Source organism: Pinus tabuliformis, chromosome 2_2 (genome assembly GCF_031772625.1).
Source record: "Pinus tabuliformis cultivar Carrire ecotype Pingquan chromosome 2_2, CPIR1, whole genome shotgun sequence".
Classification (NCBI taxonomy): domain Eukaryota; kingdom Viridiplantae; phylum Streptophyta; class Pinopsida; order Pinales; family Pinaceae; genus Pinus; species Pinus tabuliformis.
In genome coordinates, this window is record NC_142300.1 from 617,682,966 (window position 1) to 617,755,054 (window position 72,089).

The window sequence follows — 72,089 nt, forward strand, 5'->3', positions numbered from 1 at the left end:
AGAAGATAAGGCAAGAAGAATTCTCAGATAAGTAAACATGATAGTACCCGATAGTAAACAAATTTATTGAATGAAGAAGGAAGTGAGCAATTGAAGATGTAGAGCCTAAAGCAAGGAGTATTCAAGAGGAGATTAGAACAACCTCCAACTAAGGTTGGGTAGAAGTTGTTGAGGCAGCTCCACAATTGTGATTGTAGATAGGAGATAACAATTCCAGCAAGAAGAGTACTAGGTAGAATTGTTAGTTAGTGAAAGGTTCGAGGAAAGAACCAATAGGTGCCAAAAGGCTAAACTCAAAAAAGTTTGGTGAGGCATGAGGGAGACTTGTTACAGGTGAAATGGAAAAAGTTAGTTGCAACTCACTAGTGAACAGGGAAGGTTCACTAGAGGTAGGAAAGGAATTGATTATTGATAGTTATGACAGGGGTACAGAGGAAGGTCACAGACATAGGGAAAAGAGTGCTAAAGCAGTTGGACTCAAAGGAATGAGTAAAGAAGAAAGGTACATAGAGTTGGATGGGATGAAGGAAAAACTCAGTCATTTGGAGAAGTTGGTATTCAAAGGAATTAAAGCAAAATGGAAACAAGGATTTTATGTGGGAAGAAGAGTTAAATGGCCTGTTAGAGGATTGTTTGCTGAGAAATTATTACTTTGAACAGTTGAGAATGAAGAAATAGAATACATCTATGAACCAGAGAAAGGATCTCTCCTTGGGGAAGGAGACAGTGATGACAATAGAGAAGAACTGATCTACATAGATTAGAATGAGAGGAATGTGTTGACAGCATCCTCACAGACAAGAGGATCTCATATTTTTGGGATTAATTATTTCTATGAAAGTAAAATTGCAGGTATGCAACCTAAGGAATTTGAACTTGTGTATGAAAAAGTGAAAGGATCAAAGGCAAGACAAGCAAGAAAGGAGATGCATAAGGACTTTCAAGACTTCAATTGGTGGAGGAAATTAAAAGGTATGGCTGAATGGTTGTATCTTCTTTTAGTGAAAACTTATTGGATCATATTTGAAGGAATTTTAGTATGGATAGAAGACCAATGGGAAATGGAAACATGAAAGGAAGCAAATGCATTGCAAATTTGTGAAGTGAAGATAAGGAAAGCTGACACAAAGAACTTAGCTGAAGAAGGTAAGCCAAGGAAATCTTTGAAAGATCAAAATCTTATCAGAGAAGAGGAGGAGGCATTGTTGTCTTATTTGGACAAACTGAGTGTTGGAAGAAATTGTGTAGAACAGGAAGGTATTTTACAAACTTATGATGAAGTTGCCAAGCATAGTCAAGAAGTTGCAGTCCCAGAAGTTTTCTTTGATGAGGAAGAAATCAGAGATGTTGAGAAGGAATTTCTCAATAATTTAGTGAACTATCAGAATAGTTCAAGGAAGCATGAGGAGTTGATCATTGAGGCTTCGAATGAAGAGCCTTGTATTTTTGAAACTGACATGTTGTGTATGTTTTCAGGTTTGACAGGTGATGAACATCAATTGGACAATGTGCTTATGCATGTTGATGAAGAAGTGAGATTACTGGAAGAGATGGTTGAAACAGAAATATATTTTGAGCATGTATTTAATAATCTCGAGAATGATGGTATTGACAGGGAATTTGTCATGACTAAAGGAGCTGAAGATAAACAAATGAAAGTTTGTGATGATAACCATAATGAAGTATTTTCAGTAGAAAACCAAAATGAAAATATTATGGAAATTGTGGAGGAATGCATGATGATGTTGATAGATGCAGAAGTTCAGGAATTCTGTGATTTTAAAGTGAATTATTTTATTGAATCTGTAACCCATGAAGAAGCTATTGAAAACCATAATTTTGTTTCTGTTGTAGGAGAAGATACCATAACATCATTTTGTTACAATAGTATAAGTATAGAGGATGAAAATATACTTCATAATGATATGCTCCAATAAATCCTAGCTATTGAACCGTTGAATGATAGGCTTGTGTTGGAACAAGAAATAATGTATAGTGCAGAGGAAAGTTTTGGAAAGAGAATTGATGATAGTTTCATAGCTTTTGCAGAAGGACAATATAAAGAGTTGATGGCAGAATCACCTGTGAAGATGGAAAACCATAGTTATTTTGAATTTGACAATTGTAATGGAAAATCTGTCATATATAGGAAAGAGGAGTCATATACAAACGACATGCTCATTGAATATGAAGGAATTGACATTTTGTTGGAAAAGTTATTAGATAAATCTGATAACATAGGGGAAAAGATTATCTTTGATGATAATGGAAGGGGAGCTGTAGAATACAAACAATAGTTTGTAAATGGCAGAGGCAAGGAAGATTTGGACAGAAATTTTATAATTTATATGGTAAAGGAGAATGTACAACATACAGATGTCAGTGGAATTCAGTTAAAAACAAATTGTAAAGAGAAAGTTGAGAAATCGTGGAAGGTGAAATCAAGGGACAGTAAGAAGGAGAAATTAACCACAGGAATTTGTATCAGCGAGAATAGAGGATAGCAGCAAATTAAGATTTGGAAATCTGGGAGAACAGAAGTGACAGTGGTAGAAGAATTGAATCAGCAGCATAATGAAAGTGATGACCAGTTACAAAGTAAAGTTTGGGATACTGGATGGACAGAAGAAGAAACACATGACCAGGAGGTCATGGAAACTTTCAACTTTGGGAGTCTGATGCAGGGGCATTTAGGCCCTAGTCAGCAATGTGATAGCATGGTCACATGTTGTGACTAACAAGGGGTTGGAAGACAATAGTTTAATTAATTTTATTTATTTAAATATATGAGAGTGTCTATTTATTGGAAAATATGAGAAAAGGGTATATGTGGCTGATTGATCCTCCCTGTGTGGAGATCAGGCTAAATAGTTAGATTTATTTGGCTAGAATAGAATATGAGGAATTTTGAAAGCTTGATTTAGCATTGGTTTAGAAAAGGGTGGGTTTGAAGAGAATTTTTAGGAGAGGTTGAAATATTTTTGGTTCTGAACTAGAAATGGTTCATGAATCCATTTTTGTATAAAGTGTGAACTCTTTGTATAATTCTGGGGGTTAGAGAGTGAGATAGAGAGAGGATTCAGGAGCATCTGGAAGCCTACGGCAGCGTAGGAGAAGAAGGCCACAAACTAGAATAATCAGGCCGAGAGGGGCAGAGAGCCTCAAAATTGTATTTATGTGTTTCTGTGTGTACATACAAAGAAAGGAATGACTCTGTATTGTTTATTGGAAATAAAAACAGTGTTGCGTGCATAGTGTATAAACAGCCCATGGAGGCCTTCAATGCTTGCTTTTCTATGTATCGGATGTTAGTGATGTTATCACTGTGTTTTTCATTCTTTTTCAATGGAATAATTTTCTTAAAGGATCAGTTAGTGGCCGCATTCCTTCATTCTTGTTTCGCAGGCAAGAAACCCGAAATACACTAAGTGTTGGCGAAAAACACATTAGACTGAAGAATTCGGACTTCAAATTGTTATAGGATGGAGTTTTATTACCATCGGGTCCGTAGAATCCAGTCGCATCAGCCTCTGTGTGTATGTCCTTGTCGCATCGCCGAAAGTCATTTCCAAAGGAATCGTGCTAAAACACTTAGCAGATTCATTGAAATGGACATGAAATTTTATGTAATGGAGTGTTGAGTGCTATCGGGTCCGGCATGTGTTATCGCATCGCTTAAGTGGAGTGGCACGATAAAGATTCGACCCAACCCTTGCGACTTGTGATCGCCGACTTATATCGCATCGGCATATCGGAGCGGGGTTTATATATATATATATATATATATATATATATATATATATATATATATATATATATATATATATATATATATATATATATATAATATATATATATATATTAAATCGGCCATTGCAAATCGCTGATAGCGATAGCGATATCGCATCAGACCACCATAGCGCCGATAGTTGGGAGCCGATAGAAACCTGATCACCGATATTGCGATTGGATCCTGACCATCCGATCGGTCAAATATAGATCTGCAACACTAATGCATATGATTGGTTGAAGAGGTGTTAAAAGCATTGTTTTGACATTTTGAAAGATGTTTCGGATTATAAAGGGAAACCATTGTTTTTAAGTGATATATATATATATATATATATATATATATATATATATATATATATATATAGATATGTATATATGTGGGCATGGAGTGTTAAAGGTCCGTTAAAGGGGAAAATTAAGTCCCAATAAGGTTTTAGCATGTGGCAGCCTTAGGGATGCATCAGTTAATTTTCAAATGTTATAATTATTTCCTTAACAATCTCTACTTATACAAGCAACAAATCAAACTATTTCAAGAGATTTTTTATTGTAAGGCCAAAAGTAAATACTATTTAAATTTTTATTTTCCTAGGAAAAGTAAAGGCAAGAGGTTATCTCCTATGAAAAATATTTTTTCAAAATCTTCCCATTCACAATTAGAGAATCTCTCTTGCTTGATAAATCTTGCAATAGGAATGTTGATGGGCCGATTTGTTTTGTAATCTAAAATGGTCCAAGCCACATTCTTTGGAATTTGGTATGCTTACCCTTTTCCTCGTGTTCTTTATCCCACTTCAATACAAGGTATCCAAGTTGAAATGATTTTGGACTTATAAAATTTGCATCAAAGGAAGATTCAACTAACTGTTCATGATGGGCATGTACGATTTTGGCTTTCTCTCTTTCTTCTTTAAGCTTGAAGATTTGTGATTTCCTTAATTGCAAAGAAGAAGAAGTTTCTTCAATAAATTGAACTAGGGCTAGAGAGGGAATAGCTACATTTGTAGGAAGGAAAACTTCTTTCCCATAAAACAGATTAAATGGAGAAGTGCCCATTGAGGCCTTCTCTATTATTCGATCTACCCATACAGCAAATCTTAAATATTTATGCCAGTTTCTTCGACTCTAATCAATAGTAATTCGTTTAATGATACTAATGAGGTTTTTGTTGGTTGATTTGGCTAAACCATTTCCCTGAGGATAATAGTTAGAAAAATACTTTAGTTTGAAACCTCTTTTATGAGAAAATTTTGTCATAGTGTTGCTTGTGAAATAAGATGCATTGTCAAACATCAGGGCAGTTGGTAGGCCAAATTTGGTAATGATAAATTAATCAATGAATTATATGATGTTCTCAGAATTGGATACCTTTAGTGGAATTGCTTCCACCCATTTAGTAAAGTAATCAGTTTCTATAAGGATGTATCTATGTTGCTTTGAAGAGTGAGGAATAATCTCACCTATTGTGTCCAGTCCCCATTGCTTAAATGGTTGTTCAATGTTGACCAACTGCAATGGAAATGCAGGTTTCCTTTGTCTCTTAACAGTAGTTTGACAGGTTTTTCACTTCCTTACGTATTCGTGTGCAACTTTGAACAAGATTGACTAGTAATAGCCAACATGCAGGATTTTATGTGCTGTTGTGTCTCCTCCAAAATGTCAACCAGCTAGTCCATCATGGATTTCTTGCAAAACCTTTTATGCCTCAAAATTTTCAAGGCACCTTAGTAAAACAGAATTATAATTCTTTCTAAAAAAACATCATTGACGATTTCTTATTGCTTTTATTTTAACCTCAAATCCCTTTTTATTTTGTAATTGGGCTACATAGGGGCATATCCATGTTTTAAATAAAAGATGAGATCAACATATTGAGATTCATTATCGTTGAGGATTACCTCATATATGTGTATATCATCACCTAAACCTTCTTCTACTAATAAGTTGGATGATCTAGCTAACATTCTGCAAAAAATCTTAACCCCTAACAATTTTAGTTGGTCTAATTTCGACATCATATTCTTGTAGTGCATTTACCCAGTTGGCCCTTTTTTCTCCTACTTTCCTTTGCACCAGTAATTTCCTTACTATTGGGAATGGAACTATGATTTCGATGTGGCCTTTAAGGAGAAATGGTCTGAAATGCTTTATTGGATTAAAAACAGCAAAGGCCTATTTTTCCACAGCAAAGTAATTTAATTCGGCACCTTGTAGATTTGAACTAAAAAACAAGACCGGTGCTTCTATCTGTTGATCATTCAGTTGTGTCAAAACAAAAGCATCTGATGTATCTGATGCAAATGTGTATAAAACAAAATGATTAGAAAAATTGGGAGTTGTCACGGAGGGAGCGTTGATAATAGCTTGTTTGATTAGATCAAATGCTTCTCTTTTATTGTGACCCCACTTGAAAAATGAATTTTTCTTAATCATGGACTGTAAAGGTAAAACTATCTGTGAAAAGTCAGGGACAAATCTTTTTACAAAATTTATTTGACCAAAGAAATACTGCATTGATTTCTTATTATGGGGTAAGGGGATTTTCTCAATTTCCTTAATCCTTTCTGTATCAATATAAATACCCTCTTGATACGACAAACCCTAAAAGCTTACCCTCACTTAAGGAAAAATATAACTTCTTTGGATTGAGAAAGATCCCATATTTTTTACATCGTTCAAAGATCTGCTTAAGGTTGTTTAAATGGCTGCTTCTTTTCCTGGAATAGACAGCAATATCGTCCAGGTAAATAACAACTGATTTGTTAATGAGTCCTTTAAAAACAATATCCGTAGCTCTTTGAAATGTGGCACCTGCATTAATCAAACCAAAAGGCATTTTTTGATAAGCATATGTTACCCATTTAGTTCTGAACGTGTTTTTTAATATATCATCTGGATGAACCACGATTTGGTTATATCCTAAAAACCCATCAAGGAAAAACATCATGAGTTCAGAACCAGTTACTGACTGCAGCACTTGTTCCATGTTTGGTAGTGGAAAGTTGTCTTTCTGACATGCTTTATTCAATCTTTTGTCGATGCATTTCGAACCAACCAGTGTGGTTCATCGTCAGGACAAGTTGAAGAACTAATCTGGCTTAGCTTGATTAAATAGAGTGTGCAGAGACTCCAACGGCTATATTGCAACGGCTAATTTTGACCTGATGATCATAGTCAAACCACTAATTTTATTATTAATCGAAGCATATAATTCATTATTATTAGTTAATTGAATAATATAATAAATTTATTGTATAAATATAATGGTCATTAATAAATTATATCTTCATATTTATTAATTAACCTATATTTATTATTATCCCCAAATTATTTAAATACAAATAAATAGTATTAAATTACTATTATTCTTAGAATTTAGTTACAATAGGTAACTGTGTATTTATTTAATAATAATTGTTTAAATCTAAGGGTCCAATGGTAAACTAGATATAATGGTCATTAATAAATTATGGTAAACTAAATATAATGGTCATTAATAACTTATATCTTCATATAACCTATATTTATTATTATTCCCAAATTATTTAAATAGTATTAAATTATTATTCTTAGAATATAGTTACAATAGGTAACTGTGTATTTATTTAAAATAATTGTTTAAATTTAAGGGTCCAATGGTAAACTAGATCTTCTCTAAAATAAATCATTTTTATTAATTATTTAAATGTAATGGCCCATTCGAAATTAAATTAATAAGTTCTATACAATAATTTATGTTTATTAAATAATCTATATTTACTTAATAATTTATAATTCTAATATTATTAAAAAACAAATAAATAGTATTCTAGTTAAATCATTATTATGTAAATACCATAATTAAAGTACATGTTTATTAATAATAGTATATCCATTAACTCAATGTTATATCATATATTTCTAATAATTTAGTAATTTATATTCATTAAACAGTCAATATTTATTTACTAAAATTTTTATTAATTATGTTATTACTTATAAGGTTTAAAAAGGGGGTCTTTATTAATTCAATATATAGGAAATCAGTTAAAGGAAATTTCAAGGTGTAGAAGAATTAAAAATCAATGCAAAGAATCTAATCTAATTTTAAATTACCCCCTGGGATAAGGTTAATACAATAATTAGCCCGAAATTACTTAATAACATATTACTAACTCATGCACTCCATAATAATATGACAGACCCGCCAAAAACAGAACTTGAGGAGAGGGAAGACAGAAACCCTAAGACTTAACAAAAGGGGAATGAGGAGGCTAGGAAGACAAGGCTAGGACCCAGCAACTGCTAATCTTCCAGCCATCATCCCTATTAAGATTGTTCTGCCTTTTCTCAATCTCCAGGGCCTCTCTAAATTTGCGATGGTGAAACTGCGCAACTTTGGCAATGACTTGAGCATATTCTATACATACATGATGCATAGTCTTCCCCGCATGCTCAGCCAGTCCTTTAGACCTCTCCACACTATCCGTAGCTCCCTCAGGTCTGTCTCGAACTCGAATAACACGGGATTGATTTCAACTACTATCTCTATAATCTCTAGGTGCCTACATATTTTCCTTCCACAAACATAGGTGAATTGGGGGGGTGTGAACCTCAAACCTTTGCAGACATAAACTTAATTTTCATGGCTATCGTCAATTTATATCTAATAATATTATATTAGAAATCTGAAAATTCTACACTATTACAGTTATATTAAACCTCTAGATCTGTAAATTTAACTGTAATTAGTTCATGCATGTGAATGGAATTTATGTAGAAAAGTAATCCAGGTGGACATTGGTGGCCACCCACCAATTCCACTTGGACCCCCACCATTGTTTCTTTCAGTTTTTTTGTTTCCTTAATTGTAGCATAGTTTACTATTTTTAGCAGTTTTTCGGATCCTAAACTTCTGGAGTCGTTTTGAGGCCTTAAACGACATTTTTTGGCAATATACGCCAGTTTTTTTTATAAAATCATATTTTCCATCACAGTCCTTAGAGAGATCTTTCCAATGGGGTATCATGCGCGTCTAACGGAGATAATATGACCAACTCATGACCCCGGGAAGTTGGTTGTCCAACTAACACCAATGGGGCCCATAAACTCTCGGTGTTACATCTCCTCGGGTTAGGATTTTGGTTGTTTATGGTTTTCTCTTATTGTTCAATAATAAAAAGGCCCTTGAGACTCATTATAACGCAGTTAAGAGGCATGTAGTTGCCACATCTCTTCTTAGAGATAAGCTACCATCGCCCGAGCTAGTTTATTTCCATTTTTGTTTGTAAGCATATTTCAATATCACACATTAAAAATGAAGTATTATTTTTGTTGCATCTCTGTATTTATGGTAATATCTGTAATTTGTTGCATTCCTGTTTAAATCTAGATCAATGGTATCAGAGCAGACTGCTCTTTCTCTGTTTTTCTTTGCATGTCCCCAACGAAGTCGGGATACACTAAGTTAGGGCTTGAACTGGTTGAACATTTGCAAGACCAACCTCGCAAATCTCAATGACCTCCCATGACAGATGAAAAGAAAGACGAGGGGGAAGGAGATCCTATCAAAATATTTCTCGAGGAAGCCCTCAAGTGACAAAGGAATGCGATGATGGACAACTTTTCCCAGATCCTTTAGCAGCTACCCAGGGGTGACGCATCTGCTTCCAACAGTTACTCTGGAAATGACACACCCTTTAAGGTACAAGTTAACTTTGAAATCCCGATATTCGATGGTCAAATAGATGCAGACGCCATAGATAAATGGTTGAATCTGCTAGAAGGATTTTTTTTGTTCATGATTTTTTGAGTTGAGAAAATATTACTTTTGCTCTTCTCAGAGCCACCCCCCACGTCAAGGACTGGTGGGAAACCTATTGTGAGCAGAAGGATGAAAGTAAGAACTCATTTTTTTTAGGCGCTCCCACTTGGAATTCATTATGGTATGCCATCAAGGAGCAGTACTACCCTATCGATATCTATGAGGACAAATACATAAAGTGGACCACGCTACAGTAAGGAAGGGACAAAGATGTGCCATATTTTACCAATGTTTTTCATACCCTGCGCACGAAGTTGGGCATCAAGGATTCTGAGAAACATTTGGTACTCAAGTACCGTGGTTGCCTACATAGATACATCTAGGATGAGATGGAGTTCCTAGACATCTCCTCACTCGGCACGGCATACCGTTACGCTGTCAAGATCAAGTAGAAGTTTAAATAGAAGAAGTGACACTTTGGATCTGTGAATCAGAAGCAAGGGAAAGGTGCCCCCAAACTGTAGAACAAAGGACAAAGTCAAGGCAGAATGGCCCAGGACAACTCACCAAGGCCACAAGCAAAGGACAACACTGCAAAGCCGAAGAAGGACATGGGAAAGTGGTGTGAGTTCCATAAGAGCTCCACCCACAACACAAGTGAGTGTTGGGCCAAGCAGTCGTTGATGGCCGAGTTGAAGGATTCATAATCAGATGCATGTTTCGACCCCAAGTTAGAATCCGATAAAAGGAATGGAAAAGGGAAGCAGATCATTGATGTGGACCCGAGTGCCACTATTTCCAATGCCAAGATGCATAAGAATGAGACCGAAGATCCACAGGAGGGATAACGTCTTTTCCACTCACAAATGTGGGTGAAGGGTTCGCCGCTGCAATTCATTGTTGATAGTGGGAGCCAAAAGAACCTCATTTCAGTAGAGGTAGTGAAGCGGCTGAGACTACGGACCATACCACACTCGAAACCGTAAAAAATCAGGTGGCTTCACCAAGGATGAGATATTCGAGTCCGCCAGCAGTGTCACCTTCCCTACAACATCAAACCCTTCACAGATGCAGTATTGTGTGATGTTGCACCTCTTGATGTTTGTGATGTATTATTAGGCCAACCATACTTGTGGAAGCAACATGTTGTGTATGATTCAATGCCTCATGTTGTTATTATTTCTTTGTGTAATACATTATACAGGATACCGGAGGTAGCCCCACCTATCGCCACCTCTTTGATCTCTGCTAAGAAATGCAGTAAGATCATCTCCCAGACTAGGAAATTTATTTTCTTTCTAGTTCACTCTCAAAGTAAGGGGAAGATCGTAGCCACATCCATGGCCCCTGGGAAGGGTTCCTCCACGCAGCAGAAGCAGGTGGATACGATCATGAAATGATACAGGGACATCTTCTCCTCACCGACAGGGGTACCATTACACTATCAAGTCAAGAATTCATTTGATATAACTCCCAACGCACCTCTACCCAATGGACCCATATATCATTGCTCCATTCTCAAAAATTCCAAGTACAAGTAGCGACATGATCAACATCAGGTGTCACACATGTTTCAGGTGGGCGATAAAGTTTGGCTACATTTGCAGAAGGAGCGCATTGCTGGGCCCCACCGCAAGATTCGCCCACTTTGATATGGGCCATACACCATCACCAAGGTTGTGTGAGATAATTCTTTTTAGCTCAACATTCCCTCATTCCTTGGCTTGCACCCAATGTTTAATGTGGATTTCCTTCTGCCATACTTTCCACCATTAAGACACATCAGACATTGCAGAACAGCTCACACCAACAGAATTAAATCTAGATTGCATGGAACAAGTTGAAATTGATCAGATCATCGACACACAGATCAAGCACACTCTCCAACAGAAGATCCAACTGTATCAAGTTGTCAAAGCAGGCCAACTCCTTCACTAGGGCAAGTGGCTTACCAGGGACCAAGTTCAACAGAAGTTTCTTCATCTCATGGATGAACTCAAAAAAATGGGGACCATTGCTTCCTAAGGGGGGAGGAATGATCTAATTGGATATTGGTGGCCACCCACCAATTCCACTTGGACCCCCACCATTGTTTCTTTCAGTTTTTCAGTTTCCTTAATTGTATCACAGTGTACTATTTTTAGCATTTTTTCGAGTCCGAAACTTTTGGAGCCATTTTGAGGCCCTAAACGACGCTTTTTTGGCAATCCACTACCAGCAATGTTTTCATAAAATCATCTTTTTTGTCGTAGTCATCGAAGAGATATTTCCAACGGGGTATCTTGTGTGTCTAACAGAGATAATATGACCAAGTCATGACCCCGGGAAGTTGGTTGTCCAACTAACCCCAACAAGGCCCATAAACTCTTGGTGTTACATCTCCTCGGGTTAGGGTTTTGGTTTTTAGGGTTTGCTCTTATTGTTCAATAATAAAAAGGCCCTTGAGCCTCCTTGTAATGCAGTTTAGAGGCATGTAGCCACCACATCTCTTCTCAGAGATAAGATACCATAGCCCGAGCTAGTTTATTTCCATTTATGTTTGTAAGCATATTTCAGTATTTTACTTTAATGAAATGAAGTATTATTTCTGCTGCATCTCTGTATTTATGGTTATCTCTGTAATTTTGTGTGCTCCTGTTTAAATCTGGATAAAAAGTAGGGAACAAAAAAATAATCACACATACACACACAAGATACAAAATATGCTTTGGGAAATATTTTTGGGAGAAAACATGAATAGAAGGTGAGGTTTCTTCGCTCTCTTTCTCTGTCTGGAAAATATGGTTACAGGTACAAAGAAATAATGCATGTGGCCCATGGGATGCTATAATGCACATATACTCTCTATGTGCTCTACCCCCTATCTCTCTTGGCTATCTTTGCTCAGCTATGGAACAAAATTCTCTTGAAATAATGGAATGCCTCTTCTTCCTAGTCGCATAGTTCTAACACAGCCCAATAGCCTACTAGTGGTTAATTTTGACTACATCAACTCTTAACTGGAGTTTCAATATAGAATCTTCTAGAGAATTTTACATCAAAAACATGTGGCTAGCCCATTTTCCATGAATAATGGGAGCTGACACGGTATCCTCCTGAATTATAGGCGAGAAAATAGGAAGGGCAACCCTCAGTGGCATAACTTTTGTATACGGAATCCGATTGACAAGATTTTTGTGATGTTGGAAATATCTCTATGTGTTTAAACACATGAAGTGGTGCAAGATAAAGAAGCAAAGTTTTACACCCCAAAAATGGCTTTGGATGCCTCAAAATTCTCTCGAAAGGTTTCAAACCCCATTTTTCCAAAGAGGGTCCTTTCAGTAAAAATGATCCCATGAGCTCATTCCTCCACTTTTTCCACTCTTGATGCATTAATATGGATCACAAATAATATAATGATCCAATATAGATCACACCTCCAAATTTTCTGAGGCTTTGGTCCCCAAAATCGTTTACTAAATGAGGTGAGGAAATTTTTCCTCCACCTTCTCTCTAGTGTACCATTTAGCTTTTCCTAGAAGTTGTCCCTTCAATCCAATCTACCAAAGGTCATGTTTCCCCTATCTTCTAGTTTTGGACCTCTTCTACAAAATTGTATCTTTTGTCAACTATGTGTGACCATCTGGTGACAAATAGTCTACAAAAGGTAGGACATGTTCCTCTTCTTGATCTATCATGGAAGGCTCATAGGTTTCAAATTCTCTACATTCACAACTGAGTAAATGTGCATATATGGTGGTAAATTGATTTTATAGGCATTATCACCCACCTTTTCTAGTATCTCAAAGGGACCGTACCTTAGAGCCTTGATTTTCTTACCAGGCCCATTTAGCCTCTCCTTCTTCAACTATAGCCATACCTTATCTCCCATCTTGAATGATTTCTCTGTTCTATGTTGATCATGCCTAGCCTTATACTTTTGTTGTGACTTATGCAATGTTTCTTGTACCTATAAATGGATCTACCTAATCTTCTCTATAAAATTTTCAACCCTCAAAGAATCTCCTGTAAGATCTTTCCTCATTCCTCCTTGCTTCCCATATGAAATAGCCAAAGGTGAAGGTGGAAAATATCCAAAACAAGTTTTAAATGGGGACTTTCCTATAGAAGTGTGGACTGCTATGTTTTAAGAATGTTGTATATATACTAGATCTTCATCCCGGGTCTTTGGATGCTTCTAGTTGTATCCCCTAAGAAGCTGCACCAAATTCATGTTGACTACTTCTATTTTCCCATCTTTCTATGGGTGGAATGCTATATATCTCTTGAACTTTGTTTCAATCTTCTCCCACAATGTAGTCCAAAATACACTAAGAAATCTTGTATCCCTCTCTAAAATAATGCTCCTTGGTATCCCAAAGTGCACCCAGACCTTTCCAAAGAACAATTTTGATGCTTCTTGCCCATTGATGGTCTTTTTATAGGGCATCAGAACAAACATCTTGCCGAACCTATCAACTACTACAAATAGGTAGGCATGTCCCTTATTTGTCTTTGGTAAACCTCCCACAAAGTCAATGGAAATGATTTCCCAAGGATGAGTAAGTACAGGTAAGGGATGATATATAACATGTTTCATGTTACTAGGCTTGATGGTACAAAAAACCGTGCATCCTTTTATGAACCTAGCTACCTGCATTTTCATCTTGGGCTAATACACATAACTCTGCATGTTAGCCATAGTCTTACCTACACCAAAGTGCTCTGCAACCTTGGAGGTGTGAGTGTCTCTAATCAGTTGCAATCGATCACCTTTAGGAACACATAGATTATCCATCCTATAGAGTAACCCATATCAGAGATGGTAGTCAACAATGTTGTCACCGTCGTGCACATGAGTCTGACTCTACAACTATTGATACACCTCTTTGAATTCCTCATCCTCTTAATATGCCTTTCTATATTAATCATGAGTGAATGGCTCCATGTGCATAATATTCCCCGAATATGTAATATTTGATGTGGGTGGCCTTGAAAGCATGCCGACCAACTCATTTGTGTTTCCCTTCTTATATTTGATTACCAAATGAAACTATTGTAAATAGCCAATCCACTTGTAATGCCTAGTCTATTGTAGCTTACTTTGGGCTTGCAATTACTCTAACGACTGGTGATCTGTATGGATTAATGTCTCATTTCCCATCAAATAGTGCTTCCACTTCTTCGCAAATTGCACCATGGCATAGATATCCTTGTCATGAGTAGGGTAGTTAATAACTTCCCCATGAAATACTTCATAATGGTATCATACAACCTTCCTACTTGCATCAAGACAACTCCCATAGCATACCTACTCACATCAATTTTCACTTCAAAGGGTCGCTGCAAGTTTGGTAATTCCAGAACTGGTGCTTGGATGATCTTCTTATTTAGCTCTTCAAAATCCATTTGCGTACCTTTTCCACACTAGAACCTCTTGCCAGTTTATGTTATGACATGTAGTGGTGCCGCTACTGCTGAAAACAAGGCTATGAATTTCCTTAGGTATTGTGCTACCCTAATGAAACTCCTAACCTTAGAAAAATTAAAAGGCACTCGCCATTTCATGATGACATCCATATTGCAAGGATCTATCTTCAACTCTCCTCCACCTATCACATAACCCATATACACCAAATACTTCTGTGAAGACTGTCACTTCTTGAGTTGTTCTAACATCTGCAGGTACTCCTTCAATGTTTCTAGCACCCGTGATAAATGCGATATATGCTCTTCCCAGGTAGAACTATATACTAGTATGTCATCCAAATAGAAAATAACCAATGAATCTATAAAATGATGCATTACATCATTCATTAATCTCATAAATGTAGATGATGCATTACATAGGCCAAATGGTATGACTAACCATTTATACAAAACTTTCCTGGTTTTTAAGGCATTTTTCTAGGTATCTTCTTCTCTAACTCGAACTTCATGATATCCAGACTTCAAGTCCAACTTGGTGAAGTATTTTTCATGCTGGAACTGATCCAAAAAAATATCTATCTTAGGTAGGAAGTATTTATTATTAAGAATGATTTTGTTCAACGCCCTGTAATCTATACACATCTTCCAAGTCACATACTTCCTCAGCACAATGATGATGGGTGACCCACATGGTGATGTACTTGGTCAAATGACACCCTATTTCAACAACTCATACACATGTTTCTTCACCTCACTTTCTTTTATAGTAGACTTCCCATAAAACCAAATATTTTGAAATGGGGAGTCTGGAAATAGTTGGATCTCGTGCTCCACTTCTCTCTTAGGTGGTAACCCTTTAGGATCTTGGAACACATCCCTATATACCTATAAAACATCCTTCAATTTTTGTTTTTGTTTCGTAGTTCACCCCTCCAGGGATGCCTTGCCACTTATTGACTCCTCTACAAACTGAATTTCTCTGAAAACAATAAAATGTACTTCTTCCTGGAACTAATCAATTTCTTGGCTTGGTTAGCACTTACTAGGAAAAAAATTTACTTTCCTTTGTGCGCATTGATGATGAATGATTTTTCATCCTTGACAAAGTGGTACTAGTTAGCTCTCCTCATGAATATTTCATCACGAATGTACATGTATGGAATCTCAAACATGATTCCACATACATAACGGGGACCCACATTTAGATGTACTTCATCAATAAAATCATCACTGTTAGAAAATCTAATTTTACATTGTTTTGTTACCTTCAACTCTACATCCTTATTTAACCATCCTAATAGATGGGTTTGGATGATCATGAACTTCCATACCCAAATTCTTGACTATCTCTTCTCCAATGAGATTCGTCTATGATCCTGAGTCACATAGAGCATCAATCTTTGTCTACTTGACTTGTATCTTTATATGGAAGAGTGTGGTCATTAACCTCCTTCTACACTGATGTACAGATTATATTCTCATCCACATCCAAGCTACTTTCAACTTGGTTTCTCGAATCCGTGGCCATGATATTCTTCTTCTTGTTCTTTGGGTTTAGCTCTGGATGGCCATCAATGTTGTAGTGGTTGCTAGGATATTTACACTGGTGTATTGTGGTTGTCGTCTTTTTATCTTTTCCCCCTTTTTTCTTCTTCTTCCCCTCCTTGGAAGCATCTCGCTTCTCCTTCTTCTTTGATCCACTTGATTGTGCTCTCTTTAAGCCTATATTTTCTAGGTATTGTGCCCGTACACAAGCCTCATCCACCAATTTGGAATTGAATAACATCACTTTCTCGTGTAGATGACAATGCAGACCCTCCAAATAATTAAGGAGTACTTCTAGGTTATTTGGATATATACTTAACATTGTATTCATCTTTCTAAATTATGTGATGTAATCCTACACGCTTTAGCTCGACCCATTCCTAAAGTAATGCCACCGGATCCACTGGTCCTCCACATATCCAATGGGATAAAACTATGACTTAATAATGGTTTTGAAATCCTCACACTTAGTTACTAGAGGTTCTCCCTCTAACCTTAGGGTTTTATTTTGTCTCTCCCACTAATTCAGTGCATGGCCTTCTAATTTCAACTTCGCGAATGAGATATTTTTCCCTCCCTCGATCTGATGGACACTAGAATAAAATTCTAGTTGTTGCAACCAGTCGTTCAGCTTGATAGCTTTGATATCACCATGGTATGACTTTATCTCGACTTTTGCTTCCATTTTAAATGGGGACTATGATTGGTTCACAACACTCAAACTCGATTGATCTTTTTTTGGTCCTTTCTTTGACTGGTTCTCCATTTCTCCCTGATATTTTGATCCTCGTTTTGATTTTCCCTCTGCATTCAATCCCCCATCTTCTCCAAATATCCCCAAATTTCTATTCAAGGCCACTATAAGGACGCTTACATTGTGGTTGATATCTGTGACTTGTTGTTCCAACCGTGTAAGCCTCACCTCTGCAGGATCATGAGGTTTGTTTACAAATTCGTCGTCCATGATTATGGTTTTACAATTTTCAGTCCCACCAATATAGATCTTTGTAATCTCCACAAAATACCAAAAGAAACCTTCTCTGACACTATAACATCCCCAGGTGAAAAGATCATGTAAGAAAAGTTAATAAACGTAAAATAAGACCACGGGAAAGGGACACTTATTCCATGATGAATGTTAGGAAAAATATCCTAGTGGTTATCACTTGCGGTGTTTATGGCTAAGGGAAATTGGAAAAGGAAATGGCTAAAGATTTGGAAAGGAAAAAAAGTTATTTTTAGCACATTTTTATGAAAATAATGGAAATTAGGAGAAAAGGAAGGTGAAAGGTCATAGGTTGCAAGTGACGAGGAAAATGAATGAAAATAATGGAAAATTGAAGAAATTAGAGGCCTCATTAATAAAAACACCTCCAAACATCAATTTCCAGGCTTTTGTCAACCTTTTTTTTAATTTAGAGTTAGAATTAGTCTCAGAGAGGAGAAAGCACCAAGAGGAGAAAGAAAGAAAACAAGCAAGAAAAGTAAAGGAAAATCAATGAAAGGAAAGGAAAAGAAAAGAAGGACAAGGATCAAGTAGTTTCAGTAGGAAACCTTGCAAGTAACAGATTCCTGTGTGATTTCCTTGCTAGTTTTTACATGCATGGTATTTGAATGTTGGTATATGGTTCTGTTGTTTTCATTGGAATGGATTTTTCCGAGATTTGACAGTGGATTTTAGCATAGCCTTTCCATTTCTAGATAACCATGGTGTGATGGGATTGTTCTCGGTTTTAAGTTTTGGATTGCTGGATGGTTTTGGAATCCAGGGTGAGGTAATCTCAGGAAAATTCCCAAAGGCCTAGGAATCCCTTGACTGGTATTTGAGGGATATAAGATAAATATTGATGATGGAGACAGGAAAATTCCTCAAGGATGGTAAATAAATTCTAAAGCATCCAAACTCAATTCGCTTTTATGATATCTGCACTAGTTTAGGTGTGATCACGATATGGAGAGGGTGGAGGTTATTTAACCTCTTGATTCCATTGGTTGTCCTTGGAATAGTTTATCCCATGAGATCCCAAATTCATGCTTACAATATGGCATGGGGGTGATATGCTGAACAGAGATTTGGCTCAGCAAATCTATGGTCAAGTGGAACGTGGAAGTCCCGAACCCGATTGGTATTTTCCTATGTTTAATAAATATAAGTTTTGCTTTCTTTTGGTAAGAAAATGTACTAGTTATTATGTGGATTTAATGTTTATTCTCTCATTGTTATTTATATGGTTATATGCTGGTTATAAGCATGGTTTTATGACAATTCTTAGACATGGCTCTATTTATGTTTTCACTCATAACTGAATAAGTAATAAATGCAAGACCTAATTTATGTTAAGAAAAATAACGAGAGAAGGTAAGGACGCTTCTTGTTAAACCTCGGATGGTTTTCTAGTCCCTCATGTTTAGACTTGCATTCATGACCTTTAGGTTTCATATATACCAAGTGTTTGACAGAATGCCAGTCCTAGTTGGGGAGGATCAGGTCAAGTCCTGGTTCCAGTTTTTGGTTTACAAACATTGTCTTCATGCATTTTATGAGTTCTAGAAGTTTCATAGCTTTCTGGGTAGAGGCCTAGTCCCAACCTTGTAAAATATCCTTAATTCTCGTAGTCGCTGGCACAACACCAGCATATAAAGTCCACAATCGCATTGATGTAGGCCTATGGGAGCGATTGGGAACCCATAATCGCTTGGAGGCATTGGCAAGGGAGCGATTGGGGCTCTAAGTCATGAAAAAGGTGAGTTTTCACAAGGGTTGGATACCTAGAGGGGTTGGGTTACTCTTGGAGGTCCTGTGGCACTTAAAGAAATTTAGTAAGGCCTTGTTGTGTCAACTCCATTTCCTTAAAATCATCTAGGAGTTTGAGTCATATCATAGTGACCCTTACCTCATGTTTACCCCGGGCAAGCCGATGAAAGTGGGTAAATGTGCGAGGAGGCATTTTAGACAATAGATGATCCATAAAATACCCTAGATATTCCACTAGAAAGTTCATCACAACAGATATGATAATATTATATTAGAAATATGAAAATTATACACTATTACAGTTATATTAAGCCTCTAGATTTGTAAATTTAACTGTAATTAGTGCATGGATGTGAATCAAAATTATGCAGAAAAGTAGAGAACAGAAAAATTAGATCACACACACATTAGACACAAAATATGCTCTGGGAAACCCTTTCTGGAGGAAACACAATTGGAAGGTGAGGTCACTTCACCTCTTTCTTTGTCTGAAAAATATGGTTGTGCGTACAAAGAAGTTATGTCTGTGGCTCGCGGGGTGATAAAGTGCGTAGATCCTCTGTGTGTGCTCTACCTCATATCTTCCCTAGCTATATTTTCTCAGCTATGGAATAAAATTGTCTCAAAAGAATGGAATGCCTCTACCTCCTCATGGCCTAGTCATAACAAACCCAAATAGCCTACCAGTGGTTAATTTTGACTACATTAACTCTTAACTAGAGTTACAATATAGAATATTCTAAAGTATTTTATATAAAAAACATGTGGCTAGCCCCTTTTCCATGAATAATGGGGGCTGACACAACATCCTCTCAAATTATAGGTGTGAAAACATGAATGTCAACTTATCAGTGGCATAAAATTTGCATACGAACTCTAATTAATGTGCTTCTTGCATTGTTGGAAAAAAATTGTGTGTAGAATAACATGAACTGTTGCGGCGCTAAAGCGGTAAAGTTTTACCCCCAAAAAATGTCGTTTGATGCCTCAAATTATCTTGGAAGGTTTCAAACCCCATTTATCCAAACTGGGTCCTACCATTAAAAACGGTCCCATGAGTTGATTCCTCCACTTTTTCCACTCTGAATGCATCAAGATGGATGACAAACAGTATAATGATCCAATCCATATCACAATTAGGGTTATCTTGGTTGTTTGATCAAAATGGTTGTTATCTTCCCCACCTAGGTTCAAATCCTTGCTAGTGACATGATGAACTATAATGCCTTGATGCACTCTTAAGTAAGTATACTTGTGGGATGGTCTAGTACCAACAACCTCACCCTAGCCCTCAAATGTAGGGAGAGGATGATTTATTTATTTGAAAAAAAATGAAATTAAAAAATAAAAATTTTAAATTTTAAAAATAATAAAATTATTATCAATATAAAACTAGATTTTATTATAAAAATATGTTATTATAATGACATCATTTTATAAATCAACACAAATGGGTCTATATTGAATTATAGACCCTTTTTCCAGGAAAGAAAAATTGAACATTTTTCATTAAGAATGTTATTTTTACATAACATTTGATAAGCATATGTATATATTACATGTAATACTAAAACCCTAGGGGTTGAAAACCTCAGCCTATAGAACTGTAAAAACAAATATATGGGCATGCAAACCCACCAATGATTTCAAACTGAAACTATAGGGGATTAAAACCATAGGACAAAGAACTATAAACACAAAGATATGGGCACGTAGGCCCACCAGTGAAGACCCTGAAGGGAAACATATAAAAAGCCCAAAAATTTGTCGTGATGACCCAAAAACAGACGGCGCCAATGGGACAAAACACCGAAATGGTGCCAGTCCTAGAAGAAAAAACTCCAAGGGGCATAGACATACCCAAAGAAAAAGTCCAAGGCTACAAAACTTCTAAGAAAGCCAGGAAGGCCACAACAACCCTTGACAATATTCAATAAAAAATGGTAACCACAGATGCAGCTCAGAAACTAGAGACCACGAAAAGCAAGGAACTGGTGGTGGAAAATATGCTGAGCAAATGAAACCTCACACAGAAGAACACACGACAACATTGAGGAATGAACGACAAAATCCCACACGCAACAGAACCCCCACGTGGTAGCAATTCCAACGCACCAACATCCATATTCGCACCTATAAGGAGAAGCATCAGTGGAAAGGAGAACCAGGGGAGGTATGAAAAGAGAGGAGGAAACTAGGTTTTAGCCATCCCACCCCACATTAGATTAGAGACCTTTCCTAGTTAATATCTTCAAAATTGTGATTAGTATCCTTGTAAGATAGTCATTCCTAAATTGTCGAGATTTGAGTTATCATACTTATTGTGAAATGATAATATTATTATGTACCATTCCTTTTTGATAAGTGGTGGATATCACTATTAAAATTTGATGAGAAAAGAAAAGTAATTAGTATGAAGAATTTTGTCTATTAAAAATGATTCATTTTTTGTTATACATTTTCATGAAGAGAAAAATATTCATTTAAATGTTTATTATTATTATTATATTATGAATACAACATTTTCTAAAATATATTTATACTATAAGTAAATATACACCTCATATAACATTACACTATGCGTCTATATTATATTTTTTATATAATAATATGAAGTTATTATGTAGTTATCAACAACTATTCCATTAAAAAAAATCAAAATAATGAAGTTTTCATGGGTGCCATTTATTTTTAAATAAGAAAATAATTTGAATTAATGATTTTTCCATACTTATAGGTAAATTATTCTTTAATATTCATCATAACCTTATTTCAATGGAAAGTGTGCATTGTTTAATATTCATTTTAACCTTTTGCATCAAGGATATATGAATTTCAATTGAAAGTGTGTTCTTTAGCTTGTTGCGAGAGGTAAATCATTAGGAAAATCATAAAATGGAGGTGTGAAAGAGAGTAAAATACATATTATGTTTAACTTTATTCATAATTCTCAGTTGCTCAAGCAAGGATGATATCAAGATGCGAAGTATGGTTTAAGGTATTGCAGAATAGAGGAAAATGTTATTTTGTTGGATATTTATAATATTAAAAGTATTATTACATCTAAATTTAAATAGATTTAGTGGTGCAAGAAAGACTTAGAAAATGAAATGAGTCTAAGATACTACAAATAGGTGGTCATACTTAATTTAGAAAATAAAAAGTATTTCTTAATTCTACATAGCACAAATAAGAAAGTCAGCATTGCTAAGACATGAACCAACTGGGGAACACAAAATATATCTAAAACATGAAACACATTCACACATAGAACACAAACTATATTTGGGGTACCCAACTTGGAAAACCCCCTATCTTGCATTAAATCAACTGAGAAATCTGATCTATTACATAGAATCTATTTCAAGCCTAGAGCTCTGTGCAATATGAACGATTCTCTCTCAAGGCTTACCCAACACCTAGGGAAATAAGTCTTGCTAGGAGCTCCTATTTCCTACCACAAATCTGCCTCTAAAAATGGGAATTTCTCCTATTTCCTTGCACAATTCCCAAGATAAATGCTCTGCCTTTATCCTTAAGCCTCTACACAAAAACCTGTGTACAATAAATTAATACAATTTTTCCTTCATACAATCTCAATAGGAAATTGCATGACCTACTAGGGATAAATTTAGTAGTTGTTATTGTTAATTGAGAGTTAGTTGAGTTAGCACAAAGTCAAACTACTCAACTAAACTCATGTCTATCTCTATTCTAGAACTAGAGATCAATTAACTAACATACACTAGAGTAAACTCCACTATATAGCTAATTTTAGCCATCAACTAGTCCACAATTCACTGAAAGCCATCTAACTTGAATTAACTGAAAATAAATCAGTGATAGGCCACATCACACATGTTAACTGAAAAATAACTCAAGTAACTATGATACTAAATTCGAATTTGCATCTTTGAATGAGGCACATGTCAAAGAATTCATTCCTTGCTACATTTTCAAAACTCCCTCTTAGCAAGGAAGGGATTCTTGGAAGAACCTTGTCCACCTAGATCTGTCTCCAACTCTACCAAATTCTCTGCTATTGTAGTTGCTCCCTCTGAACTATAATATTTATTTTCTTCCTTCTTGGTAACCTGCTTTGAAGACCCATTCTTTCCAACCATGCTCCATGAGTTTACGACTTTAGTCATAAGTGCCATGTACCTTGTGTACTTTGGTGTCTTCTTCTTAATGTTGGGAGACTCAACTCTCTTCTGAGCTCCCTTAACCAAATCCTCTACCTACTTGGCTTGAACTCTCATTATAATGGAAGTCTTTGATTCAGTGGATGTCTCTACTCACCCTGGGTTATGGTCCTCATCATCATCTTGCTGGTCAGCCCAACTTCCAACTAGCTTAGACTGAAACTGAGATACTGGTTGAGGCTCCATCTTGAGAGCTCTATCCTTCTCTCGCTCAACCACTACATATCTACTCTAAGAACTATCTCCCTTTATTCTCAAGGATTCACATGCATCAACCTCCAAGTTTTAGAGGTTCTCGATCCTGATACCAATCTACTTGACTTGTCGTGAAGCAAAGTGCTTAAGGTAGGGCTTCCCTTTGTTGAATACTACATCATACCATTTGTCTTCAAGGAATACTATTGAGAGAAGGTTTCTCTTCAATCCTAAGACATACATTACATTCCCGAGATAGAGAATGGAACCATAATCCCTATTAAAGCTTACTGTACCAACTCCTTTGGTCATGTGTCGGCCATCATCTCCAAGATTGATATGGAATTGCATGTCTTTTTCCGCCAAAATGCTGAAAAAATAATTATTCTCTTTCATGTCAAATGAAGCCCATGATTCAATGTACCACTCACTGCCTCAAACCGAGCTTACCATGCAATCTAACAAAGAGAAATCGAATTCAAATTGAGAATAGAGTTATTTTCCTCTTGTTGTTGCTGCAATATGCTTATTGCATTTCGTGTTTGGACATTTTGTAGCATAGTTTCAAAACTCATGACAATGAAACCCTTAATCTTGCTAATGTCCTTCTTTTTCTTTCCTCCGTTATGAATAGACTCGGTTTTTCATGGGCCTTCTTTCCCTTGTCTTTCTTCCCTTTTCAAGACAAGTAAAATTATTATCATATTTTGTCTCAGATGAGACTCCATCCCTTCTGCTCCTCCTTATCTCTTCCTGCATAAGATCTAACCACAGTCTCTCCCAATCAGGGAGTTTATCTCTCTTGTTCACTGCATCTTGGAAACTACACCAATATTTTTGAAGCCCAACAAGAGCAGGGCTCACAATCACTATGAGTGGATCTCTCTCTCCAACACCTCCAAGTTCATCCCTCACTTTAGAAAACCTAGATAGATATGTAAAAATTGGATCATTTTTTTCCATTCGAGTGTTCCTTAATTTTTCCTTCAAAGCAAATTTTATGGCAACATTACTACTTTCAAATGGATTAGTAAGGTCCCCTTCCACATAAGGAATCATGTATCCTTCCCATGCAAATTTGGAACAATATGATCTCTGACTCCTTCTAGTATCATCATCTTATATTTGGAGATGCCATTCTTCCATTGAGACAATTGTTATGCATATGATGCAGAAGGTTTAGGAATACCAGTCTTGATGTATTCCAAAACCCCATTATTGTCTAGCGCAACCTCCATTTTTTCCTTCCATGTACATACATTCAAAGTCCCTTTTAGGACATGATTTATCCTCAAACCATAGACTGACATGATTCTTGCACCTCTAGAATTCCGGTACTAATTGATCTTATCTTCAATGTGCTTTAAATCTGATCAAGGAACTTGGTATCTATCTGGTTTTCATCTCTAATACCAGGTAGAAATACTTGAAACCTTTCCACTGCTAATGAGAGAAAACTGATCACAAAAGACACAAAATTTCTTGACCAATAATTTGTAGAAAGAAAATAATTAATATAAACTCAATCACACATAGAACACATAATATATGTAGGGAACCAAACTATGAGAAACCCCTCTTGCTTGTATTAAATCAGCCAATATATCTAATCTATTACATAGAATTTTTTGTAAGCCTAAATCTCTCTGCAATACTAATCAATTCTCTCTCAAGGCTTTCCCAACGCTTAGGAAAATAAGTCCTGCTATGAGCTCATTTTTCCAGGCACAAATATGCCCCTACAAATATGAATTTCTCTTATTTCCTTACACAATTTGCAAGAGAAATGTTATGCCTTGATCCTTAACCCTGTACACAAAAAATTGTATACGATAAATAAATGCAATGTGCCTTTGTAACGTAGTCGAACCCTTCATTTCACATTCGAGGAATGGGGTAATTTTTTTATTTTACTAACTCCGAGACCCCAACACACCTTGAGATTGTAATTTGGAGTCTTCTCTAAAATCCTGATCTTTCGGCTACTATGTCAGTACTCTAGGACCCTAAAATCATCCAAAACTCTTAAGTTGAGGTCCCACCTAGAATCAATCCTTCTGACTAATGTGTCATAACTCTGGGACACTTAGCACATATCAAAGTCTCAATTTTAGGTCCCGCAAAATCTGACCTTTCGGTTGAAGTGTCACAACTCTGAGACCCTCAGAACATATTAAACTCTCGAATGGATGTTCCCCCTAGAATTCGACCCTCCGGGTGACATGTCACGACTCCGTGGTGATGGCCAGCTCTCCCCCCGATGGCCGACTGCATTGGTGTGGGTCTAGCCACCCATCCTCTATCCACCTCATTACCCCAGCTCTTCCGATATTTCTTTCCACAATATTTATGGGTTTTAGGTATCTAGGGATTCGACGTAATGCTTCACACACTATCCTTTGATGTCCCTGTAGGCCCCATAACCCCGAAGCCTATATAACAATACCTTCGATTTAATGACCACAAGTGACAGAGAAGTTTTCCATCAACTAGTGCACCATCAACCAACGATCCCTGGTACTTTCAGTTCCCTATGACATTTAGCCATTTTCATTTATGAGTTTTCTGACCTCTATGGTCTAACCATCGCCCAACTAATGCCATGTAAACGTCATCCACAACATGTATCAAACTACGATAGGTCCATGCGTCACCTGTAGATGGCTCCTTTTGGTACCCAAAACTCCCAAACTTCTTGCCACATGTCCTTCAAGACGTCATGCTAACGTCATATCTACCTGACGATAAGTCGCCATATTTCCAGTTGAAGGAGAGCGAAGAATCACTCGATGACTTGGTTCACATATGTTTTTACTTAATAAATGGGAACCATCAAACCTGGATCCCTTTAATAAATCATTCTCACAACACTTTAGGGTTCTGACCTGTTAAGCCCCTATAATACTAGTGACTCCCCCATTACTATTGTCATTGTATCCCTTATTGTTATTATTATGTCCCTATTGTCCCCATATTGTTATTAGTATGCCACAAAGAAACCCACTATTGTTATTTTTGTGCCCTTATGTTATTACTGTTATGTCGGCTTGATTATATTGTGACCCCTTAGACTCCTATATATAGAAGGGAGGTTTAGTCATTTGTATCATCCAAGAATTGTTCATTTGTGTAATGTAAATGATGTTGCCCCCTTGAAGAGGCTGAATTCAAAGGTGTCCATCTATCTTTTCTATCTTTTTGTTATTTGGTATCAGAGCTTTGGATTCTAGGGTTTCGCTGCTCCAAACAGGTCATCGTGGTATTTTCGCTATAACTTTTTTTCTGCAATGTTTCAAAGGTTACAAAAAAAAAGCAATTTGATCTAAAATCGTTCTGAACTTCGGGTCTGAATTTTAGAGCTTTTATTGCTATATGTGCGGAGATATGATCTGAGGAAGTTATGGTTTTTGCAGACTCCCGAATTACATTCCAAACAGGTGACCTAGGGAAAATCGTCATAACTTTTGTTTTGAGCATCAGATTCAAATTTCATAAGAATTTTCAGAAGGAGGACGACCTGTACTTTTCAGTATATCTGTTTTAGGTACTAAGGCAAAAACAATCACACGTGGCACATCGTACAAGTTGGTTCTACTGAACTAGTCTATAATCAGGTCACCGTGGGAGATTTGTCATAACTCTTCCTTGGAGAATCCAATCTTGATTAGACTTGTGGGGCTAGAAAAAGGACTCAAAGGGATATCGTAGGATGCAATTTTAGATATTCAAGATCTGCAGTTGCAGAGATACAACAGATTCAATATCAAGCTCTTACAAATTGAAAAAAATGTGTGTATTTTTTTTTTAAATTTTGCATAAGATTGGTTTGAAAAATTAGTTTGAAGGAATTCAGAGGGAATAGTGAATAATTACTAGCATTAATTAATGCTCCGAAGAAAGAAAATGGAAACACCTAGTAAGCAACCTGAAAGCTCTGGCATGACTCGTGAAGAAGAGGAAGAAATGCAACATGATATATCAAAATTACAAGACCAAGTACAACAAATTTCACTCTCACTAAAGGTAAATGAAGCCAAGATGAATGGCGTGGAACCTAATATGAATGGCATGCAAGTTAAGATGGACGACATGAAAGCTAATATGAATGGCATGCAAGTTAAGATGGATGGCGTGGAAGCTAATATGGATGGCGTGGAAGCTAAGATGAATGGCATGGACGCTAAGATGAATGGCATGGAAGCTAATCTTATCGTCCATGCCATTCATCTTAGCTAATTATTATCAATATAAAACTAGATTTTATTATAAAAATATGTTATTATAATGACATCATTTTATAAATCAACACAAATGGGTCTATATTGAATTATAGACCCTTTTTCTAGGAAAGAAAAATTGAACATTTTTCGTTAGGAATGTTATTTTTACATAAAATTTGATAAGCATATGTATATATTACATGTAATACGAAAACCATAGGGGTTGAAAACCATAGCCTATAGAACTATAAAAACAAATATATGTGCATGCAAACCCACCAATGATTTCAAACTGAAACTATAGGGGATTAAAACCGTAGGACAAAGAACTATAAACACAAAGATATGGGCACGTAGGCCCACCAGTGAAGACCCTGAAGGGAAACATATAAAAAGCCCAAAAATTTGTCGTGATAACCCAAAAACAGATGGCGCAAATGGGACAAAACACCGAAATGGTGCCAGTCCTAGAAAAAAAACTCCAAGGGGCGTAGACATACCCGAAGAAAAAGTCCAAGGCTACAAAACTTCTAAGAAAGCTAGGAAGGCCACAACAACCCTTGACTTCAATAAAAAATGGTAACCACAGATGCAGCTCAGAAACTAGAGACCACGAAAGACAAGGAACTGGTGGTGGCAAACATTCTGAGCAAATGAAACCTCACACAAAAGAACACATGACAACATTGAGCAATGAACGACAAAATCCCACACGCAACAGAACCCCCACGTGGTAGCAAGTCCTATGCACCAACATCCATGTTCGCACCTATAAGGAGAAGCCTCAGTGGAAAGGAGAACCAGGGGAGGTATGAAAAGAGAGAAGGAAACTAGGCTTTAGCCATTCCACCCCACATTAAATTAGAGACCTTGCCTAGTTAATATCTTCAAAATTGCGATCAGTATCCTTGTAAGATAGTCATTCCTAAATTGTTGAGATTTGAGTTATCATACTTATTGTGAAATGATAATATTATTATGCCATTCCTTTTTAATAAGTGGTGGATATCACTATTAAATTTTTATGAGAAAAGAAAAGTAATTAGTATGAAGAATTTTGTCTATTAAAAATGATTCATTTTTTGTTATACATTTTCATGAAGAGAAAAATATTCATTTAAATGTTTATTATTATTATTATATTATGAATACAACATTTTCTAAAATATATTTATACTATAAGTAAATATATACCTCATATAACATTACACTATGCGTCTATATTATATTTTTTATATAATAATATGAAGTTATTATGTAGTTATCAACAACTATTCCATTAAAAAAAATCAAAATAATGAAGTTTTCATGGGTGCCATTTATTTTTAAATAAGAAAATAATTTGAATTAATTATTTTTCCATACTTATAGGTAATTTATTGTTTAATATTCATCATAACCTTATTTCAGTGGAAAGTGTGCATTGTTTAAAATTCATTGTAACCTTTTGCATCAAGAATATATGAATTTCAATTGAAAGTGTGTTCTCTAGCTTGTTGCGAGAGGTAAATCATTTGGACAATCAGAAAATGGAGGTGTGAAAGAGAGTAAAATACATATTATGTTTAACTTTAGTCATAATTCTCAGTGGCTCAAGCAAGGATGATATCAAGATGGGAAGTATGGTTTAAGGTATTGCGGAATAGAGGAAAATGTTATTTTGTTGGATATTGATAATATTAACAGTATTATTACATCTAAATTTAAATAAATTTAGTGGTGCAAGAAAGATTTAGAAAATGAAATGAGTCTAAGATACTACAAATAGGTGTTCATACTTAATTTAGAAAATAAAAAGTATTTCTTAATTATACATAACACAAATAAGAAAGTCAGCATTGCTAAGACATGAACCAACTGGGGAACACAAAATATATCTAAAACATGAAACACATTCACACATAGAACACAAACTATATTTGGGGTACCCAACTTGGAAAACCCCCTATCTTGCATTAAATCAACTGAGAAATCTGATCTATTACATAGAATCTATTTCAAGCCTAGAGCTCTGTGCAATATGAACGATTCTCTCTCAAGGCTTACCCAACACCTAGGGAAATAAGTCCTGCTAGGAGCTCCTATTTCCTACCACAAATCTGCCTCTAAAAATGGGAATTTCTCCTATTTCCTTGCACAATTCCCAAGATAAATGCTCTGCCTTTATCCTTAAGCCTCTACACAAAAACCTGTGTACAATAAATTAATACAATTTTTCCTTCATACAATCTCAGTAGGAAATTGCATGACCTACTAGGGATAAATTTAGTAGTTGTTATTTTTAATTGAGAGTTAGTTGAGTTAGCACAAAGTCAAACTACTCAACTAAACTCATGTCTATCTCTATTCTAGAACTAGAGATCAATTAACTAACATACACTAGAGTAAACTCCACTATATAGCTAATTTTAGCCATCAACTAGTCCACAATTCACTGAAAGCCATCTAACTTGAATTAACTGAAAATAAATCAGTGATAGGCCACATCACACATGTTAACTGAAAAATAACTCAAGTAACTATGATACTAAATTCGAATTTGCATCTTTGAATGAGGCACATGTCAAAGAATTCATTCCTTGCTACATTTTCAAAACTCCCTCTTAGCAAGGAAGGGATTCTTGGAAGAACCTTGTCCACCTAGATCTGTCTCCAACTCTACCAAATTCTCTGCTATTGTAGTTGCTCCCTCTGAACTATAATATTTATTTTCTTCCTTCTTGGTAACCTGCTTTGAAGACCCATTCTTTCCAACCATGCTCCATGAGTTTACGACTTTAGTCATAAGTGCCATGTACCTTGTGTACTTTGGTGTCTTCTTCTTAATGTTGGGAGACTTCTTAATGTTGGGAGACTCAACTCTCTTCTGAGCTCCCTTAACCAAATCCTCTACCTACTTGGCTTGAACTCTCATTATAATGGAAGTCTTTGATTCAGTGGATGTCTCTACTCACCCTGGGTTATGGTCCTCATCATCATCCTGCTGGTCAGCCCAACTTCCAACTAGCTTAGACTGAAACTGAGATACTGGTTGAGGCTCCATCTTGAGAGCTCAATCCTTCTCTCGCTCAACAACTACATATCTACTCTAAGAACTGTCTCCCTTTATTCTCAAGGATGCACATGCATCAACCTCCAAGTTTTAGAGGTTCTCGATCCTGATACCAATCTACTTGACTTGTCGTGAAGCAAAGTGCTTAAGGTAGGGCTTCCCTTTGTTGAATACTACATCATACCATTTGTCTTCAAGGAATACTATTGAGAGAAGGTTTCTCTTCAATCCTAAGACATACATTACATTCCCGAGATAGAGAATGGAACCATAATCCCTATTAAATCTTACTGTACCAACTCCTTTGGTCATGTGTCGGCCATCATCTCCAAGATTGATATGGAATTGCATGTCTTTTTCCGCCAAAATTCTGAAGAAATAATTATTCTCTTTCATGTCGAATGAAGCCCATGATTCAATGTACCACTCACTGCCTCAAACCGAGCTTACCATGCAATCTAACAAAGAGAAATCGAATTCAAATTGAGAATAGAGTTATTTTCCTCTTGTTGTTGCTGCAATATGCTTATTGCATTTCGTGTTTGGACATTTTGTAGCATAATTTCAAAACTCATGACAATGAAACCCTTAATCTTGCTAATGTCCTTCTTTTTCTTTCCTCCGTTATGAATAGACTCGGTTTTTCATGGGCCTTCTTTCCCTTGTCTTTCTTCCCTTTTCAAGACAAGTAAAATTATTATCATATTTTGTCTCAGATGAGACTCCATCCCTTCTGCTCCTCCTTATCTCTTCCTGCATAAGATCTAACCACAGTCTCTCCCAATCAGGGAGTTTATCTCTCTTGTTCACTGCATCTTAGAAACTACACCAATATTTTTGAAGCCCAACAAGAGCAGGGCTCACAATCACTATGAGTGGATCTCTCTCTCCAACACCTCCTAGTTCATCCCTCACTTTAGAAAACCTAGATAGATATGTAAAAATTGGATCATTTTTTTCCATTCGAGTGTTCCTTAATTTTTCCTTCAAAGCAAATTTTATGGCAACATTACTACTTTCAAATGGATTAGTAAGGGCCCCTTCCACATAAGGAATCATGTATCCTTCCCATGCAAATTTGGAACAATATAATCTCTGACTCCTTCTAGTATCATCATCTTATCTTTGGAGATGCCATTCTTCCATTGAGACAATTGTTGTGCATATGATGCAGGAGGTTTAGGAATACCAGTCTTGATGTATTCCAAAACCCCATTATCATCTAGCACAACCTCCATTTTTTCCTTCCATGTACATACATTCGAAGTCCCTTTTAGGACATGCTCTATCCTCAAACCATAGACTGACATGATTCCTGCACCTGTAGAATTCCGATACTAATTGATCTTATCTTCAATGTGCTTTAAATCTGATCAAGGAACTTGGTATCTATCTGGTTTTCATCTCTAATACCATGTAGAAATACTTGAAACCTTGCCACTGCTAATGAGAGAAAACTGATCACAAAAGACACAAAATTTCTTGACCAATAATTTGTAGAAAGAAAATAATGAATATAAACTCAATCACACATAGAACACATAATATATGTTGGGAACCAAACTATGAAAAACCCCTCTTTCTTGTATTACATCAGCTGATATATATTTCTGTAATCCTAAATCTCTCTGCAATACTAATCAATTCTCTCTCAAGGCTTTCCCAATGCTTAGGCAAATAAGTCCCGCTATGAGCTCATTTTTCCAAGCACAAATATTCCCCTAAAAAATATGAATTTCTCTTATTTCCTTACACAATTCGCAAGAGAAATGTTATGCCTTGATCCTTAAGCCCGTACACAAAAAATTGTATACGATAAATAAATGCAATGTGCCTTTGTAACGTACTCGACCCCTTCATTTCACATTCGAGGAATGGGGTAATTTTTTTATTTTACTAACTTCGGGACCCCAACACACCTTGAGATTGCAATTTGGAGTCCGCTCTGAAATCCCGATCTTTCGGCTACTATGTCAGTACTTTAGGACCCTAAAATCATCCAAAACTCTTAAGTTGAGGCCCCCCCTAGAATCAATCCTTCTGACTAATGTGTCATGACTCTGGGACACTTAGCACATATCAAAATCTCAATTTTAGGTCCCCCAAAATCCGACCTTTCGGTTGAAGTGTCACAACTCCGAGACCCTCAGAACATATTAAACTCTCGAATGGATGTTCCCCCTAGAATTCGACCCTCTAGGTGACATGTCACGACTCCGTGGTGATGGCCACCTCTCCCCCCAATGGCTGACCGCATTGGTGTGGGTCTAGCCACCCATCCTCTATCCACCTCATTACCCCGGCTCTTCCGATATTTCTTTCCACAATATTTATGGGTTTCAGGTATCTAGGGATTCCACCTAACCCTTCATGCACTATCCTTTGATGTCCCTGTAAGCCCCACAACCCCGAAGCCTATATAAAAATACCTTCGATTTAACGACCCCAAGTGACAGAGAAGTTTTCCATCAACTAGTGCACCATCAACTAACGATCCCTGGTACTTTCATTTCCCTATGACATTTAGCCATTTTCATTTATGAGTTTTCTGACCTCTATGGTCTAACCATCGCCCAACTGATGCCATGTAGACATCATCCACAGCATGTATCGAACTACGATAGGTCCATGCGTCACCCGTATATGGCTCCTTTTGGTACCCAAAACTCCCAAACTTCTTGCCACATGTCCTTCAAGACGTCATGCTAACGTCATATCTACTTGACGATAAGTCACCATATTTCCAGTTTAAGGAGAGCAAGGAATCACTCGACGACTTGGTTCGCATATGTTTTTACTTAATAAATGGGAACCATCGAGCTCGGAGCCCTTTAATAAATCATTCTCACAACACTTTCGGGTTCCGACCTATTAGGCCCCTATAATACTAGTGACTCCCCCATTACTATTGTCATTGTATCCCTTATTGTTATTATTGTGCCCCTATTGTCCCCATATTTTTATTAGTATGCCACAAAGAAACCCACTATTGTTATTTTTGTGCCCTTATGTTATTACTGTTATGTCGGCTTGATTATATTGTGACCCCTTAGACTCAAAAGGGAGGTTTAGTCATTTGTATCATCCAAGAATTGTTCATTTCTGTAATGTAAATGACATTTCCCCCTCGAAGAGGCTGAATTTAAAGGTGTTCATATATCTTTTCTATCTTTTTGTGAGTTGGTTTCCTAACATTTGGTATCAAAGCTTTGGATTCTAGGGTTTCGCTGCTCCAAACAGGTCATCGTGGTATTTTCGCTATAACTTTTTTTCTATGATGTTTCAAAAGTTACAAAAAAAACCAATTTGATCCGAAATCGTTCTAAACTTCGGGTCTGAATTTCAGAGCTTGTATCGCTATATGTGCGGAGATATGATCTGAGGAAGTTATGGTTTTTGCAGACTCCCGAATTACATTCCAAACAGGTGACCTGGGGAAAATCGTCATAACTTTTGTTTTGAGCATCAGATTGAAATTTTGTAAGAAGTTTTAGAAGGAGGACGGCCTGTATTTTTCAGTATATCAGTTTTAGGTACTAAAATAAAAACAATGACACGTGGCACATCGTACAATTTGTTCTACTGAACTAGTCTATAATCAAGTCACCATGGGAGATTTGGCATAAATCTTCCTTGGAGAATCCAATCTTGATTAGACATGTGGGGCTAGAAAGAGGACTCAAAGGGATATCGTAGGATGCGATTTCAGATATTCAAGATCCACAGTTGCAGAGATACAATAGATTCAATATCAAGCTCTTACAAATTGACAAAAAATGTGTGTATTTTTTTTTTAATTTTGCATAAGATTGGTTTGAAAAATTAGTTTGAAGGAATTCAAAGGGAATAGTGAATAATTACTAGCATTAATTAATGCTCCGAAGAAAGAAAATGGAAACACCTAGTAAGCAACCTGAAAGCTCTAGCATGACTCGTGAAGAAGAGGAAGAAATGCAACATGATATATCAAAATTACAAGACCAAGTACAACAAATTTCACTCTCACTAAAGGTAAATGAAGCCAAGATGAATGGCATGGAAGCTAATATGAATGGCATGCAAGTTAAGATGGACGGCATGAAAGCTAATATGAATGGCATGCAAGTTAAGATGGATGGCATGGAAGCTAATATGGATGGCGTGGAAGCTAAGATGAATGGCATGGATGCTAAGATGAATGGCATGGACGATAAGATTAGATTCCATGCATGCATGGACTCTAATTTTGGTTTGAAGACCCACCATGTTCCAAAAATCCATATGAGGAAATTTGATGGCAAGGATCCTGGAACATGGATACTACAGATGGAGCAATTTTTCGATCTCCATAATGTGCAAAACACACAAAAGGTACACACTGAAACTTTATATTTGGAACCAAATTAGTTTGTATGGTATCAATGGCTTTGCTCTCGTAAACAAATTGTCACCTGGGCAATTCTTACAGAAGAAATGATAGCACATTATGAGGATACAAAAAGCAACACCTTTTTTAGCCAATTGATCAATCTCAAACAAAAGGGTTCAATGATTGAGCACATTGAGGACTTCCAAAAATTGAACATAAGGGTAAAATATATTCCATAGGAGCATAGGATTGATGTGTTCATAGGGACTTTAAAGGATAATATCAAACATGAGGTTCGCCTTTGGGAACCTGATTCATTAGAGAAGGCATTCAGGTTAGCAAGAAAAATGGAAAGCAAAATTATGGCAACCAGGAAGCCTACCACTCACAACTATAAATATGGAAGTGTTGTTTCCCGTAGCCTTCCACAACCTATAAGGTTGATACCACAACAATTGGAAGAAAAAAGACCAAAAGGGCTTTGTTACAATTGTGATAGCAAATACACTAAAGGTCATAAGTGTGCCGAGAAGAAATTATTCTACATAGATTGTGAAGAGGGGGGAAATGAACAAGAAATGTCAAAAGAAGAGGATATACTCCAGGAACAAACCCTAGATAAAGAAGAAATGAATCCAACCATATATTGTAATGCATTGGCTGGAATTACCACTCCTCAAACTATCAATATAGAAGGACATATCAAGAAGAAAAAGGTAATAATGTTGATTGATTCAGGAAGTACCCTTAATGTTTTCGGGAAAACTAGTGTCTATTCAGAGATGCTAGTCCCACTGAGACGGATAGCTATATTAGAAACAAACAAACCAAAGTTACTTGTGTTTTCCTTTATGAGAGATAGATGAGAGAGAAGCAGAGAGTACCAACCTCAATCTTTCGCTAGTATCCTTGCTTGTTTCCTCTCTCCTTTGATAGAGATTTCGCCACTCCTTTCTCACTTGTCCCACTTCAAAGAACACATGTAGAGTAAAAGAAGCAAAATACCATCAAATCATAGAGATCTATAACCATAAACAATATAGGATCAGATGTACATTAACCATACAAATACATATATAAATACAAGATTCAAAGATATACAAGTATATGGAGGAAAACTCAAATAGCTTTATTGATAGAAGTAGTAGAAGAGAGGATTACAACCAAGCTGTCTGATCCAGCATCATCCTCCCAGCATGAAATCCCTCTTCACCTCATACAAAGCAAGATCACCCAACAATACAATGCCTCAAAGAGAAACCAACAACACTTCCTTACAAATTACAAAATTCTAGCCTCCTGGATCTCTAGGATGAGGGATCCATATATAGATGTTTGTAGGAGAGTGAGTCAGCTTCTGGGATTTTGATTAGTGTCATTTCACTGATAGTTCTTGGTTCCACTTGGATATTTCATGATCTCTTACTCATCCCTGAGCGAACTCAGAGAGGCAAGTGTCATATGAGCAGTTTCTAGAAGATTCTTTGAGTTTCCACCTAGCAAACTACCTCTGCCATTTGTCTGCTCTTGCTCATCGCACCCTACAGAAGGTATTTTCAGTATGCATCGCACTCTTTGTGTGTAGCAGGTGAGATGCATCGTACCCTCAGCATGGAGCAGTCTGTATGGTCCAATTTTGACCAGTTCTGAGCAGTTTTTCAGGGAGAACTTCTAGGAAATGATGTAATCAGTTGACCTTGATCTTTTAGGATATGAAACAACACTTTTAGGGGTTTGAGAGCCCTTGGTTTATTGACATATGTGATTGGGGTGCAGTGCCCAGATATATCTATAACATTTAATTTTATTCATTGTAAGATAGCAAAAGAATTGAATTTCTTCCTATATCCAGCACCAGAGTGTCAAGTGATGGTTGCAAGTGAAGGAACCATAAATTGCTCTAGAAAGTGCCATAATATCAAGCTATCCATGGGAGAATATGTATTAAATATCCCGATGCTTTCCGTTCCAATGGGTGGTGCTGATGTTGTACAAGGAATCCAATGGCTACAATCCTTGGGTACAATAGCTTTTAATTTTCAAGAAATTTTCATGAAGTTTTGTGTGGAAGGAAAGGAAGTTGAATTAAGGGGTATTGCAGGGAAACCAGGAAAGATAATCAGCTCTAATGGTATGAAAAAGCTTCTAAAGAAGGAACAATGAGCTTTAATTGCACAATTATGTTCGCTAGAGGTTCCCACATTGAAATCATCTATTTCTCCGTATCTACAAAAATTCTTGGACAATCATTCCAAGGTATTTGAGACTTCCAAAGGCCTTCCACCTATTTGTGATCATGATCATGCTATTCATTTGATTCCAGGAATTGTTCCTCCAAACATCAAGCCGTACAGATGTCCCTATGCCCAAAAGAGTGAAATTGAACGTATGGTTGCAGAAATGCTAGAGGTTTGTATAATTCAACATAGTCAAAGCTCTTTCTCTGCTCCAGTAGTATTGGTGCACAAGAAGGATGGATCATGATGCATGTGTCCAGATTATAGGGAGCTCAACAAGCTCACTGTTAAAGATAAATTTCCCATTCCTGTCATTGATGAATTATTGGATGAATTGCATGGATCAATTTACTTCACCAAGTTGGATCTTCATTTAGGATATCATCAAATCATAATGAAGATTGAAGACATTCCAAAAAAAGCATTTAGAACTCATGAGGGTCATTATGAATTTTTGGTCATGCCTTTTGGCCTTACCAATGCACCTTCTACATTTTAATGTTTGATGAATTCCATTTTCAAACCCTTCCTTAGAAAATTTGTGTTAGTATTTTTTGATGATATACTAATCTACAACAACTCTTGGAAGGATCATGTTGAACATGTTGACAGGGTGATCAAACTATTGGAAGAGAAACAATTATATGCAAAAAGCTCCAAATTTTTCTTTGGAGTGCAAGAGGTGGAATATCTGGGTCATATTGTATCTCATGAAGGTGTTAAGGTAGACCCTAATAAAATTAAAGCCATTAAGGAATGGAAAATCCCCACATTCATAAAGCATCTGCAAGGATTTATCGAGTTGACAGGGTATTATCGCAAGTTTGTTAAGAATTATGGGAGAATAGCAGCACCTCTAACAAAATTATTGAATAAAGATGCATTTTCATGGACTCCAGAAGCAACAAAGGCCTTCAAACATCTTAAAGAGGTAATGTGCCAAGCACTAGTCTTAGCTATGTCAGATTTCACAAAAATCTTTATTGTGTAATGTGATGCTTCAGGAAATGGAATTGGTGTTTTTTTAATGCAAGATGAAAGACCCATTGCTTTCGAAAGTCGTCCAATCAAGGGAAAGCATTTACAAAAAGCTATTTATGAGAAGGAAATGTTGGCAATACTACATGCACTTAAGAAATGGCGACCCTACGTAATGGGAAGACACTTCAAGGTAAAAACGAATCATGATAGTCTTAAATACTTTTTAGAACAAAGATTATCCTCTGAAGAGAAACAAAGTGGCAGATGCACTCTTAAGAAAGGATGAGGATGTGGAAGCATTGTTGTGCACCATTTCTATTATCCAACCGGATTCGATAAACGAAGCAAGGGAGGAATGGAAGAATGATGAAGAAGTGTGGGCACTCATTCGAAAATTACAACAAGATCCCAGTACATCTGATACATTTAGCTGGAAAAATGATTCGTTATGGTACAAAGATCACTTATACCTATGTAAGAATTCCCAACTCAAACAAAAGTTACTTATGGAATTGCACTCTTCTCCCTTAGGAGGGCACTCGAGATTTTTAAAAACTTACCACAGGGTTAAGAAGGAATTTTTTTTGGATGGCCTTAAATTGGATATTCAAAATTTTGTGGTGGAATGTTTGGTTTGCCAACAAAATAAAGTTGAAACAATTAAGACCCCAGGTCTATTACAACATTTATCCATTCCAAGCCAACGTGGGGAGGAGGTTTCAATGGATTTTACCACAGGTTTACCCAAGTCCGAATGAAATAGTGTCATCATGGTGGTAGTTGAAGGACTTACTAAGTATGCACAGTTTTGTGCATTATCAAATCCATTTAAATCCATTACAGTTTCTACTGCATTTATGGAAACAATTCAAAATCTACATGGAAACCCAAAGATTATTGTAAGCAACAGAGATCCCATTTTCACTGGAAAATTTTGGATAGAATTATTTTCTTCTCTCGGAACTCAATTATCTCATAGCTCATCTTATCATCCTCAATCTGATGGGCAAACTAAGATAGTAAACAAATGTTTGGAAGGATATCTTCATTGCTTTGTATCTGATAAACAGACACAATGGGTCAAATGGTTGCCTCTGGTTGAACGGTGGTATAACACTTCCTTCCATACTGTAGCAAAAATGACCCCATTTATGGCACTTATGGATATCAGCCACCATCCATCACATCATATTTAAGAGAAAATTCTAAGGTTCAAGTAGTGGAACATCACATCGAGCATCAACAAAAAGTTCTCCAACTCTTAAAGGATAACCTCACATTGGCGCGAAATAGAATGAAACAACAGGCAGATCAACATCGCAGTGAAAGAAGTTTTGATGTAGGTGACTAGGTATTCCTATAGCTACAACCATATAAACAAATGTCCCTCAAGAAAGCTAAGAAGGATAATAAATTATCACCAAAGTATTATGGTCCGTACAAGGTGTTGCAAAAGATTGGTACTATGGCATACAAATTGGAGCTTCCTGCAGCTTCCTGAGTGCACCTAGTTTTCCATGTTTCATGTTTAAAGAAGGTTATAGGTGACAAGCTCCCAGTTCAAACAATATTTCTAGAACTTGACGAGGAAGGAAAAATCATATTGGAACCAGAAGAAGTCACAGAAACAAGGAGTCGACAGCTACGATATCAATCAATTTCAGAGAATCTCATCAAGTGGAAGAACTTATCCGCTGAAGATTCCACATGGCAGGATGAGAATTTTATACAGAAGCATCCAAACCTACTCAAGTGTTGAGGACAACACTTTTTGGAAGGAGAGGGGCATGATAGGCCCCTATAATACTAGTGACTCCCCCATTACTATTTTCATTGTATCCCTTATTGTTATTATTGTGCCCCTATTGTCCCCATATTGTTATTTGTATGCCCCAAAGAAACCCACTATTGTTATTTTTGTACCCTTATGTTATTGCGGTTATGTTGGCTTGATTATATTGTGACCCCTTAGACTCCTATATATAGAAGGGAAGTTTAGTCATTTGTATAATCCAATAATTGTTCATTTGTGTAATGTAAAGGAGGTTTCCCCCTCGAAGACGCTGAATTCTAAGGCGTTCTTCTATCTTTTCTATCTTTTTGTGAGTTGGTTTCCTAACATGATCTTTTGGGCTTTTGAGGTGGCCACCTCCAGTAGCTTCCTCCCCTGACAGATATGAGTGAGGGAAGAGTTTTCCATCGTTGTCTCTCAATAGAACCCCGACACCCTTTACCATTGAGTCTTTGACTCTAAATTAAATTTCTTCTTAGCTTCATTCTCTATGGATTTTCTATGCCATCGTTCCGGCCAATCATGTGAGGTGGGATCTAGTTCCATGGATTGGAAGCCTCCCTTGACTATGGTTTTGACTGTCCAAATGATAAGGTTATCCTAGACTTTCCTATACTTTCATGGCCTCACTCCTCTACACCATAACAAGACCTTCCTCCTCATCCCACACGAATCGATAAAGGAACCTCAACTCTGCATCGTATAGTGTCTTAGTTGAAGAGCTCTGTAACCTCCCCGTCTACAAGATTTTTCATCGCATAGGATTCTTTAAGCTAGTCTTTCCGACTATGGATCTATCTCATGAATTTGGTAGACTCCCAGACATGCTTCACGGTTTAATGATGATTTTCTTGGTTTCTTAATATGACATTATCACGGGATTGGTGTGGACTCCTGGGAGGTTCCTACCTCTCCTGCCACACACTGATAGTACCAAACCCTATGTTGGGCCTGTAAGTAGCTCCATGGTGCTACAAAGATCATTTGAGAACCTTGGAAGCCACTTTAGGACACGAAAAATTAGTATCCATCCTGCTGAGAATGTCAAGCTGAGGGTTATTTAGGTAAAGTTGGTAGATCGATTGGTCCCAAGAAAAATTCCATTGAAATTAATGAATGTGTTTCCATGAAACAAAACTATTTGTAACTTGGAAAACAAATGACATGTAAGTGAATACAGAGCCTACTGCGCAAAGGGTGTTCCATGTAATATTCATATTAATAAAAGGGTCTCAGAACCCACTATTTTTCAAGTTTTAATCAAAGATCTCATGGCCTGACCATGACATGTAATGAGTTTTATATCTTCCTTAATAATTTATTTATGTGATGCTTGTCACATTGTTAAACAAGTATGTAGATCCACACTCAACATGAGATTGTGGCTTAGTCTTTGTTATCTTGCGATTTTTTATGCCTCTTATGCATGAGATGTTTTATGTCTACCATTAGCAATCATTACACACATTTTTTATTTCATCTTTCATACACATGCATCTACATATTCAACACATGAAAACACACACACACACACACACATATATAACACATCCCCATAGAGATGCACCACGTATGAAAGCATAATCAACACAATTCAATCCCTGAATCTAGAACCAGTGTCTACAAAACAATGACATGAGTCATTAAAAGATGAACAAAATATATAGATACTTATATTTTAACTTATAGGGAAATTGATTCTGGGACAAAGAATTGCCACCCAACCCTAGACAGTTTCATCCAAACTTGTAGTTATCACCTCGAGCTAGATTCTAGAGTCTAGGGGGGTTGCTTGCTTCTGGGACAAGCACACCAATTGCCACTGAATCAGTGACTCCAAAGGACTTTCTTCCTAAATCCCACTAACATATAGCTACTTGATTGTTCAAGAAAGGTAGTCCACAGGCACATAACCTCACTGCTAAGTCAAATCCAGAATCCAGTCCAGAATCCACTGCACCATCAGGGAGGTAACCATAAGTATTCATTATTGTCTTGCTCTTCTTCTACTCCAGGATGGTCTCTTCCCAGTTTGTTACAGGACTCCAAAGTCTACTATCTAAATTCACATATTCTAAGGGACCCAAGTTTTTACAGGGCTCTAAAGATTCCATCCCAACCTACAACCTCTAGGGACATAAGTTGTTACAGGGCTCCAAAGACCTTTGTCTCAATCCACAACCTTTAGGGACCCAAGCTGTTACGGGGCTCCAGGGATCCTATCTCAACCCATAGCCTCCAAGGATCCTAATATGTTACAGGGCTCCAGTGATTATCAACTCAACCCATAGCCCCTAGGGATCAAGAGGCAATCCCCTTCTTTTCTCTTCTCTTCAACATTGCCTGCTGGAAGCTCTTACTGAATCTTTCCCTCCATACCACTCTTTTTCTGTCTCTGTATATCCTCCTCCTTTATGAATATTTATCCCCCTTATCTCCTCCTACCTATATATTTCTTGGCCTCTTCCTCGGCCACAATTACTGTAGCATCCTTGCTAGCCTGTAGTGCATAGTCCCTCCATAAAATTCCTACCCTTTTTCTTGTGGTTGCTTCTCAAGTAACATGGGCTTGCATAATTCCTCTCGCAACTCATTTAATTTCAAGGGCTCCTTTATCAATTCATGCACCATCCAACCTTTAATCATTGTCCTGTTTTTCAGGCTTCTTCTCTGCACAATAAACCATGACATCCCAAGCAAGTGACCTCCTCCCCAGCTCTAGAAACTATGTTCCTTGTCTCAATCCTCTTTTTCTTGATTTCAAATGTTGCAAAATATTTAGAATGCAATTACAATGCACCTTATACGAGGACTTGGGTGGGGTTTTAATAGTACCCTCCCCCTTGATGGAACATCACCCTTGGTGTTCAATTTCCCATATCCAAAATAGAATCAAAATGAAACACATATTTTTTTATGGATCTTTATACACACAACTCTATACAATATTTACAATTATACATGCTTTCTCTAACCATCAAACAAGAAGGGATAATCAACTTTCATGGCATTATCCATTTCCCACATGGACTCCTCTAGCCCAAAGTAGTTCCATTGTATCTTCACTTACTATATGGCTTGGTTCTAGAGCATGAGACTCCTCCAGTCTAGAATGTGTATTGGCTATCATTGGAACTCTACTTATGTTTCCACTTGTAGCACAAACCAATCAATCACATGCTTAGAATCATGTATATACTGTTTAAGTAAAGAAACAAGAAAACATCATGAACTCTAACTGATGGAGGTAAAGCTAGCCTATATTCTATCAATCCTATACTTTCAAGGATTTCAAATGGCCCACAATATCATGATTCTAGCTCGGCACATGTCCCCATCCTTAAGGAACTCTTCTTAGGTTTAATTCTCAGATAAACGTGTTCTCCAACTTGGAAATCTGTTTTAACCCTATGATTATCTGCATATAATTTATGTCTATTCTGTGCCACTTTCAAACTTCGCCTTATGATATGAACTTGTTGTTCCATATCTTTAATCATATTAGGTCGTACATGGACCCTATTAATTAGATCACTCTAGCTAATAGGAACACTGCATTTCCAACCATATAATGCTTCAGAGGGGCTCATGTTTATGGTTTCTTGGTGCCCATTGTTGTATGAAACTTCCACAAGTGGAATATACTCCTCCCATTTCTTCGGCTGCTTTATCACATACATCCTCAACATATCCTCAAGGATCAGGTTGGTCCTCTCTATTTTCCCATCTATTTATGGATCAAAGGTGGTACTAAAAGCTAATTTAGTTCCCAAACCTATAAATAGTTCCTTCCAAAACCTAGAAGTAAATCTAGTGTATCTTTCTGACACACTCTTCCTGGGGATGCCATGTAGCTTAGCAATCTATTTTATGAATTTTTTTGCTATATCACTAACATAATTGGTGGATTTGACTACCAAGAAATGAGATACCTTGCTAAGATTATCCACCACTACCATGATTGCATCATGCTACTTGGCTATTTTGGGAAATCTTGTAATGAAATCCCTAGATATTACCTCCCACTTCCATTCTAGAATAGAGATAGTTTGTAATAATCCATCCGGGTTCTTGCATTCGACCTTTACCTGCTGGAATTCCATGCATTTTTCCATGAAATCTGCCACTTCCTTCATTAAATTTGGATATTTGTAGTATGTTTTAATGTCTATAAGGGTATTTTGATACCCTAAGAGACCTAAGTAGGTATTAACAGGGAATTATCTCATTTTCAATCTTTTTACTTAATCATTGTTAGGCACATAGATTCTACCTTTGAATCTGAGTAAGTTGTCCTCAGTGAGGTGGTATTCTCCATCTTCATTGCCTTATTGAAACCTTTCCTTTACTTTTTGGTATGTTTCATCCTTCTATCTGACACTTTCGATCCTTCCTTCCATATTTGTTACAAACGAGATTACAATTTCCAAGTGATTCACTTGGATTCTCCTGCTCAAGGCATGAACACCTTTGTTTTCCTTTCCCTTTATATACTTAATCTCGAAGTCAAACTCATTGAGCATGGCCATCCATCTGACTTGCCTAGAATTCAACTTCAGTTGTACAAAAAAATATGTGAGACCACTATGTTCTTACATGAGTGTGAACTTCCAACCAAGGAGGTAGTGTCTCCACATTTTTAAAGCATGAATAATGGCAGCCAATTATAAATCATTTGTGACGTAATTTTCCTCGTGTTTATTTAATTTTCTAGACTGATAGTGTTATCGGGAAAAGTGTCTATGTAGAGCTGCTAGTCCCACTAAGGCTGGTAGCTACCTTAGAAACAAACAAACTAAAACTACTTTCATTTTCCTTTATGAGAAATAGATAAGAGGGGAATAAAGGGAACCAACCTTTGTCTTGCGCTTGGTTCCTAGCTTGATTCCTCTCCCTTCTGATAGATCTTTGCCACTCGCTTCCTCGTCTACCCAGCTTCAAAGAGCACTTGTAGAATCAAAGCAGCATAACACTATCCAAGAACATAGATCTATTATCATAAACAATATAGGACCAGATATATATTGACCACACAAATGCATATATCATCAATCATACAAGAATGTGGAGGAAATCTTGAATAGCTTTATTGATAATCAAGAAAGAGCAAAGAGGATTACAACCAATTGTTCTGACCCAGTGTCATCCTCTCAGCAGGAAATCCCTTCTTCACCTCATGAAAAGCTTAGATCACCCAACACTATGATGTTACACCAAGATACTAGCAGCACTTCCTTACAAGATACAAAATTCCAGCCTCTGGATCTCTGGGACGAGGGATCCATATATAGATGTTTGCAAGGGGGGTGAGTCAGCTTTTGAGATTTGATTAGTGTCCTCTCTCTGGTAGTTCTTGAATCCACTTGGAGATTGATGATCTCTTACTCATCCCTGGGCGAATGCAGAGAGGCAAGTGTCACAGGAGAAGTTTCTGGAAGATTCCATGATTCTCCACCTTGCGGATTGACCCTGCTATTTGTCCACTCTCGCCCATCGTACCCCATAGAAGGGTTTTCCAACATGCATTGCATCTACTATGTGTATTTAGGTGGGATGCAACACACTCTGACCATGGAGCAGGTGAAATGGTCCAGTTTTGACCAGTTCTGAGTAGCTTTTCATGGAGAACTTCTGGGAGAAGATGTAATCAGTTGATCTTGTTCTTTTAGAGGTTGGAACAACAATTTTAGGGACTTAAGAGCCCTTGGTTTATGGACATTTATGACTGGGGTTGCAGTGCCCAAAAAAGTCTATAACAGTTGCCCCCTAAAGCATGAGGTCGTTAATTTGTTTTGATGTCGGGTGAAATGCTTTATCATGAGGATCTAAATTTTTTTCAAGCTGAAAGGCAACCTGTAATAAGATAAAATACAATACATTATATTCATAATATTTTCATGATCTAGCTAAGGCAGGCATTCCCATGCTCAGCTTTATAAATTCATTTTCATGTACATAAGACAGACAATCGTCTGAGTGTAGACTGATGATTCTGGTAGAGCCATCATCCCTTAGATTGGATGATTATCTGTGCAGCAATGATGTACATTTGATGTCTTTATTTTCCTGAATATATATATCACAGCCCGGATGGATAAAACTAGATCCGAGGTCTTCAGTGTCATTCGATCTTAACTCAAAGTACAAGTCGATCCATGTGAGAGATGTTCTGGAGTCGAACATGGAAAGACATCGTCTGATTACCAGCCAATGATGTAAGCTGTTAACAGGCGCGAGAGGAATCACCGATAATGATGATGACCCTCAAGGTACTACAGTACAATTCACGTGGTGTGAATAAGGGACTTGGCATCGAACACCACGCAAAATCTTTCGGTCAAAGGCCATTGATGTAAACCTGTCGCCGGAAGTGAGAAACTTGCCATTGAGGCATGCAAGCTTCAAAGTACTGAAAGGGTTGTTCCTAGATCGACTTCTTGGATAATGAGCTGATGTCGACAAGAAGTGATCCGTCATAGGAGGGCCTTAGTGAATCCCACATCAATGACACGAAACGGAGCAAATGATTTTAATGGAGGTGAAAACGATCTGGTGATATAAGGTTCAGGGTGGTGGTCATGAAAGAATGGAGCGTAAATGTATTGTAGTGGGTGAGACACAGGTGAATTCTCTGAGCGAATTCTCTTGAACATATCGGCGACACTGACATGATGGATCGGTAGCATTAACCCCAAATATGGATGGTGTGACAGAACGATGGTGATGTGACCAGAGAATGGAACAACCCAACCCGACTCGGATGTGGAGTGAAAGTGTCATGTTCAAGAGCGACTTGCTACCAATAAAGTTTCTTCAAGTTTTCTTCCCAATTTTTCCCAGTCATTGCTGACCAGTACCTCTTTATTTTTGTCAAGCTTGAGGAGGATAACATATTCTTGTTCTATAATTTGCCCTTCGGGCAAACCCATCGCTATGTTTTAACGAGCCTAGCGATAGTGAAACTTGTTCTTGTCTGTATGGACAAGTTTGTCGCTATTCGGTTTTAACGAGTTTAACGACAAGGATCACTCGGTCCTTTTCAATTTTAGAGAGTCTGAAAAAGGGACGTAAAGAAAACTCCAATAATCCTTTTTCGTCACATAATCCCTTGAGTCCGAAAAAGTATAAAACAATACAAAAGGGATGAATTTTCGGTACTTTTAACGAGCCGAACAAAACAAGCGCTCGATCTTTTTGTGTAATAATCCCTCAAGTCCAAAAAGATTAAAATCTAAAGGAGGGATAGCACTTACGGTCATTTTAACGAGCTCGAGAGGCCAATGGCTCGGCAATATTTTCATATTTTACGAGTCAGTTGAAAAGAGCTTAAAGGAGACTCGTTGTTTGAGGAACGAGTGATAAATTCGGGTAGCAGCTAATTCCAAGTAAGTTTTGGAATTTTTCCAATCATGGCAGTGTCACAAGGATGGCTAGCAGGATCACTCTTCGTAGTTGTTCCTCAAAAGGGGTAAACAATCAAATGGAGGTGAATGTCGGCCAATACAGAGTGGAGGTGATGATGAGAACACGACCAAGGCTTCAAAGGCTGATGATAATACATTCACGATGGTTATTTACCAGAAATTGGTTCATTTTTTAATGAGCTTAAACTCTGGACGAACATTTGCTCATTGCTTATGTTTATTTTTTAACGAGCTTGAATTCCGCGTTAAAACTGCTCGATATAATGGTCATTTATTTTCTTGATTTTACCATTAATAACTTTGTTCCTTCAAATATTGTACTGCCTGCTCAATTGCTTCATCAAACTAGTTATAAATGAACAATATATGTTTGAAAAATGAGTCAAAACACTAATATTTTACTTGAATTACGTGAAAAGTAATTTAAAAGTGGTTTTTTTTACCTCTCATTTTACCATTTCATTTGAACTTTGGTTTGTTAGAGCTTTGGAGGTGCTTTCCCCCTTGATTTTCATTAGTTGATTCCGGGAGATTCTGTGGACGATTCTTGGCGTCGTCTGGACCAGGTAGGAGCTAAACCTGAGCTCTTCAGTTTCATTCTTTCCTTTTTGAATTATGAGCATGTTTTTCAGTTTTTCTAAGCCTCTGGGGTTTGAAAAACTCGCCCTGGCTCCATCACACCCTTTCTATATCGAAAGGTGCGTTGCATGTTGACCTGGCCATTGGCCAGTTAGCATGCAACGCACCCAGAACACTGCTGGGGGAGCGATGGGCACAAGGAGAGAATTTTGTGCACAATTTTTCATGGAAATTTTTGCCTGTTTTTCACCAAAGCAAGATCTGACTCTTCTCTTGTTTGTTTTCAGAGATTCATTGGAGCAAAATGCCTGTTAAATGGCGAGAACATGAGCATGAAGAAGAGGACATGCTTGCTTTACATGATCCGGTTACGATAAATGCACTGTGGAATTGTGGCCTGTTCAAGTTTTTCCGCATCTCTTGCATGAGGCAACAAATCAACTTGTTGCAATATTTGCTCGATGCATGGGATCCTACCAGCCAGGTGTTCCAGATTAGGGGTAAATATATCCCCTTGACTATCGTGGACATCTATTTTTTGACCGGTTTATCGAGGCGAGGTGCCCCTATCTCATTATCGGGTTCGGCCCATGGGGGTGAATCTGTGAGAGATTATGTTCGCAGGTATTACAGAGAGGGATCTCAGCCGAGTAAGGACGGAAAGATCAATATCCGAGATGTCACTGATAGGCCATTGAGGACCATTCTATTCACTTTTGCTCGAATGGCTGGTAGTGCAGCTCTTCATGTGGCCAACCGGTCTTATATGCAGTATGCCTTAGAATGCCTTGAACCAAAGGTGTTCAAATGGTGTGATGCAATACTCTTTGTGATGAAAGAACAATTGACCAAGGTGAAAAACGGAAGATTGAAGAACTTTGGATATGGTTCTATTTTGACTGCTTTTGCCTTGGAAAAGATCCCACTGATGCAGCCGTAGTATGTTTCACTTGGTTTGCCTCCTCGGACTGAGCCACGGATGCAGAGATGGGTCGACCATATGTCCAGACATGCTGGTCAGTCTCAGGTTTCCTTTTCTGACACCTTCTTCGGGTGGTTCGATCGTCAGGAGATGGTTTTTTCCAAGTATCCGTATGCTGGTATGGATTTCTGGGGTGACCCGGATTTGGTACTGCCGGCTGGCGAGCAGTGGGGCGTCATTGGTAAATTCTTTGACCATATTTCTATTTATTGTTTCTCTTTATATTGTTCTTGTGCTTTCTTCTATTAGGACTAGTCAAAACTCATGTGCTCATGCAGATGTTGGACCAGTTTTGCCAGTAGTACGCTTGAGAGTACCAGTTGCCGCTCCAGCAGGAGAGGCTGTGGGAAGTGATGAGCCCCACATTTGGTAACATTTTGGGCTCATTTGGCCTAATTATCCTTGTTCAATCCTTCATTTTTCATAGCTTATGCATTATTTTTCAGTATGTTTATGTCATTTGTATGAATAAGGGTAGTCACTCTTCCTAGGTGGCTAACACGTGCTCATTTTAGGTTTTTTGGCACATGTTGGAGCAAAACCGAGAAATCATGGGCTAGAAGACAGCCAAGCTTGGGTTGAGGATTTGTAGGGGGTTTGTCTATGGCATTAAATAGCCTTCCTCGAGATCCTCACCCCCAACTCCGAGCTCCAAAGGCCACCAAACCCGGATCTAGAAGGCAACCAAACAGATTTTGGAAGGAGTTGTTCACTCACAGTTTGGGCAACCAAGTCCCATAGATTTAGGAGGCCAGCTAGGGCCTCATGGTGTATAAATGTTAAGGCTTCAGCCTTTGTGAGGGACTTTTGGAAACTCTTGCATACTTTGCACTACAGTGCTACTAGCTTTATTTTGTTCTCTTGTAGCCATTTTTGGCATAACTCTTGACTTATGATTATTTTTTGATAATGAGAAGCAGTCTGATTTGATATCAGCTCTGAGTTTTCTATAGGAGCCATAGCTCTCGGGGTTGGGCCCAACCTGAGAGCCTAGGGCCTCCTTCTTTGTACTGTTATCTTTTCTTTATGCATCGTGATTTTCCTTTTATGCATTTGAAACGTGTTTCTGTTAAGCCGATTTAGTTGTGTTGGTTAAATAGGTCACTGGTTACGAATAGAATTGCTTCATATGATTATAATAGATTGGTAGGATAATAAAAGTTAAAGCTCCAAGAAAAGGGTTGACAACACTCTCAGTTTCACCTCATCCTTATTGGATCAGGCGCTGGAATTGCAAAAACAGTGCTGCCCCAACAAAAACACTAGTTTGCTTGACCATGCAATCCTTGGTGTAGTGTTTTCATTTGTAGAGGTTAGTTATGCATTCATACCTCTGAAATGTTTCTTTGCTTGAGTGATGTACACAGTTCTCTTTATGAATAAATCTGTTGTTCATTTGTTTCATTGACAGTCAGAGTAGATTAGCTAAGACTTTGATTGTGTGCAGGACTTTGTTGATTCGGTTAAGTGCAGTTAACAGCCGACCGCTCTACCACTGAGCTACTGAGGAACAACAGAGGGTTCCCATATACGGGCAAGATTCTTGTTCTTTGGACCGACCCATGATCATCAGTGTATAAATGATAAACTCAATAAGGTTTTTTATCAACTCTTGGACACCCCACCCTAGAACACCGTGCAGGGCATCTCTACCACTCTCTCATCCGCCTAAGCTTCGTCCAGGCCAACTGCTCCATCTCCTAGTTAGGTTCCTCGTCTCACAACTGTTCTTTTGCCCACGTACCCCTACCTTCTTGCTCCTCCATTGTCTTAGCCTTCTTTAAGCCAAGACAACCTTCTACACCCTCTCACCACTCCATCCATCAGCCCCTGGGTCATTTCAGGCCCCTATCCTACCTCCTTATCCATCCATGCAACTTCCTTCACTCACCCATCCTCCAAAATCCAATTCTTAAACATCCTGTAGAAATTCCTGAAACATCCTGTAGAACCCCTGCAGACTTCCTGTAGAAGCTCACAAATGAGGTTTCTTGATAGCCAAACTTTGTGAAACTCTTCAGGAAGAGTGTTAGGGACTCCTTAGACCCTCTCTGAACCTTCCCAACCTTTCCCAAGCATTTCTCCTCCTTGATCCACCCCTGCACAGCAAAAAGCCAGTTAAAAACACATGCATGATAATTCTGAGAACTTATTCAAAAATACAAAAAGATGTTTTCTTCAGATAGAGGTAGTCTAGACACATGCATTTTACCTTCATAGAATTAATGGCATCTCTTTTAATAGTTTGCATCCTCTCCTTTGCATCAGTAGGACTAGCTGGTAGAATTAGGGTTTGCTAGGGTTTGCGTTACCTTTTGGATTTCAGTTTCTTTCCGCAAGTAGATTAGCTTCCTTTGAGTTAGCTTTCGTCCATCAGTTAAAAAGCTTCTTCTAAGAGCTCATAGAAGTTGGTTTAAGCCCCTAGCGGACTTGTGCCAACTGACCAAGTGACAACTGCGGCAAGAGCTAGTACTTGTGCATACAGCACCGTCGCGTCCAAGTTTGTTACGAACTATCGGGTTGATAAAAGTAAAGACGGGAATCCCAGGAGTTGCAGCATTATTGCTGCAATACTGGAGCCCACCATCTTTTTGGCGCCGTTGCCGGGGAAGCGTCAGAGTATTGGTGATTGCTGCTTTTCTTCTATTTTCTACTACAACCTTCTGCTAAATAATATATTTCATTTCCATTCTGCAATTTCATTTCCGCAAAAGTAGAGTAGATATTTCTTGCTTTCATAGATTAGAATTTCAATTCTGCAAGCGTAGATTAGCGTTTCAATTCCGAAATTTCAATTCTGAAAGCGTAGACTAGCATTTCATTCCTGCAATTTCATTTGAGCAACATAGATTAGTCCTTTCCTGCTTTCATTTCAATTCCGCATTTTAATTTCAGCAAGATAGATTAGTTGCAGTTCAACCTATTTTAGTTTTGCAGGTACCAGAAGAAAAAAAAAAACAAAAGCAATCAAAAGCCTTTCCATTTCATGCCTCGTAGGAACATAGATAAAACCGGAAAATTCTTACCCAACACCCCCACCACTTCACTGAGTCACCCTTCTCTCTTCTTTGGTGACAGTGATCCAAAAGAACCTATAGGTGAGCCTCCTGAGATATACAAAGATCCTATAATAGAAGAAGAGTTAGAGAACACTCCATCTGAAGCCATGGCTAAAAACCGGAACAATAGAAGAGAAGATGAAAGAATAGAGGGTGCCTTTCCCATTCGAGAGACCAATGGAGACATGAAAATGAAAAACATAATCCCCTCCGCTTTACCTCACTTCCATGGACTGACTACTGAAGACCCTGATACCTTCCTATTTGAGTTTTCTGTCCTTTGTCGAACCTATGACTATATAGAAGATGAGCAAAAAATGAAACTCTTTCCCTCTACCCTCAAGGATGTAGCATTACGCTGGTTCATGGGGTTACCTGGAAATAGTATCACCACTTGGGCGCAGATGCAGCAAGCTTTCAATACCAAATACTGGTATTACTTTAGGTCTAAGGAAGCCAAGGGAGAAATCTTTCGGATGACCATGGGAAACGATGAGTCTTTAGAAGATTAGGAGGAAAGGTTCCAGCTTAGCTATAAACGGGCCAGGTGCATACTTGACCCTGAATCTCTAAAGTTGGTCCTGCTCCGAGGAGTCCCTGAAGACCTTTTATATACCCTTCACATGCTAGCTAGAGGAGATATTTACCAACTACCTTATGAGGATATAAAGACTGTGTTTAGAAACCACTCTAGGGCAGCCCGAAAAAGAGGTAGGGGAAACCCACTTTCAGCTAGTACTACTTTCTCCAAGCATGAGTTTGCTAATCAGCTGGAGGATCTCAAAAGTGAGGTGAGACAGACCATTGCCATGCAACTTGATACATTCCGAATCCAGCAAAAGAAAGAGGAAGCTGAGAGGGCTTTGGCCATCTTCTGTCCTAGGTGTACGAGGAAGCACCCTAAGAACGAGTGTCCATTACACTCGGTAGAGGTATGTTTCGTTTGTGAGGAGGAACACCCCACAAACCAATGCCCAACCTTACCTAGATTTAAAGCCATATACCAAGGGACTGAGGCACCCACTGAACCTCTCTACTTCCTCAACCAAAGGAGGCCGCATGGACCTAGACCTTACCAGCAGGGGATGCAAGGGACATCCCAAGCTTATTATAGCCCCAACCAATCTACTCCCATGCCTTCTTGGGGTCCCCCCACTCATCCTTCCTGGTCTGTACCTCCTCCATGGTCTTACCCACCTCAATACCATACTCAACCCACTACTCATTCATTTCACTCACATGTCCAGCCACAGCCTCAGTGGAATGCACCTCAACCGGAGTGGAGGCCCCAGTACAACACTCCTCCCGCCATTTTGCCTCCACCACCGTCTCAACCACAACCATTACCTCCTGCTCCTCCAAGACAACCCCAAATGCCTGCTCAACCGAACCCGAATTCCAACAACCGACAAGCCCAGCAGGTATATATTGTGGAAACAACATGCCTTACCTATGCTGTGGAAATCTAGGAGATCAACCTACGATCCGGGAAGACTCTTCCAGATCGCCAACCTCCTCCCCCAGAGGACACGGAAGATAAATAGGAAAGTGAACCCAAAGCCATTCCACCCTTTCCTGAGAGACTAACAGTAACCACACAACTCGACCCACAAGAGAATGAGCTTCTGGGAGAAGTCAAACAGTTGTGTGTGAAAATACCACTTCTCCAAGCCATCAAAGATGTACCAATATACAACAAATTGGTTAAGGAAAAATGTTTCAGGCACCCAGGCAGGCGAAAAAGAGATGCCTCAACTATCAATGTCATAGGAAAACTGTCTGATCTTATGTTGGGGCAAGTAATATGTCCAAAGTATTTGGATCCTAGGAGTCCTGTAGTTGATGTCCACATCAATGGCACCATCATACCCCACACCTTGATTGATTTAGGGGCTGCCATTAATGTGATGACCAGGGATACCATGCTCGAACTCAACCTTCAGGGTTCCTTAAGGAAGACCTCGACAGTCCTGCAGTTGGCAGATCGCTCCATCATGACTCCCGAAGGGATTGTGGAGGATGTCTTGGTCTCTGTTGACTCTTGGGAGTATCCTGCGGACTTGGTTCTTCAACCAAAGGCAAAGCTTACTGGATACCCCGTTATTTTGGGAAGGCCTTGGTTAGCCACTGCGAATGCTTACATAAGTTGCCCAGCAGGAAACATGACCATCAAAAATGGTCCTATGTCCAAGCAGTGAGTCCTATACCCTCCTGCCCAACCTTTGCTAGAGCATGACTTACCACTTTGGTTGGAATAAGGAGAAGAGGATGAGGTATACTCTGCACCCTTGTTCGCCTTAGAAACCACCAGTGGAGGTCCTCAAACCGAGGATTATTTGATTGAGACCTTGATTCAGAATCCACATCCCAGTGCATTGTCCTTAGAGGAATTGGTGGAGGATACTCAAACCAGTACCTTAGTGGACCTCTGTGTGACTGATCCAACCTCTCCCAGAGTTAAGAATGTGGAGTTTGGCCCCGAGAGAACTTTAAAGATGAACTCCTCCCTATCTCCTTCCCAAGAAAAGGAGCTGTGTAGCTTGCTGGCCAGTCATCTAGATGCTTTTGCTTGGAGCTATAAGGAGATGAAAGGAGTCCATCCTTTGATCTGTACCCATCACATCTACATTAAAGAAGATTGTAAACCAGTCAGGCAACCTCAGAGGAGAATGAATCCAGCCCTTAAGGACATTGTCAAAGAAGAATTGCAAAAATTGTTGGATGCAGGATTCATCTACCCCATCTCGGACAGCGAATGGGTCTCCCCTCTGGTGTTGGTTCCCAAGAAAAATGGGAAGTGGAGAATCTGTGTGGACTACAGAGAACTTAACAAAGCCACCAAGAAAGACCACTTCCCTCTGCCTTTCATAGATCAAGTGTTGGATGGACTAGCGGGAAAGAAGTTTTTCTCTTTCCTAGATGGGTTCAGCGGGTATAATCAGATCCAAATCAGCCCGGAAGACCAAGATAAGACCACCTTCACTTGTCCTTGGGGTACTTTTGCTTACCGAGTCCTTCCCTTTGGGCTATACAACGCTCCTACCACTTTCCAGAGAGCAGTATTGAGCATCTTTTCTGAGCTGGTCCATGATTCGGTGGAAATTTATATGGATGACTTCACTCCTTATGGGTCCAACTTCCAGGAAGGATTGTCCAATCTGGGAAAATTTCTAACCAAGTGCATTGAGATGAACCTATCCCTTAGTCCTGAAAAATGTGAATTCCTGATGACTGAAGGGACTGTGCTAGGACATACCATTTCTCACCAAGGATTACAGGTGGATCCTAACAAAATTGCTCTCATCAAAAAGGTTCCACCTCCTCAGAAGGTAAGAGATGTTCAGAGTTTCTTAGGCTTAGCAGGATATTATAGAAGATTCATTAAAGACTTCAGTAAGCTAGCCTCGCCATTGTTTGGCCTCTTAGCAAAAGACGTTGAGTTCAAATGGACGGACGACTGTCAAAGGGTTCTGAATGAATTAAAGGATAAGTTGGTGTCTGCCCCGATCTTGAGAGGTCCAAACTGGGCCCTACCTTTCCACATCCACACTGATGCCTCGAACAAAGCCATAGGGGCAGCCTTAGGACAAGTTGAACAAAAACTTCCATATGCCATATACTTTGTCAGCAAAAACTTATCCAAGGCAGAAATGAATTATACTGTAACTGAGAAAGAGTTCTTGGCCGTGGTCCATGCCTTGAACAAGTTCCGACACTACATCACTGGCTATCAAACATTTGTACATATTGATCATGCTGAAATTAGATATTTAATGAATAAACCTGATGTGAATGCTCGTATTATTAGATGGTTACTTTTGTTGCAGCAGTTTGATTTGACTATCGTTGACAAACCAGGTAAAGAAAATGTTGTTGCTGACTTCTTGTCTAGACTGGATTTAGCTGCAGGTGAAGATGGAACAGTGGATGACCAGATGAACATCTGTTTTCTATCTCAATACTCTCTCTATGGTTTTCTGACATAGCAAACTACCTGGTCTCAGCACAGTTCCCTCCGCATCTATCCTCAAAAGAGAAGAGCAGAATCGTGAGGAAAAGTGCCTCATTCACTTGGATTAGGGGTAACCTGTTCAAACTTGGCCCCAATCAGATCTTAAGGCATCGTGTAAGGGAGGAGGAAGTCTTTGACATCCTCCTAACCTGTCACGATCGACCTTGTGGAGGACATTTTGCAGCCTAGAGGACTGCCTTCAAAATTCTACAGGCAGGCTACTATTGGCCCACGCTTCATCAGGATGTCAAAAGATATATTAGCCAATGTGACCGATGCCAAAGGATGGGGAAACCGACTCCAAGGGACGAAATGCCTCTCCAACCCCAAGTGACTCTTGAACCATTTGAGAAGTGGGGTATGGATTTTGTGGGTCCTATCAATCCTCCTTCAAGGCAAAGTTCTTACATCATTGTGTGCACAGACTATCTGACAAAGTGGGCAGAAACCAAGGCAATCAAAGCAGCGACAAAAGAAAAGGTGGCTAAGTTTTTAAGAGAAAACATCTTCTACAAATTTGCCTACCCAAGAGAGTTAGTCACCGATCAAGGAAACCAGTTCACCTCCAACTTAATTGAAGACTTGCTCGCTCATCACAAGATCAAGCATAGGACTTCCACCCCCTATCATCCTCAAGAAAATGGGCAGGTGGAAGTCACCAATAGAGCATTAGAAGGGATTTTGACTAAGGTGGTGAGCAACAGCAGAAAGGATTGGGCAGATCGCCTGGTTGAAGCCACTTGGGCGTACAACACCACCTGGAAGACCACAACCGGATTCACACCTTATGAGTTGGTCTATGGGAAGAAATCTTTGCTGTTAATCGAGTTCGAGTACAACACATTGAGGATTGCAGCTCAGCTGGACCTGGACCTCAGCCATGCTCAACAAGAAAGGTTATTGTAGCTGAATGGGTTGGATGAACACCGAATGTAGGCCCTCCTTCACTCAGAAGTGGTTCAACTTCAGAGAAAGATATGGCACGACCGACACCTCAGTGACAAACAATTCCAGCCGGGAGATTGGGCGCTACTGTATGATTCCAGACATAAGGATTTCAAGGGGAAGCTGAGGACAAGATGGCTAGGACCATATGCAGTGGAGAAGTGTAATGAAAATGGTTATGTCCTTATCCGGACTATTGATGAAGAAGCCATCCCCATGCTCGTCAATGGGCATCGACTAAAGATCTACAGGAAACCTCTTTCGAGGCAAGAGTTCATCAAAACTGTGGAAAAATCAGTGCAGGTCATAGAGAAGGGTTCTGCCTCCATTTTGGGCATACCCTGAGCATCATAAAAAAAAAAAAATGCAAATAAAAAAGATCCTTGGGTGAAAACCTTTCTAAGGCACCAAAGGCAGATGGTAGGGGTGAAAACCTCATTGAGGCGCCCCTACTGTCTCTCTGAAAAACGAATTGGAATAAAAAGACCCTTGGGTGAAAACCTCTCTGAGGTGCCCAAGGCAGATAGTAGGGGTGAAAACCTCATTGAGACACCCCTGCTGTCTCTTAAAAAAAAAAAAAAAAAGAGAGAGAGAGAGAAAAAAGAAAAAAGAAAGAGGCAGAAACAGAAAAACAGGCTTAATCTTTGGAAATTGTTGCAGGCTGCAGGTATTCAATGCAAAAAGGTGGCCTCTCAACTCAAGGACAAGGGTCCCTACCATGATACCAGGCAACCTCACAAACACTCCCTCCATAAACACTCATCTCTTCTAAGGTTTGGACGCAATCTGGTCATATTTTAGCCTTCTACAGGAAGCTACAAGACTTTCTACAGGAAGTTCTGTATTTCTACAGGAAACATCCTGTAGAGCCTTTGGACTGGCCAGGACCGATTATGAAGAAGAATTTGAAGCTCGAAGTCTGATGAGGAGGCATGCAACCACTCTCTTCTTCCATCCTCCACTTGTTTCACCTCCTTTCACCACCATTGCTGCCATACGGTCAAAATATACCTGCACAGTCATACCAGAACTTTGTTTTCTCAGATAAAGGAATTTCTTTGGGAAATAAACGCATGCAGAGGCTCGCATACCTTACCTTTCAAGGAAATCTCAGGACCCTGCACCTGTGAACGTGACTCAATTATTTCGGCATGCACCCCAGAAGGAGAAACGGCTACAGGATGTCCTACAGGAATCCTGTAGCAGCTGATCCGGCTAGAGCACATACCATGAAGACACCTGCAGCTCATGAAGTCGGTTCATGTAACATTCACAGCGAGGAAACCGAGTCTCAAGGTCTCGTAACCAGCAGCAGCCAATGAAGAGGAGCTCCAGTGCCTATGCCCGAAGCAGCAGCAAGCAGATCCATCATTCCTCGTCCTGAAGCTCGAGAAAAATCACGTCCACGGCCACACAGGTAAGTGCCTAACCTTATTTCATCGAATTACATAAGCTATACTCTAAAATGTGCATAACTGTGAAAATGAATGGGTTGAACAAGTCGGGTAGCCATTCAACTGGCCACCACAACCAGTCCGACGGCCTCGTCGGACCCGAAAGGTTTTGGTTATGTCGAAAAGACAGGAAATGGACACGTGGGAAGCATCCAGTCGGAGAGAAGCGGCAGTCTAACAAGAATGGCAGTGGTAGATACAAAGGGAAGGATTCGGCGGTCAAGAATACATGCAGCGGAATGATAGCGGTGACGTCGACCAACGGGTCGACGGGGACAGCTCACCCCTACGCCATGAATTGCACAGCAATTCAAATCGGCCGGCTAAATCACTTATGATGCACTGCAGTCATTTATTCACAACCGTTTTGCAGCCGAGTACGCGTCCTCAATTCTTTGAAGGCTGTTAGCCCGAGTTCTCGGCCTGTTCCAACGTCCTGTTGCTGCACAGAGAGTCCAGAGCCACTGAAGCGTTCCCTAGAATCCGTGCACGACTCCTATAGGAAGCTGCGCTACAGGAAGCCCAGCATTACGAAGCGATTTGGACTGTTCACGTCAAAGGTGGCAATTCTGGAATAAGGTAAGCCTGAACATAATTCTCCCATGCAATTGGTTCAAAAGGTGGTGAAGTTGACGTGTTGAAGAGGTATGAAAGTGTGAATAAAAGTCTGTTCATGAATTTACAAGCCGTTTTCTTATCGCTGCATGAGAATTGTCGTCGTAGTATGTATGCAGGATTTTCTCCGGGGTTTTGAATTACAATTGAGCCACTGGCAAGGCTCACTGGTAGAAAGTTGTGGATTTTATATAACTGTGTGCATAACAGAGACATAGCTCTGCGCTCTATCTAGAAAACCCCGAAGTTCTCCTTCTGTACACGAGCAGGCAAGCTCAGAACAACCAAAAACAGTTTTTTACCATGCCGGGAGGGTTCATTAGAAAAGAGCCTTCAGACTCCAAGAAATTACGGGAAACCCCTGAGGTGGTGGACTTGTTTTCCCGTGCACAATGGATGTCATTTTGTGACAAGCTTCAAGGTCACGACGACGAAATCACAGAAGAATTCCTAAGGTCATTGAAGCCAAAGTCAAGGACATTGGCCGTTGTCAACTTCAGAGGATTGACCCTCAGACTCACCCCACAGCTCATTAGCAGAGTAACTGATCTACCGATGGGGGTACCCTGGGATAAGGAGGAGAGAAAATTGGGTCAAAAAGCTAAAAAAGAGTTCTTCTTGCCAGAGGAACAATTTTTAGAGGACAAGAATGGAGTTCAAAGAACTATCCTACAGCCGCTCTGGAGTGAAGTTAGCCTCTAGATTATGAAGTATATTACGTGTGAGGGGCGATTTAGCATCATGTATGGCTATGATTTCCGGTTGCTCACAGAACTCAAGCACCAAATGGACCTACCCTCAGAGCAAAAGTTGAGCATTCCTTACTTCCTCCTGCAATTCATGATTGAATGTTCCACCAAACTGAGAGAGGGGACGCCAGACCAGCTAGCCCATCATGGGCTTATCAAGCTCCTCGTAAAAGATGCACTCCACACTTACACTGTCCCCATCTCCTTGGAAACTTTTCGGAATCTGTCTAAGGATGATGACATCCAAATTTTGGCGGAGGAGCTCACTTCCTCCAGCAGCGAGGAGAAGGAGCACACTCAAGCAGAGAAGAAAGTTAAAGGACAAGAAACCCCGGGAAAAACACCAAAGAAAGAACAGAAGGGAACACAAGAGAAAAACCAAGCTGCCAAAACAGGGGGTGATAAAACCACACCAACACCCAGGGAGAAAAGACTACAGAGCAAGGTGGAAAGGACTGAAAAATTCCACGTCAGTGAGGGCACCTCTAAGGCAGCCTCAGCCAAGTTAAAAGAAAAAGCACCCTCAGCCAAGCAGGCTAAAACGGTGTCGTCTGTTTCTACAGGAAGTTTAAAAACGGCTTCTACAGGAAGCCAGAAATCAGCCACTACAGGACTTTCTACAGGAAGTCCTCAAAAAGGGAAGCAGAAGGAGAAATCGACCGAAATTCTTGCTAGAGAGGCAGCAGCTGTGCTGGCTGCCCTAAGTACCTCTCCCAAGCCAAAGGAAAAATGAAAGAGGGAGACTCCTCTGTATTTCAAAGCAAGAAGAAGTGTAAGAATTAAAACCGGTAGGCCCCAACCTCCATCCAAAGACCCAATTACCATTGAAGACACCCCTACCTCGCCAAAGGAGAAGTCCCCCTCCAAAGTATCAGTCACTTATGAGCGGGGGAGCCCGAAGACATCTACCTGGAGGGAGAGAATGGAAAGATTGGGTTCACAAGCCTCTCTACAGGATGCTGAAGCCGTCCTACAGGAAACATTAGCCAGGCTCAAGGAGACCGAAAGAATGGAAGGGGAGGCAGCCAAATCACCACAAAAGGAAGAAGAGGTAGAGCACATTATGGAACCTAGCCCCCAGCCCAGCTTGGGCTCTTATTATAACTTTTTGGAGGCCGGAAAAATCATTCCACAGAAATTCACAGTGTCGCTTTTCATTGCACTAGAGGAAGAAAGGGTGAGGACACACACATGGATGAGAATAGCCAAGTCTAAAGGAGTAGCAGATATAGGCCCTTTGGAGGAACAACTCAAGGAGGCAAGAAGAGAATTGGTTATGGAAAAACATGTGGGAAACTGCCAGGGAGTATTTTTACAGGAAGAAAATGAGAAGCTCAAACTAGAGCTACTAGGATAGAGGAAAGAAGGGGACACAACACCAGAGGACACCACAGCAGAACCCCAAGAAAAAGAAGGAATGCAAGCTGATCTTGAGGTACTAATCCAGCAACTACAGGAAAGAGAATTGCAGGCAAGCATAGAGATACAAGCTCTAAAACAGCAGGTGCAAGAAAAGGAGCCGCAACTGGCCTGCATGGCCAGTTGGGCAATGAACGCTCTCCAATGTAGGCAGCCGGCCAAATCTTATGGCCTATACCTACGGGACCAGTGGCTGCAATTCCAAATTAATGCATTGGCACAGAGGGGTATCTCCCAAATCCAAAACCCCCAGCAGTTCACAGATTTATGTAACAGCAGTTCAACAGAGGACAAGGCCAAGCTATCAGAGTTCTACCTTCATAATTTGGCCCTTCCAAATGTAACCTCATGGGACCCCAACACAGTCATGGGAGATATGCAGCTGATGGCAATGACCTCATGGTTAAACCACGAAGAAAAGAGAGCGGCAGAGGTCAAAGATGTCATGAACCGAGAGCTACATGAACCACTGCTGATTAGAGCAGAGCCAGGGGACCCCACCGCATTGATATCAACCCACCAGCACCTAGCAACCAACTCTCAGGCTTTATTAAAATACATGGATCGGCAGGCTCAGGCTATAGCACACTTCGAGGATATGGAGCAATTATTAGGGGACAATTGTGTTCATGCTTGCACCCATAGGTGGAACACATTGTCCCACAGCCTCAAAATCAGGGAATATCACAATCCAACTAGAATGAGGGAGGCCCTGGCATGGGTGCCTCTCTACAAGAAGTCCATGCAGAACCTCCAGGCCAGTTGGATCAGCCTCAAGATAAGCCCACCTTTGCTTTTGGGATTGGTAGAAGGAAGTACAGAAAAAGAAGAGCATAAGCAGTGGGAAGAGGTGGAAAGGAAGGTTGGGTTCCATGACAGTGAGGAGGATACTACTTCAGAAACCTGGGATGTGAGGGTGGCGATTAAAGCAATGAAAAACAAGGAGCCGGACTAGTTTCTCAGGGATGAGCAATCATTTTAGCAGGGGGGTGATGTTGAGCCCCACATTTGGTAACATTTTGGGCTCATTTGGCCTAATTATCCTTGTTCAATCCTTCATTTTTCATAACTTATGCATTACTTTTCAGTATTTTTATGTCATTTGTACGAATAAGGGTAGTCACTCTTCCTAGGTGGTTAACACGTGCTCATTTCAGGTTTTTTGACACATGTTGGAGCAAAACCGAGCAATCATGGGCTAGAAGACAGCCAAGCTTGGGTTGAGGATTCGTAGGGGGGTTGTCTATGGCATTAAATAGCCTTCCTCGGGATCCTCACCCCCAATTCCGAGCTCCAAAGGCCACCAAACCCAGATCTAGAAGGCAACCAAACAGATTTTGGAAGGAGCTGTTCACTCACAGTTTGGGCAGCCAAGTCCCATAGATTTAGGAGGCCAGCTAGGGTCTCGTGGTGAATAAATGTTAAGGCTTCAGCCTTTGTGAGGTACTTTTGGAAACTCTTGCATACTTTGCACTACAGTGCTGCTAGCTTTATTTTGTTCTCTTGTAGCCATTTTTGGCATAACTCTTGACTTATGATTATTTTTTGATAATGAGAAGCAGTCTGATTTGATATCAGCTCTGAGTTTTCTATAGGAGCCATAGCTCTCAAGGTTGGGCCCAACCTGAGAGCCTAGGGCCTCCTTCTTTGTACTATTATCTTTTCTTTATGCATCATGATTTTCCTTTTATGCATTTGAAACGTGTTTCTATTAAGAAGATTTAGTTGTGTTGGTTAAATAGGTCACTGGTTACGAATAGAATTGCTTCAGATGATTAGAATAGATTGGTAGGATAATAACAGTTAAAGCTCCAAGAAAATGGTTGAAAACACTCTCAGTTTCACCTCATTCTTATTGGATCAGGGGCTGGAATTGCAGAAACAGTGCTGTCCCAACAAAAACACTAGTTTGCTTGACCATGCAATCCTTGGTGTAGTGTTTTCATTTGTAGAAGTTAGTTATGCATTCATACCTCTGAAATGTTTCTTTTCTTGATTGATGTACATGGTTCTCTTTATGAATAAAGCTGTTGTTCATTTCTTTCATTGACAGTTAGAGTAGATTAGCTAAGACTTTGATTGTGTGCAGGACTTTGTTGATTCGGTTAAGTGTACACTGTGCAGGGCATCTCTACCACTCTCTCATCCACCTAAGCTTTGTCCAGGCCAGCTGCTCCATCTCCTAGTTAGGTTCCTCATCTCACAATTGTTCTTTTGCCCACGTACCCCTACTTTCTTGCTCCTCCATTGTCTTATCCTTCTTTAAGCCAAGACAGCCTTCTACACCCTCTCACCACCCCATCCATCAGCCCCTAGGTCATTTCAGGCCCCTATCCTACCTCCTTATCCATCCATGCAACTTCCTTCACTCACCCATCCTCCAAAATCCAATTCTTAAACATCCTGTAGAAATTTCTGAACATCCTGTAGAAATTCCTGAAACATCCTGTAGAACCCTTGCAGACTTCCTGTAGAAGCTCACAAATGAGATTTCTTGATAGCCAAACTTTGTGAAACTCTCCGGAAGAGTGTTAGGGACTCCTTAGACCCTCTTTGAACCTTCCCAACCTTTCCCAAGCATTTCTCCTCCTTGATCCACCCCTGCACAGCAAAAAGCCAGTTAAAAACACATGCATGATAATTCTGAGAACTTATTCAAAAATACAAAAAGATGTTTTCTTTAGATAGAGGTAGTCTAGACACATGCATTTTACCTTCATAGAAGTAATGGCATCTCTTTTAATAGTTTGCATCCTCTCCTTTGCATCAATAGGACTAGCTGGTAGAATTAGGGTTTTCTAGGGTTTGCGTTACTTTTTGGCTTTCAGTTTCTTTCCGCAAGTAGATTAGCTTCCTTTGAGTTAGATTTCGTCCATCAGTTAAAAAGCTTCTTCTAAGAGCTCATAGAAGTTGGCTTAAGCCCCTAGCGGACTTGTGCCAGCTGACTAAGTGACAGTTGCGGCAAGAGCTAGTACTTGTGCATACAACACCGTCGCTTCCAAGTTTGTTACGAACTACCGGGTTGATAAAAGTAAAGACGGGAGTCCCAGGAGTTGCAGCATTATTGCTGCAATACTGGAGCCCACCAGGAAGGGCTATCCTTCGCGACCTTGATGTGGCCGAGACTCTTTCAGCATTACAGGATCAGGTCGAGGGCCTCACTCTTTGTATTCTAGATGTGAGGACTGACGAGCTGCCTTTGAGGTTGTAGCAACATACTACCGGCGTGCCGAGTCGATGGAATAGGCTTTTACGCATGATTGCACAGGCGGTGACTTGTTATCACCAACATCATTAGACTAGGGTGCCCCCTAGCATTTTGAGTTTTGGGTCATTTGACCAATTTTGTCTTGGTTACAGAACATTATGTGTAAACCATAAACATCCATATATATATTTTTGATTTTCGGAGTTTTATTTTGGTTAAGTTACATGATCCTGATAAAAATATTGATGAAATGCTTCTTTTTATAAATGTTGCAAATGTATATCTAACACATAATTTGCCAATGAGTCTGTTAATGTGTTTAAGTTTCTGGAAATATGCTAATATTGAATAAAATCAAATCGCCTTTCCAAAACCTTGACCCTTAGGAACATGCGATAGATAGCTGGATTTCGAACTATTTGTTGACCGACCAATACATACCCCTCCGAAACTTACTAACTCGCCATTTGGATCAAAAATGGCCCAGGCCGCAGAAGATAGGTTCCGCGTACTACAACTCGCTCCATCGGCATATCCAACAAAAGATTCCAATAGGTTCGACATCTGCGAAAAGTGTAAAAAGTGGATTACTTGACCAAAACAATTACCCTTAGCGAAAACAAAAATGTAACAAAAGAATATGGGTTACTACACTGAATTATGCATAGTAACGCTTAAGGTACAACCCGTTACGGGGTTGTGCCAGTGGAATCCCGTCATAATCCATTAACTCGTAGGCTCCTTTTGCTAATACATGTTTAACAATGTAGGGGCCCATCCACAAAGACTTGAATTTACCTGCTCCCAATTTATCAGATTCTTGGTCGTAAAGTAAGACCAAGTCACCTTCTGAGAAGACACGGGGTTTGACATTCTTGTCGAACTACGCCTTGACTCGTTTCTTATGGGCTTCGTTAGCCAAAGCGGCATCACAACAAGTTTCATCCAATTGGATTAGTTCCAAGAAACGAGCCTCCTCTTCTGAAGTTCCGGGGAGAAGGTCGACTGCGAGTTTGAGGGACAAGATTTCACACTGAACTGGTAAGATTGCTTCTAGACCATACACCAGTTGAAAAGGTGTAAACCCGGTCACATTCCTTACCGATGTTTAGTATGCCCACAAGTCCGAGTACAGGATTAGGTGCCAACTCCTTTTGTGGACTCCAATCATCCTTTGCAGCATTCGCTTCAGGACCTTGTTGATTGCTTCAACTTGTCCGTTGTCTTGCGGGTAATATGGAGTGGAGCTGTCGTGGGAAAACCCTAATTTGGCAGCCAATTCAACCATCATGTGATTGCGAAAATTTGATCCATGATCTGTGACTATGGCATGTGGAACGCCGAATTTGGCGACTACATGATTTAAAAAGAAAATGGCAGCCATTTCGCCGGTGTTGTTTAATGTAGTCATCGCCTCGGCCCATTTGGTAAAATAGTCTACCGCAACTATGATATACCCATGCCCCCGATCGAGGTGGGGTTACATGTCATGAAATCTATGCCCCATTTGGCGAATGGCCCAACAACAACTATTGGCTGCAGGGGTGCGGGTGGTCTTCTGGTTTTGCTATCGAAAATTTGACATGCATGGCAACTTCTGACTGCGGTTATGCAATCTTTGAACATTGTTGGCCAGAAGTATCCTGCTCGTAAAAAAATTTGCGTCGTAGCATAACCAGATGGATGTCCCCCACACGCGCCTGAATGGAAATCATTCAAGACTTTTTCGGCCTCCTCAAGGGTGAGGCACCTCCTAAGAACTGTATCGACACCACGACGGTAAAGCGTATCACCGATGATCATGTAGTCTTTTGATTGGTATCGAATATGTTTTTGTTCTGAGCGAGAGGTATTAGACCTATATTTTTGGGTTTGGAGATAAATGATTATGTCTCCATACCACGGATTTCTTAAAGATATCATAAACAATGATTCATCCACGATGGTTTCTTCGGATGTTTCATCATTGGACGACTATGGGAGATCGCATAGTAATTCCGCGAATATCAGGGATTTCTTTGATTTGGATTTTATGAATTCGAGATCAAACTCTTGAAGAATTGCTATCCATTTTGAATATTTTCCCCCCAACAACTGTCGCGACAATATATAAGTCATGGGGTTGCAATCTGACAAAATGGTAGTCTTTCAAAAGAGGACGTAGTGTCGAAATCTCTGTATCACTTGAACAGCTTTGAGAGCCAACTTTTCTACGTAGGAATACTTGCTTTCTGTATCATTTAAGTTTCTACTTAAATAATATATAGGATGTTCAATTCCGTTGTCTTCTTGAACTAAAACCATTGCGATGGTTGTATCCACTGCAGCCAGATACAGGTTAAAGTCTTTTTGAAAATCAGGAGCATACATTAATGATGCTTTCATTATGGATTCTTTTAAAGCACCAAAGGAAGCTTACGCAACCTGATCCCAGACGAAGGGCACTTCCTTTTTCAATAGACGAGTATAACCTTTAGCAAGTTCGACATAATTTGGAATGAACCTCCTCAGAAAGTTTGCTTTCCCTTGGAGTTTCTAAATCTGAAGAAAATTTGAAGGTGGAGGCAAATTTATGATTGCCTGAACCTGACATGGGTCGAGACGAATCCCGTCCTTTGAGACTACAAAGCTAGGTAAATGACCAGAACTGACACAGAACACACATTTGTGTGGATTAAGTCGTATCTTGTAGTGTCGGCAACGTAGAAATATCGCTCTCAAATGCTGTGGATGATCGGTCTGCTTTCGCGAATGAGCCGGAAGGTCGTCGAGATATGGTTGAACGATGTTTTTGATGTCATGGAAGGCATAATTCATTGCCCTCTGAAATGTTGCCCCTGCGTTCTTTAAACCAAAGGGTAATTTGCGGTATGCAAATGTGCCCCACGGACAAATAAATGCAATCTTTGACTGGTCCTGTGGGCAGATATTTATTTGATTATACCCGGAGAATCCATCCATAAATGAAAAGATTTCACATCCGGCGCATTTGTCAATTATCTGGTCAATAAAGGGTGTAGGGTAGTTGTCTTTCGGACAAGCTTGATTTACATCCCTATAATCGACGCACACTCTAACCGTTCCCTATTTTTTCATTACAGGAACAATGTTCGATACCCAATCAGTTAGAGGAACTAGGTAAATAAAACCAGCATGGAGAAGTTTCTCAACTGCTGCTTTGATGGCAACGGCTTTCTTGGGTTGCACCTGTCGTAGCCGTTGTCGTACCGGTTTGACATCTGGATACATCTTGATTTCGTGTTCAACTATACTCGAGTCAATGCCTGGCATTTCATCATATGACCAAGCAAAGACATCTCTAAATTCGCGAAAAAGAGCATTATATATTTTCAGTTCTGAAGGAGAACAACATTTGCCAACATAAATATTCTCTACAACCTCCGTTTTGGTTGATATATTTATGGCGATAGTCTCTTCAATATTGGACAATTTTCGCTCGGAATCCACCGTGTTTACAGTATTTGATAAGAAATAAAAAACTGAAGGATGATGAAGGTCATCAGGAGTATCTTCTTGACAATCTGGAAGATGGGAACGATGGTGGTAATGTTCCCATGGCGCCCCGTCAGTTATCATTGACTGAACAATTCCTTCGTCGGTGTAATGCACTCGCGACCAAGGATCTAAAGGGGTGTCATATTCCTTAGACTTATCTATCCAATCATTTGATGAGTGTTGATTTGGGTTTGCCTCCCATGCTAGAAACATTGATTGCTACAATATTTCTATTTGGCTTGGAGGCAATACCTGCAGATGATCCATGCTAACATCGTTTTCTGAGATCTTTTGAATAGAAGATATCATATTGCAGGTTCCTACCATCGCCACTTCCGCCAGATTGATTGGAGGTGGGAGGGAAAAAGTTCCCATTAATATAGGGTCTTTTAGTAGGCCTACTCTGATATTTTGAAGCGAATGGGGGCTTCCATGGATCATCGGAATGCTTCCCGTAACTTGGGAACTATTGGGGAGAAATGTTTGTTGGTCGACGATTGTAATTCCTCCTTGAAAAGGAAATGCAATCTTCCTAAAGTAGGTCGACACAACTGCATCCATAGCATATATCCATGGTCTTCCCAGTAGGATGTTGTAATCGAGGTTTCCGTCGATTACTTCGACATCTATTTCTATTATTTTCCCCCCTAGTTCAACTTGAAAGTTACTTAGAATACCATATGGGGTATATGTTCGTCTGTCAAATTCTTTTAATGTCATCGAAGATCGTGACAAGGTTGGAGATCCTAAAGTTTTCCAGTAACTCATTGACATAATACATGTAGATGCCCCCTCATCAATAATTGTTCTATGAACAGTCTTGTTGAGGGATTTCACTTGAATTAGGAAAGCTAGTTGAGCTGGTAACTGAGGATCATATCCTTTGTGATTAAAGGACACAAGATTAGAATCCTTTGGGTCAATCCCACCTATCGCTGATAATAAAGCCTGCTTTTGGGAGGGGCAATTTTGCAGTACCTCAAGTGTCGACATAGCGGATGGCGATTGGGCCAGATCTTCCACTATATTATAATGTTGTGCTGCTCCAGCACGAGGATTAAATGTTGACATGTGTACTACTCCCTTTGGCGGTTTTATTGTCAGTTCTGGAATGATGGGCGACGCAACTTCTGTCAAAGTTGTTGTCAAACTACTAGGTTGATCTTTATCCTTGTTGTTAAACAGCTGTGGATTCCCATAATCTTTATTCCTTGTTGTTATCAAAGCATCATTTTGCTGTTTCGAAACTGATAACATCAGCACTTGGGATGGGGAAGCATTTTCACTAGCAACCAGATTTGTCCCTGGATTTGGAAATGGATCAGTCAATACCACCGAGGTTTTTGAATTCTTGAAGAATTTTCTAAGCTCAGCTTTATATGGACATTCTCTTGTCCAATGATCCTCATCACATATAAAACATGGATGATTTGGTTTCCTATCTCCAGGAGGGTTTGCAGAAGATTTTTCAGGCGATGATTCCTCCTGTTTCTTTTTCTTCCCTTTGTTTTTCTTCTTCCCTCCTGGTTGCTTGGTTTCTTTGCCTTTATCAGTCGAGACGACATTTACTTCCGAGGCGAGAAGTTCTTCTTTCGCATTTTGACTAGAAATCTTACGGGCCTTTTTAGATGTAGCCTTTGTCGATTTCGTGTCTGTCGTACCAATCACGCCATCGCCAACATGAGAGTCATTGTTTGATTTAGGAGGGGGAGGGACGAAAAATTCCGATCTGGGAGCGTCAGGGATTTTATCGTAGAGAGTGCCAGACTGAGTATAAATCAAGTCTAAATATTGCGCACGAGCAATAACTTGCTCTTCAGTGACGACTCCTCCTTTTGCCACATCTTCTGTAATGGAAGGTAATAATGACTTAATAAACCATTCAGCTAAAAGCTGATTAGGAAAATACGTTTTTACCATTCTACGACGACGTCGCCACTCATGAATATGATCGGATATGTGAGTGGCCGTTGATTGCTTGAAATTGGTAAGAAGTTCTGTTCTCGTTTCGTACCTTATCGGTAATTGAAAATGGGTTAAAAAGGTTGTGGCTAGGGTACTGAAGTTGTCAAACAAAGCTCTGGGTAACTCGATATACCACTTTGCTGCGAGACCAGTTAACGTCCTTTGAAAGAGGCGAAGCCTAATCGAATCATCGTTCAGGGTGTTTGATGAACACCACAGATGAAAGGTCATCACATGATTCGACGGATATTCACCCTGATTTCCATTAAATTTGGGAATATCTTACGGAAGTTTATGTGGAATCGCTGGACACCAAGGGGTGTAAGCAATTGGATTGTTCGTTAGCCGATTTAGATCCGGTAACTCTAAAGTCGCCACGAAGGGTAACTGTTGATTCAGGTTTGGCAAAGCATATCCAGGGTAAGATGGAATCGCCTGAGCGGTTGGTCTTTGCATACCAGCATAATGCATTTGATGTTGGTAACTTTGGTAAGGTTGATGGGCATAACCATTGTAGAATGGTTGATTTTGACCGTTTTGAATATACGGCTGCCCACTATTTGCAAAGATTTGTTGCTCAGATCCTTGGTATACTTGTTGGAATTGCGGTTGTTGGTATTGCACTAGCCATGGTTGCGAGGCCATGTGCTGTTGTCCAATACTGACCATTTGACCAAGATGAGGGGTAATTGTACCTATTTGGGCCTGTGTCATTCCACTAGTTGGCGATTGTGGTTGAGTCGCAGGGACAAGAGGCTGTTGCATTACAACCTGAGAAACCTGAGGTTGACATACAATAGGCAACACTTGTACTTGCGACATCGTCACAATAGCTGGCGTATTTGGTATATTTGACATAGGTAAACATTTTTGCATCGAATATACAACTCTTGGTTGTTAAGCCTGTATTGGCACCCAACCGCTAGATGTAATTCTAGCATAACCTGAATTTTGTTGTGAACTCACGTATGGTTGTCCTCCGAGAGGAGATAATGAAAGGCTATATTGCCCCCCATATGGCGGTAATCCATTGCTCAAAGGAATTGTTTGTCCTTGAGAACCGAACTACCCAAATTGACACCCTGAAGGATCAATTTGCTGAGACTCAACATAAGAGTTCCCGGATACTATTCCGGATGAACAAACAGGAACGGACCATACTGTTGAAATAGCCCCTGAGTGGGCCACCCCTAGCGATTGAGAGCTAGTTGGGACAGATGGTATGCCGACGAACATTGTTGGAGTGACAGCAGGAAGTTCTGTTGTCACTGTGTCGGACGACACAGTACTAGATGTCGACGGTTGTTCAAACATTTCTAGTCTATCCAAAAGATTTCCTAGTGATTCTACAAGAGCTTCCGATGATGGTAGACTAATTTCTGATGAAGAAGGATATAGGGTGATCCTGACTCCAAATCGCGATGGAGTACTAGATGGATGATCTTCCACAATCTCTTCTATAGCAATCAGACCAGGTGGAAGAGGTAGACCGTCAGGTCCGTAAAATATTTCCGGTGCTGAAGAAGGTATAAAATCCGCAGCGACAGATGTTTGGGGAATAGTTGTTGAGTCTTGAAATTGTCATTCATTTCCATTACACTTTCACTATTATGTCCATTATATCACCTCCATTTCACCTCCATTTCACTACTATGTCACCACATTCATTATCATTGGGCCACCTTTATGGTTTTCCAATCTTTATTATTTCTAAGCCTTTTAAAGTGAATTTGTGGTTAAACATTAGAAAATAATGTGCATATGCTTATACCTAACAAATGGGTTGAGATTGTTGACATGTGTAGGTTGAAAGGAGGCTTCTAGAAGACCCTTATGTGGCACTCTAAGGCCAAATTCTAATTTGAGTAGAAAGAATCATGGGATC